Below are 60,948 nucleotides of genomic sequence, written 5' to 3' on the forward strand. Positions count from 1 at the left end.
ACCGAAATAAAAAGGGGAAAAAACAGAGATTAATCTGAAATAAAAGCATAACTAAATGACGTGTGAAAACTAAATTGCCGTATCACAGCTTAGTGCCCAGCCCAGATCTGGGTATTATCAGCATTTATGCTACAACAAGCCATTGACTCATCAGTGGCGTGACAGCTAACTGCTCTGCTGACAAGTATAAATCTATTCCACCACTATTTTGTATTATTAATTAGGAGAAGGGGGAGCTGCATTTGTGGCACATACAAGTGGCTCATCTACTGCCTAATGTGAAAGGTTTTATTTGGCTTGAAAAATCATCTATTTAAATTGTGCATCAAGGTCATAACACATGGGTAGTTTCATTCACCATGGCATTTTGATGGTGGCTGTGCAAGTTGTGAGCTTATACGCCACATCATTATTTCGCACACATCAACCAGAGAAGCAAATAAACTTTTGATTCATAATGGGAATACAATGGAAGCAAGCTGAAAGCCTGCCTTGAAGAGCTCTAATTAAAGGTATTAGGAGTTAAGGTACAAGCTTGCAGGGGGATAATATAAATCTATGCAGCCTCTACAGAAATATTTATCGCTATCCCCCAATATTGCTACCTGGGTATATATGTGATCAATATTCAGTATCACCTCCACTTTACCTGAAGTCTGTGCAATATGCTAAATTAGCTTTTTCTATTACCGTATCAAAGGTATGTTTGAAATTGAACATCACTGTAATTTAGCTGAAATTACAGGCAGACCAGGTCTGTCTTGATCAGTTTGCAAACTCTTCTACATTAATCATATTAAAGACATTGCAGATGAACAAATCAGCAGTGCAGGCAGAAAACTGGCTGCCTTGGAGAAAGTCCTCACATGCTGCTGACACTGGATACACAGGGATGCCTATCTGCTGCTGCAGGTAGCTGTGGGCCATGCTAGCATCTCGCCACCATGGAATCACAGAATGGTTTGGGTTGGAAGGGACCTTAAAGGTCACTTAGTTCCAACCCACCACCACCACTCCGCCATGGGCAGGGACACCTCAAAGCCCTGTCCAACCTGGCCTTGAACAGCTACAGGCCCATCCCCTGCCCCAGTCTCCCACCACCCAGCAGTGCTTCACCATCACCAACAACATCCCTCATCACCGAAGCATCACCCAGATGCTAACAGCTGGTGGCATTACACCCACACTAAATGTTTTGGCCTGATTTGAAAACAGCACGATTTCCCCCAGATCATGAAGCAATTATTTTTTCCAGATATCTCGCAGCAGCTGAAGATGCGTGGCACTGTGCAGCTGGCTTCAGGCACGCAGGGGGGCTGGCTAGCTCCCACCCCATGCACCGGCATCCCCAACAGCGGGGATGTGGGTGGCTGGAAAAGCCGGCAGCAGGAGCTTCCATGCATCCAGCTGAACTCAAGAAGCATCGACCCTGGAAGGATGAGGTAGATACATCTGATGCCCTTTCTGACCCCAGCGGGTGTTTGGCTCCTGGTTCTGTTCTTTGCTAAGAACAGGAGCTCTTGTCTTTGTCTTCTCCAGCACCTCCACCCCTTGCTGCCCCCCTCCCGCTTGGCCTCAGACATTTATTGTTCGGTAGCACTTTCTCTTTTTTCTTTCAGTGACTTCCTTTTGCTCAGGATCTTTCTTTCTGATTTTGACAATCTTTAAATTATGTCCCTAAAATAAACCTCACAATCAGCAATATATAAATTATAATTTCCTTCTCCACATGCTTCAACTATTATCTTAATCAAGCAATCATGTCACTTCACATATAGCCCCTCATTATCCGAGTCGTGCCCTGTTTGTATTATATCATCCTTACCTGATGGCACACCAAACCATCCGGCAAATCCTCAGAGCTAATGTGATACTGCGTTAATATATTCCAGTTCTTTGGTGCTGCAAGAACTGATTTCTGTGTAGAGCAATGCCCATTAGATGATGCCCAGGTGATAAGGTGGCCTTCTTTACACGTCCAACACATTATCTGACCTTTTAAACAAGACCTAAAAGAAGGAAAGTATCACTCTGCTAAATACCAAGTGACCTAGGATACCACCCGATCTTTAAAAGGAAGCTCTAAAATCAAAAGGTCTTTGCTGGGACCACTTGCACAAGTGAAACTGGCAACATTTGGACAGTTGTTGAAGACATTTCAAAAAGTGTAAGTTCTCCATGGGATGACAATGCATTTGCCTGGGACATGGTCCTTCAGCTCAGAAGTACCCTGAGCACCAGGCACAGAACACCTGACCGATACAACGCAGACTCCTGCTTCTGCAATCGCATCCGACCACTCAGCCAGCAGCAGAGCTGGTGACATTTTTCCACACAACCACTGCCCAGGAAGAACGTTTCTAACATGGAAACACCCCATTTGTATGCTCAGAGCCAGCCCACCCAACACCTGGCCTCCCTCTATGCATTATTAACGAGCAGCATCAGTCTCCAGTTTTCAGTCAGCTAATTTGTTCCCACAATCATGACTCCAAATATCACTCGAATAATTCAGCAAGTTATTTTAACTGTAGTTAGATAAGCCCGTTAGCCATCATAAATTTAAATAAATTATCCTTTTCTCACACACGGAAGTGAGAAGGCAGAGCACCTTGTCGGGTGAGATGTACCACTCTGCATCTTAGGTAGCACGTACGGTGCCTGGTGACTCAGATCTGCATGGAGGTGTGCCCCAAAGAGCTGCTCTCTGGTCTGCATCAGGGAGATGGGAGACAGCCCCAGCCACCAGCCCTGCTGCCGTGCCAGGGGACATCTGGGTCACCATGAGCACCTCAGACAGCAGCTGTAAGATCTGTGTCAACAAATGTCCTGAGTTGAATGATGGATGTACCCCAAAGATGGAGATGCTTGGCTTGGTCCTCCCCTCAGGAGCTATAGAGTTTTGTTCAGACACCTTATGTCCTTCACAGAAGCCAAACACCACCTTCTCTCCCTCGCTTCATTCCTTTGAAAAAGCAATTTTACAGTAACTCATGATTTCAGGTATATATCCTCCCTTAGGCTTCTCATTGCAGGATCACATTCAGCGCTTTGAAATTCTTCCTTCTCCCGCACCTTTGTGAAACAACAAGGTGTGCTGCTGCCAGCGCCCTGGGGCTACAAAAGGAGAGGTATGGCCAGGCAGTGTTCTGTCACCGTCACTGCTTGCTTTGATCACAGGGACTCACCTTGCTCTAGGGAAGAGGAATACCTCCACGTGACCCCAAGTTTCTTCATGCCTGCAAGGATCAGCCTCCCCCAGCAGAAACCAACAGAAGACGACACGATACTGGAAAAAAAAAAAAAAAAAGGCAATGTACAAACAACTCACCCGAAGCAGCTGCTGGAAGCACCGATTTTCATAAAAGTAACCTCAGTGGTAAGTGACACTCTGCAGATGTAAATCGTTTCTGGCTTTCAACATGCCGCACGAGGAATATCCTTGTGCTGACACACAGAGTCATGTGAGGGGATGTCACAACAAGCTAGCAACAGATTTTTGCAGAAACACCACAAAGCTGTTGTCTTTGTCACAGCAGGAAGACAGCAAACAACTGTAAATAATATATAGGAAATCTAATTTTAGTAGGCAGAGAAAAGAAATTACAATACCAGTCTTACTTTAAATTGCTGGTAAGAGGTTTTGTTCAAGGGTTGTAGCTGAAGGTGCAGACATTTAACTGGACATTAACAGACTGAGGTTTATAATTAACAGGAGGAAACATTGCAAAGGATGTCAAACCTTGGGTTTTCTGGGACTAAGACACTTGCTGACTATTAGCGATTAGGATCAGATATTGAGAGGCAGAAGCAGATTATGTCACACCTGCCTATGACGGGGCTCTTACAGCATCTGGTATCCACCACCATACGAAGCACAGGTATCAGATTCAACAAGGGCTGGAGTGGAGTCACTCGGGCAGTTTTTAACATCCTTGCCTCCACACTGATGCCATTACCTATGGGTGAAAGATGTGCAGCTCCTTAACATCACAGATCTAAAGAAATAGTTTTAAATTAAATTGGTACAAGTATAGAAGGAGCTTACTTTCAAATATTGCTTAGGAAGCGCAGAGAATAAAAAGGTATTTTTCAGTCTAGTTGTCCAATTCCTTTTTTTTAAAAAAGGAACAAAGGATATGAAATGTCTGTGAAAGGGAGCCAGCCCGTGGGTTGGGATTATTCTGATTTCTGAAGCAAACATAGAATGTCAACTGCCTCGTATCTGTAGGCTACACAGATTCAATAACCTGAAAAATGATGGACTTTTTCCTTCTCATTCATTGCTACATACAATACGTGGCAGATATACATTCACATCAGTCATTGCAGTCATTTATTTTCTTTAGCATCTCTTTTCAAGGATATAGCAGAGGGGTCTGCCTCCTCAGCCAGGGGCATCTCTGGGGTCAGCACAGTGCCCTGCCCAGAGCTCTAAATGCCAAAGCGGGGCTTTACAGCCCCTGGCGCTGGGTGATCTCAGGCAGCTTCCAATGAAAATAAAAGCCAACATCACACTTAGCCTAGCTGGAAAGAACTCTTAGACTTCTGTGAAAACAGGAATTGTGCAAGGGATTGCCCAGCCACAGCCACCCTACAGACACAGGGGCACAGGAACGCTCACAGATGCTTTCTAATCCACCCCAGTAACTCTCATGTTCCCAGCCCATTGTTTTTGTCCTCCTCTGAATGCATTTTTCCTGCCCCTGTGTCGTCACCTTCCAGCTCCCACCTTTGCTATTCCATTCTGACTCAGGTCTGTCCTTCCCTAAATTCTCCTGCTTGCTCTCCCACCCTTTCTCATCCATAACTTTCTGTCCCAAGACACGTCAGTTCCCTCCACCTGCCCCAGGAGAGCTGAGAAGTGGGACAACATTTTTGACCTTGTCCTCCGTTTCAGCACCCACTTTATCCTTCCACTCTACCTAACGCTACTCACTGCTGTGTTTAATGTTGCTGACATACCACATCTTCACCCTCCTTAGACACTGGATCCAAAGCTTTTCCTTCGTTCCCACCGTGCAGAAGGCAGAGGTACCCCAAAGGTGCAAGCAGCTTCGTTAGGAAGCCCCATCACACCCTAGGGACAGTAATAGGGCTGAAATACAGTGTCCGTGTCCTCACACAGTAGTCAGCAGGTGGAAGCAGGAGTTGAGGTTTTACCCCAACCCCGCCATGGACTTACTTAACGGAGAACGCCCTTTGAATCTAAAATGAATTGCAGACCCTGCCCGACTGTTGCAAGACTCAGTTAATAAATATTAGTGAAACGCAGAGATCCCTGGATGCAAACTGTAGTGGAGGTGTAGACTGCCACGTTTCATTAATTTCTTATTATCTTATAAGGGCTTCACTGGAGCCTAGAGGACTGCATGAATAGTGCATGAATCTGAAGAGCTTCGCTGTCATCCTCACCTTCAAATTGAAAATGTGGCTTGGGGGAATCAGGACCTGCAGGATCCCTTGGCTGGGGATCGACAACGCACCTGGGAGCTGACCCCATGCATTGGGAAGGGGCTGGGCTCTCATACCCTTTGGGAGTTCAGCACAATGTAAACCACATTTCATTGAGAGGCAAACCCTTCCCGAAGTTGGAGCGAGCATGCTGGAGTGAGGCAGGCAAGTGATGGACTGTGCAGGTAAAGCAGGGGTGGTGACACACAAGGTAGGAGGTGGCAGGAGAGAAAAGATGTTGCTTTTTAGAGGATATTCCAGTAGGCAGTAAAGCAGCCACTGTCCCGCACCTCCAGTCACTCCAGCACCCATAAGAGATTCCTTCCAGCTTCTTGCTGAGAAAGAAAGGCTCCTGGCTACCAGAAGAAAGCACTAAAGTTGGGGTTTTCCTCTTCTAGGAAGCTCGCTCCGTTTACAGATCAGATGGGATTTGGTAGGAAACACAACATTGCCACAACTGGTGATGCATCACTGAGCAATTAAGTGATCTCTGTTATTGCTTTACAGGGGCTTTCCAATGATTCTTCTAATCAGCGCAAGGTAACTAATTTGTTTGTAAGCAATTCACTGTGTTATTTTAAAGGAAAATTGTACCTCTTTTGTTTAGCTCAGCAGTTTGAAAGTTCATATGGCTGAAACATAGGAACATCTCTCACCAGCAGAGATTGTAGCAACCAGATTCTGAAAACAACATTTTAAATCACTATTGGTGTTCGTTTTATAAGGATAATAGTACTGGTACCAGCTAATTTGCTAAGACAGACAGTGCTATTGTAATATTTGCACGGAGAGTGCGAGGAGCCCTGTGTGTCAGCCATATAACCTCACTTTCCCAGCAGCACCAGCATAGCTCTGGTACCCAAACCCACACTGACACACGCTCCGCACCTTGTGTGTTTTACAGCTGAAGCCCAGCTACCTGGATAGTGCAGGTCTCCAGCTGACCCCAGCAAGAATGCTGGGCAGTGTGTGAGCACCACCAAATCACATATTTTGGCTTTGGCTGATCTTGGCACTGTACATTTTCTCTCTTGTAATTTAAAATTTTATTGTGTCAGAGATACTCTGCTACTTAGTCCTAAATACAGCCTGACTCCTACCCCTCTGCTCTCAGTTGGTGATCTGAAAGGACAGGCAAGGCTTTAGAAACCGTCATGAATATGCCAGCTGCTACCCAGGGATGGAGCCTGTAATTCTTGGGCATCCCTTACCTCAAGCCCTCGATGCAGTTAACTAAACTAGTTGATGCTGTGGCTCCGAAGAAATACTGCTATGGGAGCAAAACTATCCGGTGTGTCAGGCCGATGGTCTCTGAGGCTTACACAGCAGACCCAGTGCGACTCCCACCAGCGAGGAGGCAATGAAAACAATGGTTTGAATTGCTTTCTCAGCACACACAGTGCAGCTGCCTTTCTTCCAGCTGGCAGAGAGCACCAACCCCAAGAGAAAGCATCCCCCCGTGGCACTATCCAGCCTGGCTCCAGAGCCCTCCAGTCCACTCCAGCGACTTTACATTGACTTTGGCACATGTGGGGTGAACTCGATGCAGTTTGCTTTCCCAGCCGACATTGAAATAACTTTGCAGCAAGCAACCCACAGGCACCTCGTGCTCCATTTACCTCCCCCGAAACAGAAAGACTGTGCAAAGCACTTTTCTCCATCCAAACATATCATGGAGATGCAGTAAGCATCTTTGCTTCCTAATTGAAATCATACATCACTTACTTAAGTGATACTAAATCAGACGCAAACACCACTGGCAATTCAAGCATTAATAACTAGTCCCCTGCTCCAGAGACAACAGGTCCTCTGCCAGCATAAACCTCGTGGCTTCCCGTGAAGCCAGCCCCAGACGTGCTCCTGCCATCCTGTCCCACATCACCACTGCCATGCACGTCGGTCCCACAAGCAAGTCTTTGCTTCAGTTGTCATATGCATTTCCATTTTAGCAGCTCAGTGTAACAGGCAGGTTGCATTTTGCAGCAATGGCACCTGTGTTGGAGAACAGCCACCACCTCTCCTCGTTCCCCCCAAGAGCATTTTGCCCCACGTCTCTCCCTCGGTCGGCAGTCGGTGCTGGCAGTGGCTGCAGCTGAGCCCTGCCTCCTGAGGGGCAGAGGAACGGGGCAATGGCATATCTCTGCTGGCTCTTCCCCAGGGCCGTGGGCTGTGAGACCCCCTCCTGCCCACCCTAGAGCAGAGCAGACCGAGGCCACCCCGATCAATCACCTCAGAGAGGCAGAGGCAGCCCAGCCCAGCAGCCTCGTGCAGGGGACAGAGCGGTCCCCGCTCCCCGTCCCGCACCAGCCCCAGCTCCACAAGCCACATCACCTCTAAGGCAACTTTGACTCATGGGAGCCCTTCAAGTTATTTTTATCCAGGCCAATGATCTGATCCACAGCTATTAGAAGCAACAATTGATTGTATTTCATTATTTAAAAAAAAAAAAAAAAAAGACACATTTTACATTGGAATTTTAACTCCACTTGTGGTGAAAAAACTCTTTTGAGAGAATCAAACAAGCTCTAACTCAGCTTTTAATATGCCACTTTTCGTGCATCTCCTGGACCTCTCCTGTAATGATTCTCCCTCACCGCTGCTTTCAACAGATCCAAGTTCCTACTCCACACAAAAGCTCCACAGCTTTAAACACGAAGAAAAGATCATCTCGGTCCCATAAGAAGCTTTTGTATTGCTTTCTCCATTAATTTGACTTCTTATACCCCAGCAAAAAGGGGAGCCCTGCACGTGGTTATGAATGTAGCCGAGCCAATATGCCACAAGTAATTAATTTAACAAACTTTTCCTCTTCAAAGAGACCTAATCCCCCAGCCGGCCAGCTTGGACCTTGGCTGGCGCTGCTGGCAGAGCTGCTGGTGGGAAATGGAGAGTTAACGCCACAGAGCTTTCTCATCTCTCTCCCTGTTAAGATCTGCTAATAAAGACGCCTATTTAGTTTACCTGTCCTGTGTGGCTCTCCTCTGCTCAAGCCCCATGTCATTAATAATAAGAGTTATTATGAATAATCTCTGTCAATTAACTAATCTACAAGACTATTCAAATGGCCTTATGAGCTGCAATGTAATTTGCTCGTTACCGAGCCCACTCGACTGTTGTGCCCCTGTGCCAGAAGAAAACCCGCTGCCTGACTTCGCCTCTGCCTCAGAAACAAGGCAGCTTTTCCCTTACTTTGATTTTCATTTCCCATTCAGCTATTAGAAGAAACCCATTCATCAAAGCTATAGGTTTTCCCTCTGAAAACCTTCAGCATTTAAAAGCTTTTGACTGAAATATAACATATTAATGGAAGTGGTGATTGCACAGCCCTCTGCTGACCTTCCATAGGCTGAAATTGCTTATTTTGCTAAATTTATTTGCTACCCATTTATCAATCTAAATCTAAGGTGGTTTTTAAAGGTCATAAACCAAACAGCCACTGAAATATGATTAAAGAATATGGAAATAAATTACAAACTCATAATGTTATCCCTTCCTGTGACTTAGTGGCAGAAGCTCAGATGACGCATGGGAACTTGTGTAACGTCTTGTGTATTTGGGGATTCATCTGCCTGCGGAGGGTGGCTCCAGCTCTGTGAACTGGCAGGGCGCCACGCTGTGCCTGCTGAGCCGGGGCTGCGGGAGGCGAGCTGACGGCCAGCAGCAGCCTAAGGAAAGGCTTTAACTTTCCTGAGAGGCAAAAGTCTCTCCTTGGTGACCAGAGAGCTTTATTAACGAGGGTTAATGCTTTGCTGAGGAGTTACCTCCCGTTGAATAAGCAGCACAGGCGTTACCACGCGCAGTTCCTGGGCTGCCTCCAAAATAATTAATGGAGCATTAAACTGCCTTAACACTGCAGGATTAGCACCGAACCCAGTGAAGGTTATCGGAAAAATGAGCGCATCTGTGTATCTTCTGCCTGGAGGACAGAAGGAAAGGTGAATCTTAACATGAAGGTTTGAGGCACATGGAGCAGATTTGGTTACGGTAAAATAACGGGGTTTGGGAAGAACTCTGTGGCAAACGCCAAGGAGGAGGGGCTCGGGGCAGAAGGAGCAGCAGCAAGCTGCCCCACACAAGCTGCTCAAGGAGCATCGGCAGGTCTTAAACAGCACTAATTAGGGAGCAATTGGATAGAAGCACAACAGCAGCGGCCACGCTCTCTTTGCCAGCTGCCGCCCAGCCGCCACCCATCGGGTGATCCGACCACCGGCTCCGGAGGGCGAGGGGCAGCGCGGGGGTCTGTGCCCAGGGCCAGGCATGGCACAGGGCTTCTCCAGACCCAGCCAGACCAAGGAATCCCTCAGGCCCACACGGGCAAAGCTGAAATCTCCTTCTCCAAGATGTAGTAAAAGTAACTGGCAAATGATATTGGCTGAAAAAAACAAGCTGCCTGCTCAGAATTAGGCATTAATTCCTACATGTCATTGAAACAATTTTGACTTTATTACCAGAAGCTTCAGAGAAACGACTGCGCAGTCACTGGTGAATTTTAATTCTTGATGAACCTGTAATTGCTTTGCCCGGCAGACTCTGGTAAGTGCACAGGCAAATGTCTGCTTCCCTGCAAAAATCAAACACCAGCTCCAGAAACACGGTGCCATTTTTGCTCGATATCAATCAATTTCCCAGGGAACATTTTTCCATGTAACAAAAAAGAAATTTTTTTTTGTTAAAAAGCAGATCTACAAAGAAAGACCTCCAGATCTCTCTGGCAGGAGTATTGCAGGTAACGCTAGCGAATGATGCAGCCTGAGGTGCAAAATACGCACAGCACAGCTCCCGAGCTGTGATCACTTGTAGCTGTTGGGTTTGGTGCCTTTTTTCTCTAGTCTAAATTGATTAATGAATTATTAATAAAAGAGAGACGTGCATAGCAGAGAGACACTGTTTTATAAAGACCTCTTTAGAGACAACAGGATGAAGATAAAAATAAGCAAGGCAGTAAAGAGGCAAGATGAAAGCAACCAGCAGCCTTGGGAGTGTATTATAAGTAACAATAAACCCAACAGATGAACAAGAAGGCAAGCTACTGCCTGACACAACCCCTGCAAGGGTGCTGCATAGATGGATTGTTGAAAAAAAATATGTGTACCCAATACAATATTACAGTTAGAAATATAACCTTGCACACCAGACCAGTAAATATTAAAAATGTGCACGCATGCAATCTCAGGATTGCTTTCTCTCTGGATTTGCTCCAAGGCAAAGGATCCAAAGATAAAACAGAGAGTGTGAAAGATGTCTTACAGCAATTAAGAAAAACAACAGGGCTTGTGACTTGGCTAGAAAAAAAAAAATCCAGCTTTTCCCCTCCGTTTCATCTAAATAAGCAGTTCAGCAAAAGCCAGTGCAGCTCCTGCTTGCCTGAGCTTTGGGGAAGCTTTCTGCTCGCCTGCAGCATCCCGCAAGGTGATCCCTCTCCTCTGCTGATCCCCTTGCACGTAGCAAGGACTGGAGGTAACATGTCAGCCTGCCCCATAGTCTAACATTCTGAAAAGGATTTTCTCTGCTGTCTGTTTTCGCTAAATTTGTAGGAATATCATCCCTTCAAAGTCTCGACTATTATTAAATAGGGTTAAAACACATTAACTGGTTCGGAAGTTGCAAGATGGAAGGATCCACCCTCACATAAGCATGTACCCTGGCAGCCTGATAACACAAGTGCCATTTCTTTAGGAAACCAAGCTAAAAATATAAATTGGTCCATGCTGTGACCTGTATCACTTCTGCCAACTTTTAGCCAGTTTTTAATTCTACACTCTGCAAATCCAAACTATACAGAGGCTATTCTGGGCTTCAGGAATTGGAAAGGGACCAGATGTCAGGCAATTGATTGTACTGACACAGATCCAGAGGAATGCTTCGGTGGATCAGACCCAACTTTCATAAGATATTTCAGCAATTTCTCCAAGTCCAATTAGCAACTGATGCGTAATACATTGAGAAAGCTTGCAGTTACAGAGTGTTTTCCTGTTAACACTCTTATTACCTGCAGAGTTTGAGATGTTGTCAGCTTAAAATCAATTGTAAAAAACTATATCCAAAATAAGGGTCAAAAGAATGAATGAATAGGCATAAAGAGCATTTTACGGCTGTCCATAACAGAGCTGCAGCAATAAAAAATAAGTGAATTAGAAAGAATACACAGCCATTCTGAGTTATATGATCACAAAATTGTGTCTTGATTGACTCTTTGCCTTAATGCTTGCATTGGCTGGCACAGTTGGATCACAGAATTTCCTTTGAATATATTAACATTTATTTAAAAAATGATCAATTTTGAAGTTATGAAATGCCTCTCTAATTTACTACAGCGCAATTTACTGCTAGGGAGGCAACCACTTTTCCAGACAAACACCCTGGGAGTTCACTCTGGCGTGTCAGTTTTTTCAAGAAAATTATTTGTTTGAGTTTTATAATAATGCTTCTGGGTGGTAGCTGGGGGAGATGGTGGAGGTTCGGCAGAAAGATGGTAGTGGCTGTAAGGATCGCACTGTTTCTTAACCCCAGCTCTATAAATAAAATAAAAAGATTATTCCACTGTGAAAGCTGCATACAAGAAAGAATCTGACAGCAATAATTTTAAGTCATTTTTGAGACTGTCACACAGATAAATTAGGGGTTAATCCTGACCTCATAGGCATGCTTGGGGGAGACATTCAAAATAAGGATGTTTTCTTTCTGTTAAGTACCTGTAATGATCATAGATGAACCAGACACAGATGTAGAGCATCCTGTGCCTCCAAGTCCTGTCCAGCTTGTCCAAAATAAAATAAAAAGTCCATAAGTCTCCACCCTACCAGCCACCTGAGTGTCCTCCTACCACCAAGTGTGTTTGGGGCTCAGCTAGATGAGTGACAGCTGTAGGTCGAGATCCACACGGTACGCGTTTCTTTTGATTCCTGCACAACTGGAATTACAGGAATTCCTAAGGCTCCTGACTAAAGCAGCAGATAGGGTGTTTATTTGGTAACGCGCCTTCTTCCAACTGAAATAATAGCCTCATCAATTAAACATACAACTTCAGAAAATACAAGTTTCCAAGACAAAAGATCTTCTACCTCACTGCTGGGATTTTCCAAGCTGCCAGGGATTCAATTGCCAAGATCTCGGTAGGAACTGAAAAAATCAATTATTGACGTTGCAATCTGGTGCTTACAACAAAGCTGTTCACCTTGCTGGAGATCTGGCAGCCAGAGGAAGCGCTCAACAGCTCTGAGAAACATCTGGATGGGGAGCTCTGATCACAGCACCCCACTTCCAGCAGCCCCAAGAGACACCACCCGGCCAAGAGGGCACAGGGGGGAGTTGGCTGGATGTAAGGATCTCTCCAAACCACATGCTTTCCATTTAATATCAGTAAGCAACTTGCAATGCGTTTGGCTCCCGATCGTAACTATCCCAGTTGTCTCGTTAAACATTTTGTGTTCGTTTGGAGACTCAGCTTTAGTGTATGTTGCTACTAATTGCCTTACTCCTCAGCTGTGCAACAACAAACCTCCCTGAAACAGTTTCCTGTTAGCACCAGACAGGGATTAACTAATGAGCCAAAAACTAAGATTTCCTTGAGATAATATTACGTAGATAATTAAAAAGCTACATCCAAGAAGGACAAGCTTTTTCTTAGCTGAGTTCCAGCTTTTGGCTTGGTTATTCCCCAGTCACACATTTTCTTTCCCTCTGCCATGTCTGAGGCATAACAAATCATTGAAATTGGACGTGCATCCAACTAAGTAACAAAATATTATTGGTCTTATCTTCAGGGGTCAAGAAGAACACTTACCTACTTCATTTACCTATAAACAAATACCTAACCTGAAATACCAATCAGTCACTAGGTGCTCACCCAGTGGGATGCGATGCCACGTACGTAACCAACTAACAGTGTGCAAGCTGGCTGTAAGGCAAAGAGGAGTGGGGACAGAGTCCCTTCCCTGGCAGGGCCCCTACTTTGCTTAACAATTAGTCCACAGTTCAAACAGTTCAATAACTCAGAGAGAGAGGTGAGAAAAGATGGGGGGGGGGGGGGAGAAGAAAAAAAGAAGGGGAGAAAAAAGAAGGGGAAAAAAAGGTGCAGAAAGTTAGAAAGAAAGTAAAGGAAAAGCAGTGGAAGTGTTTAAACTGTCTCTGAAGCTATCATGCTGCCAACTTTTATGGGTGTAAGATCATCAACTTGTGCAGCTGGAATGTCTATGGCCACACTCAATACAGGATGTATGACAGAGTGAGGTTGCAAAAGCACCTGATAAAAACATCATTGGTACCAGCAAGGCAGGAGCTTCTATTAGATCCTGGCGTCTAACCAAGCCTCTCCTGGAGCGGAGCTACAGATGGAGACTATAAACACCAGCAACCATCACCACCGCCTGCAGCAGCATGGCTTTCCCCTTGAACAAGCCTGGAAGTTAAATGCACAATCCTTCTTGCTATTCTAGCAAGTGATGAGCTTGAGCTGCAATAGCAACAGAATATGCTAACTTATTTTGAGAAAGTGTCAAGCAATAGAAAAATCTGTGTAATTGCAAGCAGGAGCAGAATGGAGCGAGGAAATGAGACTGGCTGTGGCCATCTGCTCCACAGAGGTGATGGTGTGGCCTGGGCAGGCACATGCCATGGAGGAGGTAGCAATCCTGCCCTGGGAGAGAGAGGGACGGTTTGGTAAGGCATCCCTCCAAGGCTGGAATTAAAATAGGCAATTAAAAGCTAAATCATTATGCTGTAACCTAACGGGTATTACTCAGAAGTGAATAAGAAAATGATTGAACTGGACCACTAATAAGCATCAGCGAGGCTGTCACTGTCCGACCGCAAAGCCTGAAATCCATGAGAGACTGTTCTCGGACTCCAAGCGCGTTTGGGATTAGGCATGGCCTCTTCGTGCATTCGCTCACATTGTAGAGCCGTGAATCCAATTTCACAGACCACACTAACTCTTTGAAAGGAACTTGTCCGTATGTTCTTTACACCAGCTTCTGCGCTGATCCCTTTGCAACAGCACTCATTTTGTTTCCCAGATTCACGAGGTTCAGAAACTGGACCTCAGGAAACATGCTAACCCGATTCAAACAGACCAAGAAACGTCTTCCCAGATAACATATTAATATCTTTTTCCATCATAGAAATCACTAGCACACATCCATAAGATATCAGCACATGTCCACAGACAGGTCTGAGCATCAGGCTTCCTTCAAAGAAGGACAATCAAAAAGCTCTCCTGGCTCGCATCAAACTCACTCTTTCACTGTATTTGATAATACTTGTTCTTTATGCACAGACAGGAGACGAGGAAAGCAAGGTATTATCTCATTACTGACACTGATCACAGTTCAGGCACTAAATCCTGCCTAAGAGAACATGCATCAAAATATTCATAACTTGATTGCATGAGAAGAAACTGTTATCAGCCTGCAGCGCGGAGAGGCGGTGTCCTGCGACATTCAGGAGACGACGACCAGAGCGTGCCCTTCAAGTTTTATGACTGAGGCCAAAATTTGCCAGCATTTCATTATGATCTTATTAATATTATGAGATCGGGGAAGAGTGTGGCAACAGGCAGAATAGAATTTTTATTATTATTATCATTATTGTTATTGTTATTATTTCAGCCGTATACCCATAACAAATCAGCTCTATTATGTCCCCAGGCTTTCTCTTTGGCTTCCCTAATCTCATTGCTACTACATAACCTCCAGCTGGCTTTAAATCTGACTGCCATGTGCCACTTCCCTATTTAAATCTCCTTGCTTTTTATCGGCTTCATTTTTTAAGTATATAATTTACATTTTGTTCCCAGTGGATATAATAAAATGTCCAAGTGAGTCATTCTCATTGTCTCGCCACAACATGAGGAAATCCCAAATGATGTGATTTCTTCTTCACTCAGCCTTGAGTTACGGGGGACAGTAAAAGCCAGCTTAGCCTGGCTGCATCAGAAGTTGGAGCACTCGAGACTGTTTTGTCCTAAATAGATCAGGGACTGCAGGTTGTCATGGGTTTGCATCTATTCACATCTTGGATATTGGGCATTTTTCCACTAGAACAAGGCACAGATTTCTAGCCCATCCTCTTGGCTGCTACCTCACTGGGGTGACTTCTTGCCCCAAAGCATGGCCAAAACCTCTGCCTGTCCTTGCCCAAACATGAGCACCAACATTTCCCAACGCCTGGCAATAAGGAATTGAGTAATCCTTCTCCTTCCCTTTCCCTCTGGCTAAAAAAGGAGCAATGAATCTCCTGGTATAAGCCACTGTTGGCAAATTATATGTGTTTTCCAGCAATTATGGGATAAAACAGATTCATTCAGTAAATCCAACCACTTTCTATCCAGACCCCCACACCGCAGCTCTTCAGTTGAGAGCCACCACTGCGGAGCAGGGACCTGTCATGGCAGTTTCGGGCTGCCTTTCCAAAAAGCCCCAAATTTGGGAAGCAAACAAGGCCAGCCTGCCCCACACCTGACTGACCAGGGCCAAGAGAGGTCAGAACACATGGGGTTCGCCCAACTTCTGGGGAGGTCCTGGCAGAAGTCCTTCATGGGAGATGTTAAGAGACCCATCAGCTGTGCCAGCAAGGAAGAAGATGCTGTAATTTGCTGTCTGTCCTTGATGTGAATCCTCCCAGGTACAGGAAAAGGTGTCCAACTTAATGTCCCAGAGACCGCAGAACAGGCAAAACTGCCTTTCCTGTGTCATATTTTCAGAGCATTATTCCTAACAGACTCCATGAAATCTCTGGCACATCTTGAATACAAAACCTGTGATTTCACATGGGAAAGGAGCGATGAGATATCATTCGTACAGGAGAAAGACATTTGACGACATCAGTCGTGCACCCTGCCTCCCCGAGTGAACCCTGTCACTTCAAAGAATTGTTCAGAAGAGGCTTCTGAAGACGACATGTTCACGGTTCCCACCACACTGCAAGTCTTGTCCAGCCTGGATTTAGATTAGCACCAGCACACACTCAAGCCCTGCTCCTCAGAGAAGAGCATCAAACCAGTACACGCACTGCAGCTGTGAACTGGAACCAGCTGACAACATAGCAGCCTCTGTGGGGCAACGTGTTCCTGAACTTCATAATCTTGGGAAATCTGATAGTTTGGGTGGGAGTTTACCCCTAGGATTTAATTCTTCGTTGCCCTGTGAAGCTGTGCAGCCATTTACATACATGCCAAACACACACCAGACAGATGTGAGGACTTGCTGCTGCGGCTGCAAAGCCCCATGACAAATTCAACCATTTAAAAGTTCCTAACACCTGGGTTTTGTTAAGTTTTCTGGTAGCACGGCTTTTAAAACTCTGCTACTACATGCTGGGGTATGATTAAAGTGTTTGGTTTTCCATGGTAACATTACCCATCTATAATCTTGTTCCTTAGCGAGATCTGAGCCAACCGTACTAGTAATTTCCTTTAATAATAAGTCTTCAGGAATAACTCTGCCCTTTAAACCTGAAATCCAAGGCAACACGTGATTGACAGATATCACGGCTTTCAGCTAATTGAATATTCTGAATGCTCAGCTGTGGCAGAGTTTTTGAAGGAAATAATTGCAGATGCCAGGCTCCCTGGGGCAGTTCTGCCATCACCTGAAGGTGTGGCGCAGCCCAGGGGTGACTCTGCCGGGTGGTGGGGCTGCTCCCCCCATCTAACTGGAGGTAAATGGAACTCCACCCTCAATTGCACAAAGCAATTAAGCATGCTGTGCTAATTAGTTACAGCAAGGATGATCTTCTAGACAAGGAACATGCAATTCCTTGTAAATGACACTGCCATGGAAGTGTTAATTTTCTTTTAAGAGCAAGCTGCCTGGGTATAAATCAGATGCTGCAGCCACCCCAAAATACAAATTGCCATGCAAAGATCACAGTTGAAGGCAGGGAGAGCGAAGTGCTGCAATATTTTGCACAGACTAGATAGCCTTGTAACACTCATGAGATGTATCACAGAGATGCACTGTGCCATATCAGCTTAACTTTTTTTTTTTTTTTTAATGGTGCGAAAGCATGTTCAGTACATCACAGCTCTGAGCCGGGTTTAGGACTTTGGACAGTGCTGTAATAAAATTATTTGCAGGGAACTATAGAACTGCAAAGGAAAGGCACATTGCCACTTTGCAAGTGTCAGAGGATGAGCTCTTCTGCAGTTTGTCACAAGTTCAGCCCTGCTGCTGTCACTGCTGCTCTTCAGGAGGGAATGCCTTTGTATATCTTTTCAAGTACCTCTGTATTTTCAAACACCTTTGTATTGGAAAGCCCACCTCCAGCACAGATGATCTGTTACAATAAATCTCAACCAAATCAAGTGTGCTGCCAACAGGAGTTGGAAGGTGTCCATGTTCTTATTGCACGCACACGCTACATATCCCATTGCTATTGTTCAGTAATAAATGTATTCATAGCTCATACCAGTTCCCTGCCTCGGATTCAGATAGTGTTACAGCCAGAGAAGACACCTGTGTGGACTGGAAAACACATACCTAATATAACAGTCTCTCTCCACCTCTGTAATACAGAAGAAGTCAAGTGTTATGCACAATTCCGCTGCAAAGATCTCGTCTGCTCTAGGGCCTCCAGGTCAGCCGTAACCTGGGGTCTCCCAGGGCTCAGCAAATCCTTGGGCTGAGCTTTGAACAACAGGCTCCCGGGAAAGGAAGGGAAAGAAAAAAGGCAAAAGTTGAGTTCCTGAAGGAAAAAAAAAAATAAAAAAGGCTTTACAACATTTGCAAAACTAAACCCACTCATTCAGCAATTGAGCCCTGGGAAAGTTTTAGCCGCTCTGCGCAGAAGGAAGTATTTACATCTTTTAGTCGCAGGATGCAGGTGGTGATATTCTGGAGAAAATTACAAACATATTGTAGGCATCTTGCAATTTTATTGCTGTGTTATTTTAAGTAGATCTAGGTACATGGCAGCACACCCAAGCCCAGATGGCCGTCATTAGGCACAGAAGTTGGAAATAACCCCTAAAGGCAGCTGCACTGACAGGATCAGGCTGTGGTCCCAGCCCTCACACCCCCCCAGGACCACGCCAGGCTGCCTTCCAGGCAGGGTCACCATCCCGCAGCTTAACGAGGGTGCGTGGATCAGTCCTGCAGGCACAGGAAGGCTCATCTTTCTGTTTGGCATCAAATAAAATACAAGTCGCATCACGTGTGTTAATGAACACACACATCACTGGCAGGGCTACTGCATAATTTATCACCACAAATACCGTCTATCTCCAGAGTTTTCATAATTCTCATATCTTTATAAATAAAGTGTTAGCCTGCCTAAAAAAGGGAAAGACAAAAGTTCAAATGCAAGCCATAAAATGCAGTAAAATAAAGAAAACAGTAACTGGAGAGGAAGGGATTCAATTGTAATTTTGCAGCTTTCAAATGCCACATGTTCCTGAAATTCTAAATTTTGTAGCAATTCTACTCAGCACACGGGGTCTGAATCATGCCCTGAGTGCAGAAGGGGAGGGAAGCTCTGCGATTAGACTGCAACCGAGACACACTTTAGCTGTGATTACGTAAAGCCAAGTGCAATGTTCCCCACTTTTTGGTACACTTTGCAGCATTAGAGGCTCAAAAATTTCTTTACAATTATAAATGTAGTGAGGTAAGGGTTCTCATTTTTCTGTACAACACCTGCATACTTCCACATGCAACTGTAGTACCTGAGTATTTATTGCAGCTACAATAACTTTGAAAACTGTTGGCTCTTGCACTTTTCTTTTGGCCAAAACTCTGCTAGAAGCAACAGGCTTTTGTGTATCTTCAATAGAGGAAAATACCTGAGGGTTTGCTTTTTCTTCCTTTTTTTTTTTTTTTTTTTTTTTTTGAGGTTTGATGGTAAAAGGTGCTATGTTACACATATCATTTTTGTAATGAAGACCTCTATCTGACCAGTGACTCCCACAACAAATGGTAAATGCTTGTATAAAAATCTGTAAATGTCCCACTTGCCAAACAGAAGAAATTGTGACATTCAAATATTCTCACCCAAGAGCAAAAAGACAGTCTTCAGCAGACCAGAAGGGAAACAAGCAGATTACACCCCCAGAGACAGGAGAATATGCTTGGAAAAGCTTTTAAGTATCTCAAAAGCAAAGGGTTATTTGAAAACCAGCATGCCCGTTGGACATCTTGACGTGAACATGCTGGTTCCATCAATACCTCTATAGCAAATATTTCAAGATAATCTTGTCCCGAAATAGAAAAACTACCTACTATATTTGAACGCTGCCATCACCGTTGGGTTCCTAACAGAGAACTAAGGTTCAGCATGATCACACCGGTGGAGCTGTGTAATCCTGGGGCTGGAGGAGAATACAACCGGGCTTCGGAGGGTGGTGACATTCTGGGGGGGTTGCTGGTACAGCATAAGCACCCCCAAAGTCAGCTGCTTGTTGAGTACTGATGCAAGAGCTACCTGGCCATCTCCTGCTCTGAGCAGCAATGTGGCTCCATCTTCCCAAGAAGGCTTCCCCAATTTGAAGGGGAACACAGCCAAGCCCTTCCCTGAGCCAACAGGGCATCTTCAGCCATGCCTTGCAGCAAATGCCATGAATAGAAGAGAAAGGCTTGTTTACTTTTAGAGAAGGGGCATCTTTTTGCTCCTCTCATAGGCAGCAGCTCCCACCCATACCCCTAACGGGGCATCCCTCCTCTTGGCAAGGTCTCAGCAAAGCTGCAGTCACAAGCCCTGGAGATGGGAGGAAACCACATTCTCCCAGCTCTCAAACCAGGGCCAAGCAGCCAAACCACCCCCTGGTTTTCTGCATTTTCTTTTATTTTATCACACAGGCAAAATGTTTCCCCTTTGCTCCTCACCCTCAGTGGAGCCTCCTGCAGAAACCGCTGATGTTAATCCCAGAAGTGATTTAAAGAGAGGGGGGGAAAGCTCTGTAAACCCAAACAAGAATGAGACCATCTGGCAAAAAGCAGCAAAGCCTGTTAAAAGCCCACTTTGCCCTTCCTGCAACTCCAGCACAAGCTGTCAGTGGCATTTCAATAGGAACAGGTTTCATTTACAGTGCTGCACGCAGTGCTCTGTTTAATTTAGGCGCTTTTTTTCCCCCCCTTCAATACTTGAAGCTGGTGGGATTGCTTACGAAGTCAGGTATAATCCAGCTTGAGTAACAGCATCAGAGCCTGGACCATCATCTCTAAAGTCTGAGCCCTCAATCACCCAAGCATCTGTTTGCAGTTCAGTGTACAGAAGGAATTAAACAGCACTCAATGCAACAAGGAGCTGAGCAGAAATACGCAGACTTGTTCAATCTTGCTGTGTTCCTGGCACTAAACTCTTCCTGCAATAGTCACCCACACTCTTGCCCTGCCTTTCGAGCACAGCCTGTCTCGGGTCAGGTGGTAGCACCACCGCTAGATCAGCGGAGAGATTTGGTAGGGCCTTTACTCATTACCACTATTAATATCAGGACCTGAGAAGCTTTATGTGACCTTTGGGTCATAGAATATCTCAAGGTAGAAGGGACCATAAGGACCACCGAGTCCAACTCCCTGCTCCTCGCAGGACTACCTAAAACATTCCCAACCTTACCATGGGAAAGCAGCACCACATCACTCCTGCATCCATCACTGGATGGAAAACAGAGAAGCCTAAAGAAGCTACAATGCTTTTATTAAATGAATAAATGAAATTAATTCATTTCAGTCCAAAACTTCTAAGGATATTCAGTTTATGCAGAGAAGATTCAAATATTTAGGACAAGCACTAGAATAATCATGAGTCACCATCCAACATCACTCCGGTGCTGCTGCTGAACCACCACTTCTTAAACTATGTGTCATCTCCAAACTATCCCAAAGTCTCACTGGCATATTTTTAATGAGAAACCATTTCTGCTGCTGATATTTCCACCTCTGGATCCTGCTTTATGGTTTAGAACTGGCATGTTACAAAGAAATAAAGCTGGAACTCAACCAGGAGGCGTGGTGGGAGCCATGGCGGTCATTTTCCTTTTAATAGTTCTTATTAACCTTTGTTAGGAAATCAATCACATTAATCTTGGGAAAAGAGGCGTGTTAATGACTGCACCAATTTAGTGGGTGTTTTATCTTTCATATTCAATTTTATTTTTTGCAGGAGCATAAAAAGGAATAGTATCAAGGCCTAACAGGCTTCGGAGGTACATCAGACTCCTCTGAACATCAGCAAAGCTCTGCTCTGAGCACTCCCTCTTGGGAGTTACTACTGATTTTAAGAGAAGTTAATTGCTGCTGTAAACATGAACATGAATCTCCAGTACAGGGTTGGCTTTAGTCACTCTGGGACTGGGGTTTCTGAGGACAGGGGATGGGAGACCCTCTCCTGCTCTCAGCAATCACACACTGAACACATCACCTGAGCATCTTCTGCAGCCTTCAGAAGGGTTCGTACGGCCTCTGATGGCTCAGAGCCATCGGGGACCCACACAGAGCAGGGCAAGGCTGGAAGGCAAAAGGATGGCTCTTTGATACCGCAGGTGACGTACAGTTCCTGCAGTGCTGCTCGTTGGTCTGGGCTCTTTTCCAGCACCAGGCACTGCATTTCCTTTAGCGCTGGGGAAGGAAGGAAGGACGGACTCAACTGGAGATCACCCAAGATAAAGCAGCTGTTGAATAGCTGGGGAATCGTTATGTCTCTCCCAGACGGAGAAATGTTTCTTCCCTGTTCTGAGTGAGTCTGCCACAGCTTCTAAGACACATTATGGCCCAACATTGCAGCTCCACAGGCATTAGCAATTCCCGTATGACAACTGCACATGTGTGTAATTGGAAGAAGAAACGGCTAAGCAAGTAATTAGGCAAGCAAACTATTTACAGATATAAAATAACCACTTTTCAGATACCAAGTTCAACAAAGAAATGGGTAGTAGCAGCATCCATGTAATTAATCTATTAACTAGTGTTTTGGAAATGTATTTCTAAATCTGTATTTACTCAAGCATGTAGCAATCATTCGTATATTGCTCTGGAAAGGGTTAGATGATGTCAGGTAAAATTCATCATATTATAATCCCATAATTAGCAACATTTTTTCTTTGTATTTATTTCTGTTACCATGCAGTAACATTTAGGGAGAGTGGTGCCTTTCTTTTCGATTGTTTTCCTATTGCACAATAATGGGAATGTATGTCGAGTTGAGAAAACAGACTTGTTTTGCCCAAGGTTAGAGAAGATCTCTGTGATTTTCAAAGTTGGAGTTTATTTTGCCCAGTCCCACAGAAGTAAAGACTTTTTCTATTCATATAAACATACTCTTACAGCTCAGGTGGATTAATACGTAAGAGCTCATGATGTTAGAGACCCACATTTTTCAGGAGAAAAAAAAAATAAAAGGTCTGGGGATGCAGTGAAAGAAGAACATAGAATCATTTAGGTTGGAAAAGACCCTTAAGATCAAGTCCAACACACTCAAAGGAAAAAAACTCCATTTCCAGAGGGTTTTTTAATTTAAAAGAAAAAAAAAAAAAAGTGGGTAAGCACCCCTCCATATCGCTGCTGCCCTGGCACAGAACAGCAGCTCAGTTCACCTGCTCCTTACCAGCAGCACTTGCCTCCCAAGCAGGGGGGTCCCGGAGCATCATCCCACCACATCGGCACCCACAGGTGCCACCAGCACCCGCTGGCCCAGGGCTGCGCTTGGGTGATGGGTGCAGCCCTGGCCCCCTCCTCCCCCAGCAAGCCTGAGGGATCACACCGGCTGTCTCACCGCGTCAGCTTGTGTCTGAAGGGATCCCAACGCCGATTTCTGAACTTATTTTGCACTTTTTCCATTTTTTTTTTCCTGACTGGAAGGCTGCGTTGCATGGCGCAGTCACACTCCCCCCTGCTGGCTGCTTCTCTGAAAGCAGGACAGCATCAGGAAAAGCGGGGGGAAATAAATTATTTTAATACCTAAACTGATGATTATTTTCCTTCTGGGTATTACTTAGAGAAAAGTTGTCCTCAGCAATGACAGTTTCACAGCACCAGCAAGGTAAGCTTGCTCACCAGTTAAAATACCTTCTTCTGCTTGCCTCGCCATGCAATTCTTTCTGTAATACAACTTCAATTCAACGCTTTACCTGCTCGCCCAGCAGCCGAGGCCGGGCAGGGAGCAGGCAGCGCTCCAGGCCAGCGCCATGGACGACAGAAGGATCCTTTTGCTCTCACAGCCACCACCTGCCCAGCAGCAGAATGCTTCTCATTTGTACTGTGATACCCATAATATTCACACTGAAATGAGACAGGATGAGTGTAGGGCTTTCCTGGGGTGAGCAGATAAAGAAACCACCCAGTGTTTTGTCCTGACATTCTCTTAAAAATCAGCTCCTTCTGCAAACCAGTCCCATGCAGACCAAGGCTGACGTGGAAGGACCAACCTTGCTTCTCAGGCTGCCTGTTAACATGCATCCACAGACAGGCCACTGAACTCACACTTCCCAGCTTCTCCTGCGCACCCAGGGCTCAGGATCCTGGGACCCTCCAACATGGATGGTCAGGAAACCTCTCAAATCAGCAAAACCCCATTAAAGCTGCCGCACTGGCACGTGACTGCGAGGGAATCGGGAGTCAGGCATGCGCATCCAACCTCCTGCAATCTCTTGACTTCCAGAATGAGCAATCATGCATGGAGCTGACAAAAGGAGCAAGTTTGGATTCCTACAATGTCACATTCAAGATCATACTCTCAGCTGTGCCATTCACGCAGAAAAGCCTGTCCCACCAGCTTCAGCCACAAACAGTTGGAATTTGCAGTATATAAAGTATACATAGCTGCTCCAGGGCTTTCCACCACTTCCAGAGCCAGTGTGATATTGGGACTCTCAAATCTTTACATCTCACTACTCTCCAGAAGGACCTTCTTCACTCAGTTCCAGGCAGGAAACGAGATCCCAGACAGGCACATCTGCACAGCCCGTTAGCTGACAATGCAGCAAGCTTTTTGGTCAAAGCTCACCACCACCTAAACACCTCATCACAAACCACGCAGCCACCACAAAGGACTCAACATGCTGCCACCTCCCCTGGAGTGACCGAGCCACGTGGGAGCACACCGCAGGCACCGCTGCACACAGTTCTACACCTTTATTAAGCCAAACAACAAAGAGCCCAAAAGAAGGCTGCCTCTCAAACCGCCCCAACACTGCTAAGATAGTGTGTCACAGAGCCTTTCCATCATTTTGCGGTACGACCCAGCCCAAACCCTTTGTACTCCGATAGGATCAAGGACAGTTTTCCTTCTCTGGGAAGCACCTATTTAAATGCAGAGGATTTTTCCCATAAATGATACTGAAAACATGACATCACTGCTTGGATGATTGTGGCTTAATTTCCACACTATGCCGTAACACCCTTTACTTCCACCTTCTTTCCCTCCCCAAAGTGGAATACAATTCTCCTTTCCTGAACATCTGGTATTCCAGCTGTTGGGATTCACAGGCAGCATGCATTAGAAATTAAAATCTATTCTAGATTAACTTGTAGAACTTGTCAGCTAATACCAAAAAGACAGTTTTTAAATGTTGAAAACACTTTGCATCTTTATAAAGGATAATCAGCTGTTCCTTGCTGGACTGACTGCAGCTCAAGAACAGCCACCCTGTTATAATTTAATCTGGAAATTTAACAGAACTATTAAGAATAAGCATGAGTTATCCTTAAAAAATGCATCCTAAAGTGAGTCATCACAGCCAATTGTAATGCAAAAACTATGCCATGTAGGTACTTTTGAAAGTTTTATTCACTGTCCCCCACCCGCAAATAAATGCAGGGACAAAAAGGACTTCCATCAGTCACAAGTCACCATGTGACACTGGCAGACGAACGGCAATAAATTGCTAAAAAAATTATCCAACATGACTCCACTGCCTTGCAGCACCAGCTGATAATAAGCATCATCTTTGTGATCAACAAATGCAAAAGTCTCCCAACTCACGGTATCTGAATTTGAAATATTTCAGAATGCTTGGTACATCTGTGAACCTGAACCTCAGTTCTTAACCCCATCAGCTTCCTTAAATAGCTTAATCGCATCTGTTTCAACATTGTTTACAGAATGGTACGAAGTGATTAAATCTGGTTTCACTTAATCTTTAATAAAACCTCAAGAAGTCCACCTCAATAAGGATAACAAGACCTTTGTATTTTGATTTTAATAAAGATGGGAAATTGCCAGGATTAGTGGTTTTAAGTGTTAATAACTTCACAAGGCAATAGACCTTGTAATTAAAAATAAGTTTAAGGGGGCTGCTAAATGATTTTGATATGATTTAAGGACCAATTACAGAAAAGATGTCATTCTTCCCTTTCTAATTAAATATATTGGAAACAGTGAAGCTGAGAAGTTCTGATGTTATCCATTTTTTATTACAGCGAGGACATTCATATGCTCTGTATCAGAAAAGTTTAACAAAAAAAACAGTATAAGGACTCGTCTTTAAAGGACACTTGATTGTAAAAGAAAAGGTGTAAGAATGATGTTATTAGTTCTGCTGCTTTGTGGCAGCTGGGATATATGGCCTTGAAGATTACTGCTCTATCAGCCTTACATCAGGATTTAGCACTCCCATAAAGCTACTCAGCTTTGCAGGAGCACGAAATGCAGCTTCAGTTCGGATTTGGGGCAGGAGAGGGAAGCACCAAGCAGGCGCTGCGGGCAGCAGGGACCATGCACACAGCACCACCGCAACAGGGCGGCACCACCCCTTCACCTCCCCACTCAGGGATTTCCCTCCAAGAAAACTACCACAAAACAACCACCCAAACCAAAAGAAACCTCAAATCCTCAGGCTGACCTGGCCTCTCAGCAACAAAAAACACTATGCAGCAACCAGCCGCTCCCCCGGACTCTACAAGGTAAAACAGTCTTCTTTGGGTTTGGTTTCACAAGACAGCTTAGTAACAGCTTTACAACAAACCAAATCAAGAGTTTGCCGCTACTGGACGGGGAACATCTCCATCTCTCCTAAACATTCCCATCACTTGCCTTGAGCCAGCTCTGGCACTGGCCTGGCTGCACAGTGCCGTGGTTTAACCCCGGCTGGTAATTCAGCCCCCAGCACCGCTCGCTCACTCCCCCGTGGCAGGATGGGGGGAGCACTGGAAGGGTAAAAGTGGCAAAACTCACTCGGGGGCTGAGATCAGGACAGTTCAACAGGCAAAGCAAAAGCCGCACAGGCAGAGCGAAGCGAGGAACCCGTTCACCGCTCCCCAGGGCAGCCGGTGCTCAGCCATCCCCAGGGCAGCGGGGCTCCATCCTGCCTAACAGGGGCCGGGGAAGACAAACGCCACCACTCCGAACGTCCCCCCTTCCTTCTCCTTCCCCAGCTCTATGTGCTGAGCACGAGGCTCATGGCAGGGGACATCCCTGGGGTCAGGCGGGGTCAGCTGTCCCGGCCGTGCCCCCTCCCAGCTCCTTGTGCCCCCCAGCCCGCTCGCTGGCGCGTGGGGTGAGGAGCAGCAGAGCCCTTGGCTCTGTGTAAGCCCCGCTCAGCAGGGACTGGGCAGCCCTGTGTTACCAGCACCCTCCCCAGCACAAACCCAAACCAGCCCCGTAGCAGCTACCGGGAACACAATTAACTGTCCCAGCCAAAACCAGCACAGTGGTAAGCCAGCTCAGTGCCCCAAATAACTGCAAATCAAACCAGGAAAAGCAGAAAGATTAAAAAAAAAAGAGGAATTTTTACAGTGTTAGAACCTACTTACCTTCCCGAGCAGGGCAGAGTGGCAAGAAGCAGGAGCTGACACCTCAGGGTATCAGGCACTCAGCACCCCAACCTGCAGGCCCATCCCACCACCCCTTACAGCCTCCATCTCCCCAGCAGCAAACTGGGAGGCCCTGCTCCTTGCTCCTTCCCTCCCAGAGCAAGAACAGCTGCTGCTCACCCTGCCCCCCACCCCAGCCCGGGCAGCACCTGCCTCCAGGTCTAGGCAGGCGACTGAGGCCCCAACAAGTTCCAGCTGACACCCAGATTTCTCCTTGCTCTGCATACCAGCCCTTCACGGACAATAAATCTAACAAAATCTCGCCCCCTGTGGCTCATGGCAGTTTCCTAAACTGACCGTGACCTGGAAAACCCCTGACCAAGGTTTTGCCCACCTTGGCCTGCAGCTGTGCAGCTCCCCGTTACGAAACTCAACAAAGATTTCCCAAGCCTGAGTCACAGCTGCAAAAGCATCCCCCTTCTCCTTCTAGTATTAATAGTAGTCTGTGCTAGAGCCACAAAAATATCCCTTTCCCTTTTCTAATATTTTTGTAGCATTTAAATTTGTTTAAGAGATACCACATTTTTCATCTCCACATTGCAAATTAATTTCCTGTAACTCAAACCACCCTGCTTAGATAAACCATTCTCTGTTCACCCTGTACACAACTGAGCCGCAGCCAAGGACAGTTGACTTAGCTGAATAATATGCACTGGTGCTAAATGAAAATTAAACTATAAATATTTTAAAATACCTGATTTCCCAGATAGTAAAAGTGAAATGTATCATTTGTTTAAACTATCCTATTCATTCTTTCTTTCCTTATTTCACAAAACCCAACCACTAACAAGAACCTACATAAATAGAGCTTCAACTTTCATCTTGAGAAGTTTAATCAGAAAGCTCTTCAGGAATATTTTATTCCTTTTATCAGAATATTGATGGAACTCATAATTCACCTTAATGTGAGAAAGTTTCCTTTCTTCAGTAAAGAAATTCATCAAGACATTTCTTGTTGGTAAGATCTGACATAAATCTGCTTGCTTTTTCCTCTATTTGATCTCAGCACTTTATAAATTTTTTTGATTGCCTGCTCTTAATTTTCCACAAGCAAATTCAATTAAAGAAATTAAAAACCAGTGCTCAATTCTGATTACCTCATCAGCAAATGGCTCTTTTATTGCACAACAGATGACATATGCCCCACTCTCCTGGTGCTGCTGCAGCTCTTATAAAACTGGATCATGAGAAATTTTTCCCTCTTTACCAGTACTATTAGGAAACAACTACTCAACCCAGCAAGGCACTTACCCTGTTCAGGGAACAATCCAAGGGCTACTGCGAATGCAAAAATGTCCGGGGGGGGGGGGGGGGGAGGAAGTGGCAAAGTCATTGCATGCATTTCAAATCTTCATCTGCACAAGGGCACAGTCCCTTTTTTACAATACCAAGATGACAAAATGACACACAAGTGTGCTGGAGAAGCAATTTAGCACAGCGTTAACAGGGTGGAGGTGATAGTTTTCTCTATTTTCTAGCTTTGTTTCCGGTATCATCTCACTACAAGTGACGGTGAGCGAGTATACACCATGTCACACGGACTGGATGGCAAGACGTCTTTGGTAACAGGCTGATTATTTAGCATCCACCTTTTCAGGACACAAATAACCAGCATTAATTGGTATTGCAGCCTCTATGCTATGCAGCCATTATTAGCTGAATGCTGGAGCAGATCAGCAGCAGACAGGTGTTAAGAATAATGATATTCCACAAACATCATTACCCAAATTAATTCACTTAGATGCATACACAAACTTTCTGCTTCAGTATGACCAAACGTACCTCTTGGGGCAACTTGCTACAATGGCTGTCAACCTGATGAGGAAAGTTTCACCCCTGGTATTTAAAACACATCAGCATCCTAGAAGAGAATCCACTCAGACAATTCCCCAAAAGAAACCCACTGTTTAAAGAACTTCAAGGGTTTCAAATCTATGTTAATTCTCTGTGAATTTAAAAACATTACTTTCAAATAAACTGCCCTTAGTACCATTAGTAAAGAGCCCTTACCAAAAAATATTGGCATAAATATTTCTAAGAACTTTTTCTTATTTGTGAGATAAAGAGGATGTGCACAATATCTAGAGCAAGCAAAGAGTAACTGCTCAGCTTAGGTGCTTGGAGTGAAGTACCCAGAGTGAGGCAAAGTGGCACTCTGCTCAAGAAGATGCGCGTGCAAGCTGTGATTTCTTGACCTCAAACATCAGCTAACAACTCAAAAAGTATCTCAGTACTGATACAACTATAGAGCAAAAGGCTCAAGGTATGATTTCCTCCTCTAAGGTAGCCTCATGCAAGAGAATCTTCAAAGACAGCTAAATGGACTTTTCAAAAAAAAATTTATTAACATCTGCATTACAGCCAAAGTGAGTTGCAGTCCATTAGGTCTAAATACTGTCAGGTGCAGCTAATGAATACTAAATCTGTGGGACAGGTATTGTCACAGCACAGCTGAACAGAAGAGCATTTTAAAATGTGATGACTGCAAAACAAACTGCGAAGAAACAGGTTTAGTAACCAAGCTGATGTGAGGCTTTTGAGCCTTCCCTAAAAACTCACAGATGTTGCTATTAGCTGTGTGCACTCCTCCAGCAAAAGTTACTGGGTTTTGAAAGAGTGGGTTTGTTGGAAAGAACAGCTCAAAAGCTGGAAAGCTAATAAATTTCTCTCCCTACAGACAGTCTTTTCAAAAGGACAAACAATTTTAGGGAGGACAAGGAAATGCAAGATTCTTCCACCAACATATTAATATATAGTCTTCAAGAGGACACTGTTACTCATGCAGAAAGCCTGGAAGAAAAACATTTAGACTGGTTTGATTCAGCTAGTTGAACTGTGTTTCAAGAGCTCTGGAAGACACCCAAGATGGAATAAGGTAACACATCTATGAACTCCAGAAACCAACAAAATACACTTTATCTCTACTGATTTAAAGTCAGTCAACATTAATTTTCTGCATTTTTAAAACACTATTCTGGTTTTGTCGTCAAGTGGCTAAATATGTAACATCTGCCTTGATGGCCTAATTCACTGGATGGAAGGGACAATTTTGAAATTATTTGAAAGAAAACTTTTAAAGTGGGTATCGCTGTACTTCTGTGCAGTCAGGCACTTTCAGTTCCTCAGTCAGTGCCTGTGTAAGGCCAGTGGCACTAAGCTGAAACACAAGTGTTCTGCAAAGTGTGAACATACAATTATTTACTGTCAAAATCACGCCACTTTATGAACAGTATTTCAGGAGAAAGCTACTGAACTTCTTGGATGCGAAAACATTAGCCACCTCCTCCAATTCCAGTGCTTCAACATCCTAAATACCTTTGCAAAGTAATCTCTCCCTTTGGATCTTAACCACAACAGTGTTACGCTTTAATGTGGGTATGTTCAGGTAAGAGTTTCAAGTATCTTCCACAAGAATTATTAATTCTACAACTTAAGTAACAAATTACTTGTTACACAACTCAGCAATTCCTACAGCTTAGAAGATTTCATTTAAGCCTTGCTATGTAGTTTACATGCCATTTAACAGATGCATAAAACAAAATTCCATGCACCCCTACACAGAGCTAATTTCATCAGTAACAGAAAAGGTGGTTTTGAACTGGTTGTACAATCCCAAGCAGAAGCAAGCTCTTTATCGTAAGGTACTGTATAAAAGCAGTGAAACGGTTAAGATAAACACAAGCTTATTATCGTCATTTATTTTAAAAACCTTATTCAAAATATTATGTGATACAAGTCCAAATATGTTAAAAATTACTGCAAGAAAAGAGTTTGGGGGTATTTTGTTTGTGCTTTACTTCTTGTGGTTGTGAAAATAATGCATTTAACAGTAGGATTTAGAACTTTTAGCACTTGATTTGTAAGATCATATCATGCCTTCAGATTCCACATGCCAACAGCTCTAAAGTTGATTTTCCAAAATGTTACATAACCACTTGAATACCAAGTCATTAATTATGGGGTTCTGATCCAGCGCTATTTACATATTTATCAGTCTGAAAACTAAATCACAAATACAATGTACAGAAAACTAAGATTTTATATTTTACAACTCATGAAAACATAAATAATGGAAGTACAAAAGACAATGTAAAAAATACCCTACTGTACCAGTAACTTGATTTACACTAATGCATAATGTCTGTCAAAAATTAAGAGTGCACTGTCCACAGACTGGCAGTCCCACACATCATTACTTCCATCTGCCTGTTACCTGGGTCAGAATAACAACAAAATAAATTATTCTCACATTTTCAGGCTTCTTCCATTTATAATACAGCAAACCACATAACCGTTTCCCATCTGTCTTAAAATTCCACAGAAAGCTTTGATGTATTGAAAGCCTGTCAACTATATATATTTTAGTAGGATTATTCAACAAGGCTTATTTTCCATTCGTTAATTTTAAAGACAATGAAGTAGTCATAAATATCATTAGAGAAAAAACATGGACAGACATGAAGCTGCATACCTTTACAAAGATCTTGAACGTTTTAAGGAAATATATGGTATATAACTTCTGAAATAAAATGGGTTATACGTAATTATTTTCAAATTATTTACTGCATGAACACACACAGAAATTATGAAATTGCCACACTAGCTATTCTGCCCAAAATAGGATCAAATTATGCAACAAATCAGAACCAAAAAAACCAAGATGCAGCATCAGGATTTAAGCACAGAAAAAAGTAATCATATTTTAAGTTTGCAATACAGTGGGATTTATGAGCCACATAAGTGATTAGCAAAGAGATCGTTAATTTGATTTAGTGATGCCAAAGTCATTAATTTATTAGACCTAAAATATTTTATGCTTATTTTTTGTATTACCGCTATTACGACTGCTCCAGACAGAAGGAATGATGCTTAATGAATGGAAAGAGCACTGATTATTAAACTCAGCATGTTTACAGTTGATACAAAACCTGACCAAAGTAGCAAACAGATGTATCATGCCCTTGATCTTCCATGAGATTTAATCTCAAAAACATCCAGGTCAAAGAGAGTACATCTCATTTCAGCACAAGCAGCATATTTAGAATACCTGAATATCATTACATGACTAGGCAGGCAAAGAGTGTTAAGTTCAGCAAACTCAAATCACAGTGCTTTCAAAATACATAGTCATTAGTTATTTTCAGGGAAGGCATTGCTTCATTAACATTTTGATCTAAACGATGATATTCCACTGTCCTGGAGCACAGGCCATCCCTCCATCTTCGGCTCTGGACCAATAAGAAGATCTGAAAGAAAAAGCAGCCGATTTACGTAATGCTATGGAGAAACATTTTGGTTGTGAAAGGCAGCTTAACAGTTCTATTGATACCTTTTCCACCCCTTGACCCTGGCAATGGCATTACTGTTGCTCTAAAACACGGCACTGGCAGTCAACCATTTCCATACCATCCTTGCCATCGAGTCACTTACCAGCAACCTCAATTGCAGTTTGGCAATAACATGGCATTCAACCCGTAACTCTTCTAGCAGATGATGTGTGCCGCTTCAGAAGCACTGCATATACAGGCTATTAAATTATCTCCAGATGGTGACATTTTTTAGTTTATTCATCTTGCCTATTCTGGCATTTCAACCTTGTTAAAAATAACTGTATTACTGGTGCTGGAACAAAGGCAACAGAAGCAGCAATACTGGAATGTGATAAACTGTTCCTTCATTACAGCTCAGTGCCCCCTTCAGGAGTATCAGCAGAGCAAGAACAGTTAAAGGGGCTATATGATAAACTACAGCACTCAAGTAACCAGTTTTAAATGTCTATTACCTTCACCCTATTTAGCCTCCTTTCTTACTGACATTATCAAAGAATCCACTTTACTAGACAGCGCAACTATACGGGCAAAAGGGGAAATGGGACAATATAAGTGGGCAGAGGGAAAGAAGGAGGCAAACCTAAACCAATTTGGTGCCTCACGCAAATACATGCCACTATCTACATACTTAAAAAGTACTAGTGTATTTTCTGCTCCCCAAATTATTTTTAAGTGCTAAAAAGTAATACCAACAGACAGCTTTTCAATTACTCAAATGATACTACAAGCATTACTTCACTTACGTAGCAAAGAAAAGGCATTTTTTAATCATTCATTTGAACTTCACTCAAAAGTAAAATTTTCAAATGTAACAGTCTTCAACACTTTCCCCTATAAAAAACTGGCAATGCGCGTTCCAGATAGGCCACTGCACTGTATAAAGCAGAAGTTTGGGGGGTTTTTAGCTCCGTTCTTTTCAGAGCCCCCCAAATCCTCGACCAAATCAGTGCACTCCACAAGAATAAACCCTACATTTTCCTCGTATCTAAAAACTAACCTATTTGTTGGTGGGGTTTTTTTGCTTAATTTCAAATTTGAGCATGCATCTGTACTGGGTCTGGCTGGGCTGGAGTTAATTTCCTATGCTAGCAGTACATTTCGACACAACACTAATCAGGCTACTTTTGAGATAACCAAGATTTAGGTTGTACTGAAGAAACAGCTACCTGAAAACACTAACTTGGACCTTCTCTATGTAAAACTACAGAGTGTTAAACATTTCCTAAAAGTTTGTAATTAAGTTCTCAGAACATCTATGATACAAAGACCACCTTAAAGTGAGTACTTATTACAAGGATTATCACAGTTAGAATAAGAACATTCCCATGTCATTTGGGATTAAACCTTCCTCAATGTGCTGTTTATAATCCTGCGCAGAAACAAAATTAATCAGCCACCTTCACTCCACTTGGGTCAGGCCTCATTTATAGAGCTCATGCTGTATACTGCCAGTGCCCATTAATGCACTGACTGATCACTGATGTTATCAATTAACTGATTTTCTAGCCTAAAATGTTTGACTCGAGTTAATTTTCATCATGCAGATAAAAATAACAATCATGATCTGCATATTAGTACCACAACAAGGCTAAAAGGTCAAAGATTTCATTCTCCAAAAAGCCAAGTTCCTCTTATTAAAAAAAAGTGTAAAAGGCAATACAATTTCATTTTACAAACTGTTTCTCTCAACTTTTCACAGCACACCTACCTTCCTCTTATTGTGATAGGTGACATAAACAACAGCTACTAAGAAAGCAACTACAACCAGATGAAAAAAGAAATGGCCGTCTTCTTCTTCTTCTTCTTCTTCCAACCCTGTGGCAGAAACTTCTTTTATCTTCTCATCAAGGGTCTTGATATCCTCATTGTAATTACTAATGGTGTCAGAGTCATCATCTTCTGGCATGTCTAGAAGATCTGGGTTGTATCTGGAATTTGAAGTCATTTCATAAGGACCATAATCATCTCCTCCATCTGACTCTATAGTTTCTTTTATGATGGGTGGTGAACTATTTACTGTGTCTTTCAAATCTGTAAGAAGATCCTCTTCCTCAATTTTAGTATCTTCAGAAGCATCAACATCCATTTGAGATATTGGACTAGCAGTCACCGCACGAGAAAGAACATACGGTGGAGAATCACCTTTTGCTGTAGATGGTTTTACTGCAGTCACCGGATTGATTTTAGCTGTTGTTGGAACCACCTCTTTTTTTGTTGGGCTTGCCTCTTTTTCTGTTGGGATTACGCTCTGGAAGCTGTCTGTCAAATTTTGGGATCTACTTAGTGTTTCATTCTCACTTTTAGACGAAATATTTTTCTCAAGCATCTCCACTTTCACAGAATCTGAGAAAAGGATGAGAAACAGTCAATACTACGCACAAGGCACTAACTTCTCTTGTGATATTTCAGCTATAAATAAAAATTATTGCAAGGCATTGACTTCACAGACAAGAAATCATACGATGAACAGGGCATATTTCACACTGCAAACTTTTTAGACTTCATATGCAGACATACACACTCCTGTACTTTGGCAATTTCTAAGTCCTGAGTGGGACAAGAATTAAAGCTTGGAAGCACATGTGTTCTAGGTTAGTGAACTAGAGTGTCTCTGAAAAATTTAGCATGCATAATTTCCAGACTCAGAACTTCAGAAACATGTCCTCCCTCCCTCTATGGATTTATGAACTCTTGTAGAATCATATGTGATTAGTCTTTTCTCCATCATCAAACTCTCCCACAGAATTTGCTGAAATCTACAGAGGAAGAAGTTCTCAGTAAGGCTACTCCTGCAGTTACACGTTTTTAATCTTTCACCATTACTTATTTCACCAACAAAAAATGAGAATATGCTACATGTCCCCTTCAGTCAGGACACAACATCCTAGCATCTCTTCCCAGGCACTTATTTTTATTGCATTTGTACACACAGAAAAAGATTTCCATCCTTATGTTAACTCAAATGAAACTACTGAATCACAGCTTAAAAAACAAAGCTGAAGAAAGGACAATCTGACTGCACACGCTCCTGTAGGAAAGCCTTTTGCTGGCAGCAAATTATTGTAATGAAGTCAGCAGCACTGCTATGTAACAGTGCACCCTCAGGCAAATTCAGAATCTCTCCAATGCTAGGATGGCTTTGCAGAATCTACATAAAAAACAAGGTGAGCATTAAAACCACATGCAGGGCCCATCATCCCTGCCCTCTACCCAAAGGAAAGTAAAAAAAAGCAGGGGGAGGTTATAAATAGCCAATGATTTTTTAATCCTAAAAAAAATAGCAAAGAGCAAACTATTCATGTTTACAGCATGTCACATCCAGTTTCAAATCATGGGGCACCTTAAAAACAAAGAACACATTTTAGACTTTCAGTACACATCGTAATTTAAATAGTGGAACCATACCTACCTTGTATTTTGGCATGCCAAACTTTTTAAAATTTTTATTTTAAAAAAGTAACAATACTTTCATTAAGCACTCCCAAGGAGCTCCCTAGTTCACTGGAAATTTACAGATTCTAGAAATGAAGCATTCAACCGCTTGTGTCAAATTACTCATAAGTAAAATATTGTACAGGGGACACTGAATCATGTTATTCATGAAACATATTTACAGAGGATCAGTTACAACAGACTTCTTGTATACATGGTACACTTTTCCAGTATGAATTACCCTTTAACCAACTGTAAAACAGAGGAGACTCGACTAATCCCATATGAACTAGACATTATGGTGCCTCTCTGCTAAAGTCTGAAGTCAGCTGCTTTACATTTAACACTGTTGATGTTGTTGAAGAAACTACTAGTCTGAATTACCATATCAACAATTAACTTGTTCAGTTCTTGTACAGGACAGATTTAGAGAATTCTTATCTCCCCTCAGGAGTCAAGCCAGCAAATTGCATACATGGAGATAAATATAAGGAAAGGTATCTGCAAGATAGTTTAGCATTTGTAACTAGCTGGCATGATATGAGTGAGGTAGGTAAACCTCATTGCTACCCTCACCAAACACACCAAAAGTACTCAAAAGTAATAGCTAAACTGTCTGAAATACAAACAAGCGTATTTTTCCAGAGAAACACACTGCATGTATCCTTACACTTCAAATTATTCTTAAACTCATTTTAGCATGAAAGCTTTAGAAGGGTATGTGCTTAAATGCAAAGGACTCCCACTAACTAATGCTGCAGCTTCAGAATGAGAAATAATGATTTCCTATTATTCCTGAAAGAAGTTATTTTTTGTTTTAATAGGAGCAGCAAGTTTAGCAACTACATTACAACTGATTTATATCTACCCAAAATTATTTGGCATTATAAACGGTGGTTGCACTGTTTGTAGTTACACAACACTGTCAGATGATGTTGGACATAGATGCCTGGACTCCAGAGATGCCTCAGCTTCAGAAATAGGTATCAACGTTCAATCATGGTGACAGAACTAACAACGCAGTCCTGTGAGTAAATGCTGTAGATAAAAACATCCCATCGGGTCAAAATTCACTTCCAGGTAAAGTTGCTTTTTAGAAAGCACGCTATTCCATGATTTTTGTAGTTAAAAAACTCCTGGTTTCCTACAGGTTTGTGTCCCACATCCTTAACCTCTTCCTTCATTACTACCAACCAATTAGTCGAGGTGAGGGGCAACACAAGCAGAGCTGGTTTGGATATACTTACTGACAAGCAAGAGAGGAACGCACACCTCAAATCAGCTCCCTTCATGTCCTTAAATAATTCCCTTTCTTTTCACTGCCCAACCAATACTCCACCTAAAATAAGGAGGAACTCACTGCACCTGAAATACCTTATTTCTTATTAGCATGCGGTTTTAGTTGGTCTGTACGTTGAAGGGATGCAGGAGAAGGAAAATGGACTTAACGAAGAGTCAACTCATAGAAAAACATCAACAGATTTTCTCGGGGCAGGGGGGAGGCTAAAAACAGACACCCAACTAGAATAATTAGAAAAGACTATTTAGTCTGATGAGTGAAGTAGTCAGCTAAACTGATTTTCACAGACCAAACCCAGGCGAGCGCCTGGCCGCCAAGGAGCAGCACTTTAAACGGCGCTCCCTCCGGCCAGCCTGCCGCCAAGTCCCTCAGAAAAACAAGAGAACAGCCGGCCGAGACCGGCTCCCGAGGCCGGCCGGCCCGGGCTTGCCCTGCACATGGCCGAGGCGGGCAGGGCGGCCGCCGGCGAGTGGGGCGTCCCGGCGGGCCCCGCCGGCGGCCGCAGACACCTTTAGGCCCAAAACCACTGGAGACGAGGCCGGTGAGAGACCGGCGGGCCGGCCGCGCAGCGCCCACAGACCGCCACCCACCCACCCACCCAGGCAGCCCGCCAGGGCCCGGTCCGCCCCCCGCCGCGCTCACCGGAGGCTTCCTGGCCGCGGGCCGCCAGGGCCCAGCCTCAGAGCAGCAGAAGGCAGAGAACGCGGCCCGCCGGGACGCCCCGCTCACCGGCGGCCGCCATCTTGCCAGGCACCCTCCACCGACGTGGCGCTGGCCCCGCCTCCCGGCGCTGGGCGGGAAGGCGGGAGCTGCGCGCCGGCGGGGCGGTGGCCGCGCATGCGCCTGGGCGGGAAGGGCGGGAGAGCGCCTCACAGGAGCTGAGGGGAGCGCGGCGGCGCGGGCTGGCATGGCGCCGTGAGGCGCGCTGGTAGCGCGGCCTGACAGAAATGGGGCGGTTTCCGTCTCCTTCCTTGAGACGGAAATTGGTGTTAAGGCTTGAAGCCTCCCCACAGAGCCATTGCCCTGGGAAACTGTTCACCAGCGTCTGCATGCTGCGTGACGGCTTCATGCTGTGGGGCTCACAGAATGCTATTTGGCAGAATTAGATCTAGGAAAAAAGCTTGCTCGTTCTTACCCTCAGTGAGGCGTTTCAGGCTCCAGGAGAGGGCTTGAAGCTGATCACCAGAGCACAATTTCCGAAACACAAGATGCCTCAAGCATGAGAAAACCCAGAGCAATGGCTTCAAAGGCTCACGGGGATGCTGAGGGAGCACAGGATGCACACAGCATACAGGAACGTAAACCTGTTGTGAGCATGTGCCACATTACTGCAAGCTGGTTGTACATGGTGCGTTTTGATCAGTGAAGGCTAATTGCCTACTTTTCCCTAGACCTTAGGTTAAATATCTAAGGCATAGTAGGAAGTACTCAGGAATAGCTTGTGGTTCAAGGGAAGGTGGCCAGCGTTGCACAATCTGCAGCTGTTGCTGAGGCAGATACACAGCCTCACAATGTCGTAACGCCATTGCCTCACCAGGCACATCCTCCTGTACCACAGCCTCTTGCTGTCTGCATGCCACCCACATTGACTGCTTACATACGAGAAAATAACAGTCTTAATGAAAAGCCACTGAAGTTTATCCCAACTGATAGCTGTTCATTGCTCGCGCCTATTCATTTACAGAACGATAATTCAGCTTAGTGAATTCTGCAGTGAAAGATAAACAAGTCATGTTATCTTGTTTCCTTTGTGAGCTAAACACATGCAGATGTGCAGTTGTCAGAGCTTAGCGAGCATTAAGAACGTGGCCATGTCTGGAACTTGTATCTCCAAAGTTTTTTATTTGTGTGGTACAAAACATGCACTAAGATGCTGCCAGTCTGCTTCTGGAACCAAGAATTAATATGAAATTGTTTTCACAATTAATACAAAGACAAAGTAAAAGGTGGCGTTTCAATATTTTATTCAAGTTGGGTTTGGGTTTTTTATCCATTTTTAGCAGTGTCAAGTACAGCATTTTGGGGTCTAGTTCCACACAAAATGGAAGACTGTCTAAAAATGTACCCATTTAGTCGCTAAAAAAAAGTGGTAATAAAACAAAACTCCATTTGAAATTTAGTGATACAACTATGTGATTGCAGTTACAAAGACTCTTCCCTGATTATGGTCCTGTCTTACAAGCATTCCAGTCAGTGCAAGGGAAAGGAACCACAACACAGGACAGGCAGGATTGGCTGAGTCACATCAAACCTCCTCTGCAACGCACTTAGACAAGGTGGACAACCTAAAGCATTCTGGAGACAGCTGTAGGTGTAAGATAACCAAAGACGACAAACCATTGATGAAATACCTATCTAAGAAAAAGAAAAATTAAAAAAAAAAATCCCTTTTTCAGACAAGCTTGCACATCCCATCATGAATTGAAACCTTAAGGTTGGAACATTCTGCTTATAAAATTTACAGTACAATATAGTGATCTGCAATTCTGAACAACTCAGTTTCTTACCACATCAACGTATTCCTTGTGCAGTCAATGTGTTAGTAAAGGTAATCAATACCTTCCTCCTTCCTACCACATGGCAGCTGACAGATATGATGGGCAGTAACATTCAAAAGAAAAGAAAAAAAGCCTGGAATTGGGAATTTTTTAATGCTTTTGTCTCCATTTCTTTAACAACATCATTTTTAAAGCTTAGCTGTCTTTAACCAGGACTAACAGGACTGATACTGAGCAATACTTGCATCCCAGACAAAACATTGAAAGGTACACTATATTCTGAAGGTAGCTATGCTGTATTTTCAAATTAGTGATTGCAGAATCACTCCTTATGCTTCAAATTCCAATCCTAGACCAAGTTTGTGACCACCTGCGTTGACGTTCTTGCCATCCAACAAAGCTGACAACGTCAGTTTGATACCTGTGAAATAGAGAAAAGTGAAAGAAAAGACAACTCTTAACACCTGGACTGAGCTTTATGTTCAGTAAATGCAGTCTGTGTTAACTGCTTTAATTTACTGGCTAACAAGGGTAATGTCATTTGGCGGCTAGCCTTGTAAGGATTGGGTGTTTTAAAACAATGTGCAGATAACAAATCTTTCTGAATTACAGAAGTTATAATAAACCATGGTGATAGATTCTGCTTTTTATCACTCCAAATAATTAAAGCTGAGTCCGTTCACTGCTGCTGGTCTACTGATTAGATCCAGTGTTATGAAAAACTGGGACCTTGATACATACCCACCTTTCTAAAACACTTTAAAATCTAGGTATGAAAAGGCCCAAGCCCTGTCTACTGTAGTACCTCATTTCAGTCTGCTTGGTATTCTGGCAACAGATTTATATCAAAATAATTTTACAGCAGTAAGACTGTCCTCGTCCTGGACCAGGGGACCTTGAGAAAGTCACATTTTTAAGCAAAACAAACTCAGTAACAGGAAGCCTCTGAAAGTACTAAAAATGCATTTACTTATCTGTGAAACACCCAATTGTAGATAAATTTTGTGCCAACATAAAAGAGTATCTGACTGGTCAGTGGATGGTGGTCTGGTAATTCTGCTTCCAGCAGACATCCAAAATGGACAGAGCAGTCCCTGGAAAAGTTCATCACTGGCTTGCCAAGCAGAGCAGCAGCAAACTTACGAAATCAGTCACATTTTGTCAACAGAAAAACTCTTATGTATTTCAAGATAAAAAAGTATCACTTCATTGATCCTGAATTTCTTCTGCATAGACCTACCTGGCTTTAAAGTCTGAGTGTAGCCTAATCCAATCAGACTGGAGTTGTTCACTTTAGCCTTAAAGGGAAAAAATACCATATGTAAATAACTCAGTATCTTTCTTCAAAGTCCTTCCCACTTGAAAATTGAGTAACACCTTTTCAGCATGTAAAGGATTTCATGTTTTAGATCCCAAAAAAACCTAGAGTTAATTCTGCCGTAACACAAATCCAGAATCTCAACAAATTTACAGTCACTATAGAAAATAATGTGTTTATTAAAGTCGGGTTTTATTTTTTCAAGACTTACATGAAAAAATTTTCAAAACAGTGCCCAACCATAAAACATTCTGTGTTGCTTTTAAAGAAAATCCAATAGTTGCGCTTTCGTGCTGCCATACACAAGACAAATAGATACACATGCCAACTGCGCACAATCGAAAACTGAACTGCATCAAAACCACACTTCATGATTTAAAATTGCTTCACATTTCCAGTATGAGAGCCCATTCTTAAGTCACTTATAAATGTACATGCATAGCACTCACAGAAAAAGAGGCATCTGGGTCAATCTGATACTTGGCTGCTATTCCAAAGCGAGTGTTGCTATTACCGGCTGTCCAAGCAAGATTAACGGCAGTTTCCAGTTTATCATTCACCTTCTGGTAAATGGAGCCTCCAAACTCCGTTCCATCATTCCTGGAAGGAATGCATTAGTCTAGTTTTAGACTGCACCCCAAAACAGTAATCTCTTTTTTTCCAGTAAGATCTGTATTTGTAGAACATTCACTTACACCTCATTTAATATCTCTGTACCAACTAAGATAGAGACATTAGGCCAGACTGGTTATGAAGTCGTTTTTAAATACTTAAATTCATTGATGGTCACTGTATTTCAACAAACAACTTATGAAGCTGAAAAAAAGCCATGACAAACTGTCAAAAATAGACCAGTGATGACAGCTTCCAAATCTCCCTCCTTTGTAGAATGGCAGTCTTTGTAGTGAAGAGATTTATTCTTCCGAGCATACCTCTGAAATAATTATTTTTCCCAGACATCGTCTCCCAAGTGCCCTGAAAGGGCTGCACCCTGCTCACAGAGCCTCAGCAGTCATCCTAAGACTGCCTCGTCAGCATGCTTTTACCAGACACAGATGGACCGTACCAGAAGGGAAGATGCCAATTTAATGTCCAAGTCTATTGGCTTTTGCAAATGAATACCATTTGCAATTGTCCTTATGGTACATCTGGACTGTTGATGTCTGTACTAGAAACCGAAATGAAACTAGTTTTACTTTGCAGAGAGCACTGGCCAACAGCTGAACGAAGACAGCCTTCTAGCACTGCTACCGAGTAGTACAGCTTCCAGTTACTACTGACACCAATGTCACACAGGGAATAAAGTCTGGTAAATAAAATGCAAAACGTTAGAGCATGCAGATCATAAAAATAAGAGCAAAAGACTTCTAAAAGCCTTACACTCCTTGTAAACCAGTGAGCATCTGAATATCCATTTTTGTTTATTTTCTTAAAAGAGGATATAAACTACTGCACAAAATGGGCTTTAACCACAGGAAGGCTTCTACAAATAAAATACTTGTGAATATTTCTAAACTATGAAATAATCTGCTTCCAATTATTAAGAGTATACCAAACCTTCAGTGATTAAAAAAAGGGGCAGATTCAGAATCTTTCCATTTTCACCCCTTTGGCCTGATATTCCTGAGTTCACAACAGTTGCAGAAACAGTAGTGATATGCCTATTTAAAAGTTCAAGCAATAGCAGCAGGCTTTTAAATTGTTAGAGCAATTCTTCCAGAAAAACACTACAATACTTACTTCAGATAAGACTGAAGCTGACACATAACTGCATGTGCTTGGCTCTCAAGAAAAGGAGGGATTAAAAAGGACTGAGGAGAGCTGGTTATACAGGCAGATTTTGTGCAAGGTTCCCACACAGCTCTGTCTTGACCTGCAACATTAGGGGGGGCGGTCTGAGCTATGCTTAAAAAATTAGGAAAGGCATATTTAAAACTAGAAATTATCCAGCCCTACCTCCCTTTAATTGTTATTATTATTAAAAAATAATAATAAAGCCAAACCTCTTTTTAATTCTAATAGTAATAATAGCACTTTTCAGATGTAGATTTAAAAAAAAAACCCAAAAACATTATCCCCCTATGAAAATTAATATATCAAGGCACCATCAAGGAAAGCAACTTGCTGAAGTCCCCAGCTGGTCTGTGTAATGTCAGGAACAAACTACAATGCTTCAGGCCCCACCTAGTTAAATTATCAACCCTGCCACAGCGTTCCCGTGAAACACTGAGCTGTCCAGACGTAACCCAGCAGGCTAGCGACGGGCGTTCCCTACACAGCTGCTTCCGGGATTATATAAACACTGACACATTTCAAAGCTGAAACGTCAAATACCTAACTGATCTATTAATATCAATAAATAAGATTTCTATTCATATCACACATTTATGGTTTTGCCTGTCAATTGGTGGAGTACGAGTATTAAATAGAGAAGGTGTCCTCCTGAAGTTTATTTATCATCCACATACAGTAATAGCAACCTAAGAAACAGACCCTCAGCAATCCAAGGAGCCATACAGTAAGATCTGAGCTCCTGCCGCTGTTATAAAGTTAAATTCGGCTGTTGCTTCAATCAAGAGTAATAACAATTACAGCATTTTATAGCAAAAGCCAATAATCCACTGTTTTGAACGTCTACAGTGTAACAAAGTTGAAAGTCATTACGCTTGAAGAAATAACTCCTGAGTGAAGGGGGGACCCCGAATATTGTTTTGATTAAACAATTTTGATGAAATTCTGCCCACATTTTCTTGCTTTGGCAATCCTTCAAACATACTGTCTGGGCTGTGAAAGTCCAATTGTTCTGTAAGGCAGTGTGAGCTTCCTAAACCACATGTCTGCAAAACAGCATGAAACAGAACAGAAAGCCTTTGAAGAAGCAGCTCCAGGAAGGCAGAACAGTTGTTCAGCCCCCAAATGGGAACAGCCTGCAATAGCTCTGCTACATGCAAAATATCCAATTACCCAATGGAATGGGAAAGAGGGGGGGGACACGGGGGGCAGGGGCAGGGGGGCAGGGGCGGGGGGAATGGATTAGGGTTTGTCTAATCTTTAAAATCTGTCTTCCCCAAAGGCATACATTGCTTTTTTAAGAGGAACAGGAGACAGAGAAATAAAGGTTTTCATGGAATTTGGTCCTGGTTTCCCACTGTTCATACGTTCAGAAAGGACAAATGCTTGTGTAAATTGATTATTTAGTTGTAACACTATAACCATATGCCTTCTAGTATTAAAACAAACCCAGTTCTTATTTCTTCCAATCATTCCCTTTTGCTTATTCTCATTCATCCTCTGATTAACTCATCTACAGATAAAACCACCATTTTTGTTTGAGTTTGACCTGTGCAAATGGAAAGTATTGCTTTTATTTCACAAAGAATATTTTGATAACCCACCTCTTCTATTATTCAGCTAATAGATTCTAACAACCCTTATCTGTTAGAAAGACAGACACTGGATGCTTGGGTGCTTAGTGTGTTCCAGTTCCTTCCATTGTGCACTCCCTCACCCACATATTTCAAAGAAAAGCTAATGGAGCTAAGAAAATGCAGCTTCCCATCTTAAATGCAGAAGTAATTTCAAATCCACCATTCCCTCTTGCACCACTGCTGAACCTCTGTCCCTTTCATTGTGCTAGTAAGCAGCAAAACCCTTTCAAATTCCTTTGTAATGCCCGTCTGCCAATACTTACACATTAGTATGAAGCTGGAATTCATCAGTCTTATAGCCAACAGCAAAGTTGCTCTGGGTTACTCTAGACTTTGTTGTCTCAAAAGTCATTTGGTAACCTGCCAGCCACCCCTCGTAGCCAACCACCAGGGCTCCACGTATCGAAGGACCAGCAATATCGAAATCCATGTCACAGCCGATGTTGATGTGTTCCCTTTTGTACCCTGTCTTAACTTTAGCACTCTTTTTCCTACAGAGAAAAGAAAGAATCTCTTATCTTTGAAAAGCTACATTCATAGGTAGCAATTCAATCAAATCAGTTGCTTTAATTCAGTGTAACAGTTCTTGAAAACAAAGTCTAACCTCCAGAGAGCAACATGGTATGTCACCTTACCTTTCACGTCTGCAGAACCCTAATTCAGCTACAGTGAATTATTTGCAATCAAGCAATAAAATGTGGCACAGTGCCCCAAAAAACACTCCTGGGCTGCGCTCTGAAAAGCAGCAGCACAATAAACCAGACGGGAGGTGACAAAAACAAATCCTCATCTCCAACTAATCTGATGGTTTTGGAAGGTTGGCAGGTGCGGGTAAGGAATGGAAAGTTTCAGGTTTGCCGTAGAAAACCAACAGTGGTTGGCCTGTGCCAAACAACTTTTAAACAATCCTAATGAACTCGGTAATTTCATTTACTGTGACAGATGTCAAGAAATCACTACTTTGTCTCCAGCTTCCTGAGGGAAAGTCTCTGCTGCTAAGGAAGTAGTCTGCTTCAGTGGCTCTGACATCCTCTTTTCTCCTTCGGATGCTTTACGAAGTGTAATGGTTACAGCCATTAGCAAGGCTGCCAGGTTAATACAGAAATAAACTTTCCGGAGTCACTTGTTTCTTTTTATACTACTGGCCAGAACAGTGTTTTCTCAAGTGTCTTCAGGTCGGTTTACATCAAGGGTGCAGACCCTCGCAAGGCAAGACAGTTGCGTCCAATATATTCAGCTACTCTTATTTAAGATGTCTTTCTTCTCTTTTTACCTTCCAAGTGTCTTCTGCCTTTGACCAAATCTTTTACTGAAATCTTTCGGAAAAAGTCAGGCTAATCTGAAATTGCAAATCAACCTTTTTTCTTTTTTATTTCGTTAAGAATCCTACCAGTTAAGAAATAATTATCAACAAACACTAGAGATCATTCTGGTTAACAAACACACAAAAATATGTAGTTAATCTAGAATTACAAGTGCACTGGAACCAGTTGACAATCCAGGACACGAAATCTAAGAGAGGGTGAAACCTCCACTGGGACTGTAACCCCAGCAGCCTGCAGTGCAGCGTGCTGCTCTGGGAAGCTAATGTGCAGAATATTTTGACTCACTGGCAGCACTGCTTGCAAAAAGATAATCAGGGGAAAAAAATAAACCAACATCTAGACCTACAGCTGCTGCTTAATCCCTCTGGCCCACATAAAGCGTGGCGTCCAGTCGCCCTGTCAGAAATACTTACATACCACCAAGGCACGCTGCGGCCAGCAAGAATTCAATGATAAATTCAGCTCGGGAGAAGAGCCCAATTACTGTTTTGAACTATTAGAGCCATGACCACCTGGCTCCCCAAGCTTGTTAAGCTCTGCATTACAGCTGACTTGTTTAGTGCTTTTATTCAGACAGTAGCTCATCCTTTGACACAGCCAGAAATACACAACAGGAGTGCAAACAAAACCTTTTCTTCACACCCTAATTCTGATTGAAATTTTCAAGTTTCTGTATGTGAAAGTCTGCTTGCTATAGCTTAGGATTAAAAGGGGATTGTTAATACTAAGATTTAAATCAGATGTACATGATTTCATCATACACAGGCTGATTATTAACCCTCTTGATATCTTAGGACAGGAGTAAATAAGTAAGACAGCATTCCGGGAAACTTAAAATAAAAAAAAAAAAATGCCTTTTTTTGTCACTTAAGCTTACTCACTTCTTACCCAGTATTAGGAGAGAAGGAGGAGTCAAAGGTCAGCTTCAGGCCACGTGCAAGCTGAACAGAAAAGAAATTCACTGGTTGGATTTATAATTGGAGTTTGCCATTAAGTGAATTTGCAAATTACCTCTTCTGAGCCAATAATTACCTGATCTTCAAGAGTAATCTCAGTGCCTAGCGTGTTGTCAGTGTTCCACTTTTCTGTGAACATCAATCCATATTCCACCCATTTGTATTTTGTTTCCAAACTACCACTAACTTTGCTCGTTTCTGAGTTTGCTGAACCTGAGCTTGTAAACTCCTAAAAGGAAAAAAAAAATATATATATATACATATACACACACACATTTTATATATATACACGTGTATATATTTGCAAATAGATATATATTTACATGCAGGCAAATACTTACACTTGTAGAATATATCAGTCATTACAATTTGGGGTATTTTTCAATACTGCAGAGTTCTCAGAAGATTTAAGTTTGCTAGTCATTAACATCAACGCACTCTTGCCCCCCCAAAATGTCAACGTCAGGGAGAAAAAGCAGGGAATGGATACGGGACAGGAAGGTGGACAACTCTGGCCACCAGCGTCACACAGACTATGGTGCTATACCAGCTGGATCTGTGCATCAGCATGCAAGTCTGCAAACGCTTTGCAGAGGTATTCTGAATACACTTTAATACACAGTTACATTGCAGCTATCCTTGTTCAGTGACTTAAGAAAAAAGTGCAGCACATTTAGAAACCAGCATATTCGTATTTCTGCTCGTTCAATCCAGTGAAGCAAGAGGGAGACACTGACACTTCCTCCAAGCACAGGCCACGGCGGTGGCCTCAAATAACGTCATTTTCATAGTAAGCAATTACCACGGCTGCAAAGGAGCCCTTCGCTGTATTTTCTACTCTGATTTGTGCAGAGTCTTGTATATTATAGAACAAATAAACGCAAAGTAACTTGCAAGATTATAATACAGCTAAAAAATGATAAGGGGGGAGTAAGTGATACATATTTAACTTTTAAAAAGCAATATACAATAAACACAAGAACACTGCAGTGTTTTGGATTTGTTTCCAAAATATTTGTTTCCAAACTCACCAGTCCATTTTCAGATTTTGTTTTCAAGTCAAGTTTTATTAATCCAAAACCTAGAAGTAAAAAATTTATATTTAATTTGAAAAGCATTTCCAAGTTACTTCATAAAACTCCCTTCTAAATCACCTTGAACTACTAAAAAAATTAACTAAGGGTACAGTTGTCAAACCATGTGTTTTTATGAAGCAGATTATGCAGTTTATACTTACTTAAGATAGCACTTGACTGATTAATCCTACTGACCTCAGCAATATAATTGGGACCAAATTAGTTAATAATATCTTCATTCACACTGAGCAGCATTCTGTTCATAAGCAGACTACTGACACCAGTGATCTTATTCATGATACAAGGAAACAGTCAAAATAAAACACACAATTTTATATTTCCAAACAGACAGCAGTCCTATGGGGAACAGAAGAATTCTCTGCAAAGAAAAGTAAGCTACCCTCCCTTTCCAGACCGCAAGGGCAATATGAAGCTGTGATAGAAAATTCCCTGGATTTTAATGGAAATTATTGGAATATTTATCAGGGGAAAGTAGTAAAATCCCAACAGTTTCACGAAGTAAGTAGATAGTGAAAGACCAAATTTATTTTTGCTTTATTTACCATATCCCTTGGTGAAAACATCTCTGGCGGATTTGCCAAGATCAGCGTAAGCAGGTGGAACAGCCATTTTCTAGGGGTAGGAAAAAAAAAAAGGGACATTACAGTGTTCAGAAATTTAATTCATGTATGTAACAAGAAACTTATGCCCATTTCAGCCAGTTTTATTTTCTATCCACCATCTATTAATTAAATACAGCCTGAAGAAAGTAGCTATAGCAAATAGTGTGATTTGATTTTGTTCATTAGCCAGGAGAAGCAATTACCATGCACTTGCCACTGAGGATGAGGAACAGGTTGCTGAACAAATATGTGTTTTAGAGAAAGAAACTGTCTATGCTTTTCCAAAGACTTAACTGTTGTTCCCTTATCAGTGTTAACTGCATCAACAACTTCATTTTTTTAAAGGCATTTCTCGGAAACGTTTATCTCGTTTTTTCCATGGATCTACACATTCTGATGCATAGATTAGGGCCCCAAGTCATCCACTCAGGAAATCTATCTGGGACAAGCATCTAGCACCACGAGCATCTCTCTCCCCCTAATTCAGAGCAGCAAACGGCTAACACTTGTGTTAGCAAAATGGACAGTCATTCTTCTGCTTCACTCTTTGACTTTACTACTGCTGTTAATGGGTTAAGAAGTCTCCTTAGACATTGACCTTTAAGTGTTCTTCTGTTCATCAACTGGGAAAAAAATGAGCTTGCTGAGAAAAATTAAGGCTGAATGGATGCTATGCTGTGAAGTCAGGCAGTCAGGAGGGCAGCCACAACCCCACTGCAGCAGCCAAACCTAGACCAGAGTTCCCTGCAAAGCCCAGAGCGAGGCACCAGCGTGCACGCTGCAGGGGCAGCTTTCTCCACCACGTTTTGTTTGGTAGGGATGCCCACATTGCCACGTAGGTCCTCACTTTCCCATCTGCAGCAGGCCCTGACCATTCTTAGTTCAGTGGCCTCCTGCAAGAGACAGGAATGGATCCCATTTTCTCAGCCACTGAGAAAACCATCTTATCGTATACAGAGAAGAAAATAGGATCCCAAGAGGAACAAAGCAACCACATCCACATTCTTATCCAAGTGTGGTCATTTGTTCTAGGGAAGCAATGTCAAACAATCTGAAATGGCGTACACCTTCTGTCATTATAGACAAGATTTCATAATTTTAAAAAAGCAAAGGCGATAAATCACACTTATAAAGCTGTTCCTCTCGATACCAGACGTTGCACTAAAATTCCATACTCCCAAACTTTCCGCTTATGCAAAAGTAATAAGCAGTTTATTATACAGGCATGCAAATGCTTAAAAAATATCCTGCCAATCCTTCCTCCAACCTACTCAATGTCAGCAGAAAACTATTCCTTTGAACCACAAACAAAACAGCTAGCTCTGAGCATGAGGGGGCTCTTAGCAGGCTTTTGGCTGTCAGCTTGGGTGCAGTTCTCTGGGCAAGCACACCGCCCCACGAACGCCAGATAGGGAGTTTCAGCAGTCACTCAACGCCTCAGGCACTCAATCCAACAAGTTGTTGCCTGTTAAAGCAGGATATAGCTATTGCATAAATGAAGAATCCCTATCCTAGAGGGAACAAAACAAATCTGGTGGCTAAATACAAGCAAACGGTCTTCTCAGAACACAAATAAAGTAGGATACGAAGGTGCATACTATGATGTAGTTTCAGTGGCAGAGACTACCTGGAAGCATGTCATCTCTTTCCAGTTATAGTTCAGTAATAAGATGCAGCCCCAAATACATAAGCAGCTAAACAGTTAATGTAAAAAAAAAAAAAAGGCGGGGGGGGGGGGGGGGGGGGGGGAGTATTTCATATTCCAAAGCAGTTTCAGGTGCTTATATTAGACCTAAATGTCTCCCTCCATTTTTTTGTACAAACATGAAAGCAGGGATTTACTGTTTATACACAAAACCAGCCTTTAGGAAAACAAAAAACAAAAAAACCCCAAACAAACAAAAAAAACCCCCACAGCATATGCACAAAAAAAAATACCAAGTATTAAAAGATTTCTTTACCTAATTCCTCTGCTCCTTGTTCAAGTCACTAGAAGCAGAGGACCATGCCTTGCTTGGGGATCATCCCTTAAAGTCAGAGCCAAGGCAGCACTTGGGAGAGGGATGGCAGAATTCACAGAGGGCTGTATGTGTTCAGGAAACACTTCTTCCTGGCCAGAGCAGCTCGGTCTCATGAGAACCCTCTGATGGGTATTTCCATTTGGCATCATCAAAAATTAAAAACGTTAAAAATCCCTACACTTGAAAATCAAACAAGCATTGCTTTGGAAGAAAATGACTGCTCTGCCAGCTACACTACGGAATCCACCAGATCTATTTTATCAACAGGCCCTTTTGAGTCACTTCATAAAATCAAAATATTTTCTTGAAGACTGAATACTGTGTACTTTTGGTTTGGATTTTGTAGGTTATGTGTTTCCCTTATCCAAGCCCACGAAGCCAAGTTTTGCTCCCGCTGACACATGTGTATCCCCACCGGCTGTGGCCGAGCTGTGACAGGCTGCTCCGCTGCTGAGCCTGGGCCATGGCCGTGGAACAGTGGGAGACGTCAAGATCTCCACTTAGGCAATTACTATAATTAGGGGACAATATTGAAAGCCAAATCCCTGTCGGTTGTAAGGCAAATCATGTAATGCACACAGAGTGTGGTGTTTAAAATTGCTGAGTGTGGAAATGACTACGAACTATGTACCTGGCGGTTAACCTTGCTGTTGTCAGCCAGAGCAAAAATAATTATTTCTGTTTGCACTGGCTAATTGGAAGCCTCTTGTTTAACAGATGGAAAGGAAAACTGATTACATCCTGTGCAAGTGCAGGTTGTAAGACAAGCATGCTTAACAGGGATTCAAACTCTTAAAGGATCAAGGAATGGCCGTGGCCAAGTGCCCTTGCTTTTCACCAGTGGAACCCCAGCACATTAACTCAGATTAGTCGGGACTGAAATGCATTCAGTGCTTTTATCCTTGTCCAACTGTGCAAATAGCTCAGTGACTACGCACCTCAATACCCACACAAAGCAGGCCATGCAGAACATACCTAACACGTTCTAAGTTGGAAAATACCTTGAAATACTGTAGCGCAGGTCATGACTGAAAAAAACCTGAGCTGAGGAGTTACCTCCAGGTGCTGCTGCAAGCACAGCCTCCACAAATGCCTCATTGGAACTGCCACAGGGAGAAAATAGGAAGTTTCCTTTGGAGCTGCAGGACCCAAGAGCCAACCCTAATGATGATTTCATTTAAAGACAAACACGTCCAGCAGGCCAAATTTGAATATTTTCCAGTGTCACAGATGGCAAAGTTTTCACCCTATGATGCAGTTCTGGGCAATTAAATCAAAATTAGCCTAACAAGCAGCAAATCCCCAGGGGGTGCCCTTGGCAAATATAAGGACTGGCTGCCGACAAATGAAATCTTACCTCTGCTCGGTAACTCTCTTACGTGCCTAAGTTAAAGTTTCCCTAACACTGACTTATCAACTTTATGATATTTACATGAGGGAAAGGAGTAATATAAAAATTTAAGATAAGAACAAAGTCCACAATAAGAACAAAATTCCCATGAAACACAATGGGAGTCTATCAGATGCAAGGCTAAGAAAATAAAAAGGTTGGATTTAACCTTACTCTAGCCATATTTTTTCCTAATAAATTTGAATCCGTGTACCATTTCTTGATGGTAACAGCCGATATGAACAGTCCAGCTCCCCATCTCCACAAGCAGCACCCCTGAAAGGACGGTAACTGCAGAGCTGACACATAACAGCTGCCGGGGACACCGGCATGAGGGCTGGGAGGGACCGACTGCATCGGGTCATGAGATCAGGTACAGTCTGTCTGCAAGAGGAAAAAAGTACACGAGGCTCTCTTGCTTCAAGATAAAAAAAAAAAACAAAAACCCAACTGATTATTTCTCATTTATGTCCTTAATTTTTTTAAAGAAAAAAATATTCCTTGGTATGAAGCAACTTTTAAGCACCTTTCTGGAACCCCAGCCTGTGCAGTGTCATTTCACAACCAACATATGTTGTATCAATAAACAGACCACGAAGGAAGGTGCTTTTGCTCTGGGGAAAAACAGGGCGCAGTTCTCTCCGTGTACCATGACAGGCTTGCTGGGGTCACCAGGTCCGCACGGCACCCATGTCCCTGTCCCACCGTCCAACATCCCGGGCTGCCAGGTGAGCACGGTGCTGGCTCCACAGTTTGGGTTTTATGATCCAGATCACAAATCCATTCAAGTCATGACTACAGTCTGCTTTGAGTCAGGTTCAGAAGCCTAATTGTGATGAGATTTAGAGACACGCATAACTGTAAATACATGAGTAGTCTCACTGAGGTCAAACATCAAGCTCGGCACATGCACGAGTCTTTTGAGAAGCCAGTATAAGCATGGGATTTGTAAATACCCTGCATTGTGGGACACAGTATTTAACAAGACTTTTTGCCCTAACTTGCTCCTGTGCCGACATCATGTAATTCATGCCCTAATTATGACCCAAAATACAGGACTCTGGAATCCACAATCTCTTTCATGCAGGCATTAGTAAACCCATGCAGCATCCCTCTGACACTTGCCAGATCACAGCCTTCCTACCGCAGCTTTGCTTTTGAACTACGTACATGATGGAGCAGATTTTGTTTCTAAAGATTGGTTTATGCAGTATCTCTGCAGCCAATAAATATACAGAGGAGATAAACCCCTTAAAAGCAAATGTAAATATTATTATTTAGTCTATACTAATATTTATGGAATTAAAGAAAGAGCCTGCTCTTAATTGTATGCCTATAAATTAAGAATGGCAATGCTGCATGGCAGCCCCTTATTAAACTATCACATATAAGTATCAATTAAACAAAGTTGGGGGATATTGCAGCGTGCTGTAGCTACTGTAGTTACCAAAACTGCAAGGGAAGAACAAAGAACTACATACCCTATATGTTAAATTAAACATTTGCGCTAATTACCTGTTTCTTTCAAACACCTGCAGAGGAGGGGGTGAGCAGCACTGCTGTCCCACCCTGCGCCACCAGCACAGCGTGGGGGCAAGGCTGGCACACGCCCCAGCAGAGCGCTCAAGAAGGGACATGTCCCTCGCTCCCAGCCCCGCTGCAGGAACACCCAGCACCAGATCAATGGGGATGACTAACTAAAACGGCGTGTTGTCTTCCAGCGCAGTCTGACAGCTTGCCCCCCTCACACAGAAGACGAGCACCCACCGCACTGGAGCTCAGTGACGGAGGCGGATGGATGGGTTTTACTCTACCTGCAGCAGATGCCAAATGCCAAGAGGGCCTGAGCTGTGTTCCTGACTGCATCCCACAGACAGCCCCGGCTGGGGACACCGCTCCCGCTGCCATGGCAACCGACAGCGATGTCCCACACACCATCGCACCCCCAAAAAAGAAAAGGTGCAGACTGTGGCTCAGCATGAACCTTCAACGGAGAGCGATGGGTGGAGGCATTACTCTGGGATGTCTTTTCAATAGTGCAAATGCCTTTTTCTGCAGGAATTCTGACGAAATTTTGTAGATGAAATGCCATGAGGCAGGTGATTATTCAGCCATCCAGTGCACCGAACAAAACAAACTGCAACACACTTCTGACCCTCCTAGACCATCTGAGAAATGAGATGGGATATGTTTTAACCGGTACCACTATAAATACTCCCACTGTAATATCCCCCAGAGAAACGGCCCTGCGCTGGTCAGTAGGGATGAGTCAGCTCCACTTTGCTTTCAGAAAATGTTGTTACTATTTTTTTTATTTTTTTTTAAAAAAATGCCTGAAGATGGAATAAGTCTTTCACCCTCCAGCAAGAGTCGTTCCTGTTGAGGGCTGTGACGAGGCAGAATGGAGGCAGCTGCACCGCTGCTGCGGCCGCACTGTGCTCCTGGCTTGGTTTGGGAGTGGAAAACCAAGTCCTCACGATTTTTAAACTGACATTATTCCCCCCTGCTCCAAGAGAAGAGCTACATCGTGAGAACAAGCAGGAAAAAACGAAACAAAAATCAGTTTGGCTGCCTGGAGTCGTTTTTTTGGTGCACAGAGTTATAGAGCCACAGAACGGTTTGGGCTGGAAGGGGCCTTAAGGACCACGCAGTTCCAGCCCCTTGCCACGGGCAGGGCCACCGGCCACCAGCCCAGGTTGCCCCCAGCCCCGTCCAGCCTGGCCTTGTCAAGATGAATTTGCCAACCTGCCAAAACGCCACTCGACTGCGTCCAGGTGTGGTGGAAGGGATGGATGCCAGCGCCACAGCCATGCCGGACCCGGCCAGGCACGGCCATCTGCCACCTTCGACCCCGGGAACGTCAAGGGCGATCCCCACCGGCGCCAGCCTTCCTGCAGCCCCCCGCCCGCCTTTAACCCCCCCGGCGGGGGCAGCGCCCGGCTGGATGGCCATGCACGCTCGGCACCGCGACGGCACGGCGGGGCGAGGCGGCTGCGGGGCAGCACCAACTCCCGGCCACCCTGCCGTGTCACCGCCACCCTGCCGTGTCACCGCCACCCTGCCGTGTCACCGCCACCCTGCCGACCCCCCCGCCTCGGAAACAGGCCCCAGTTCCGTAACGGCCAAGCATTATGTAAGCGGCCAGTCCCCCCCACCCCGACGTGCCCGTGGATCGCGGCACCCCCCCGCCCCGGCCCGCCGCGCATCCCCCGCCCCAGCCCCACGGCTCGCAGGGGGCGGCCCGGGGGCGATGCACCCCCCAACGCCCGCCCTACCGGTCCCGCCGCGGCGCCCGCAGCCCGCCCCGCACTGCCGGTGCCGCCTGGGCCTCCTCCGGCGGCTGCTGCCCCTGCCCGGCGCCTCCCCGGGCTCTGCAGCGGCTGCTGCGTGACGGCGGGCGGGGACCGGCGGGTGGGGACGGGCGGGCAGGGGGCGGGCGGCGGGGCGGGCCTTGCCGCCGCACCGGGGCTGGGCCGCCCTCCCCGAGCGGCTGCCGGAGCTGCGAGCCCAGACCCCGCTGGCCCCGGTGCGCAGCACCCACGGGGTGCCCCGGATCCCAGCCCCGGGCACGGCACCCCCGGGATGACCTCGCTCCCAGCCCCGGGCACGGCGCCCACGGAGTGACCCCGCTCCCACCCCCGGGGTATAGCACCCGCGGGGTGACCCCGCTCCCGGCCCCGGGGCACGGCACCCGCGGGGTGACCCCGCTCCCAGGCCCGGGCACAGCATCCCCGTGGGGCCCTCGCTCCCAGCCTCGGGGTATAGCACCCCCGGGGTGACCCCGCTCCCAGCCCAGGGGCGCAGTACCCCCGGCACGCCCCAACTCCCAGCTCTGCAGCGACCCCCACGCCTCCAGCCCCCCTGGGTACCAGCACTCATCCTCCCCTCCGGCAGAAACCTCCTGCATAGATACAATTAGTTAAATTAGAATTACCTAGGCTTAGCGCAATTCTATCTCCCCGGCTTGTTAAAATTCTCATTCCCAGTATCTCGGTTGAGTCAAGAGTGGCGAGAGAGGAGGAGGGGAGTTTGGGGGGCAAGTTTGCGCAGATGAAGCCACGAGTGATGGCGAGGGTCCCAAGGAGCTGTGGGCAGGTAGGCTCCCCAGGCGAGGACCACCCACGGGGTGCAGAGGTGCTCCCCCGAAGAAGGGGTTTTACATCTCCCACGGCTCCTGCTCAGAGCCAGAGTCAGCCCACACAGCTTACAGGGAACTTGGAGCTGAGTCGGGAATAACATTTTCCCCGGTGACAAAGGTCAGTGCTATCAGAGGCAGCAGAGCCTGAGGCTGGGCCGCTTTCAGGGTGAGATATAAAACCAGCCCTTGGCTGGTGGAGGCTCCTGGAGTGCTCGGGGCATCACCCCCAAGATAAACAGGAGCATCATCCCACCCAGAAAACTGCTGGTGGCCTTGATAGTCACCCTTCTGGCCTGGGCATCCAGGGGAGACTTGTGTCAGAAAAAGAAATCATTGCTAACAGCTCACAATCCCACCCACGTGAAGTCTTATTTAGCTTTTTTTAATTATTTATTTATTAAATAATTCTTTCTTTCCTACTCTTCCTCCCTCGCGCAGGGGGAAGGGATGGCGAGAGATGGTTTCCCGGCTTGTGCCCTCACCTGACTCATGCCTTTGCTTTCCCAGCATCTCCCCACCAAGGCAGCACTCCCTGTGCCCACAGCCACTGGGTGCCCCAGCACCCCCGGCCGCCCAGGCCAGAGTCACCCTCCTCAGAAACACGACTGGAGCACGCACACACACGGTACCGGTGAACTCTGAATCAGGGTTCAAACTAAACAAACCTTGTGAAGGACTTCATGTTGAACATGTAATTGAAGAGGTGTGAGAGGTTAAGTGAGGTCTCTGGCGTTTCTTGGCATTCCTGATGCGGTGGCAGGGAAAAGGGTTGCATATAGCCACACACAGACCTTGCAAACGCAGTGGTGGCAGCAAAGGCTGAAGTGATTGTGCCTGATAAAATAAACCCTAAAACAAAGTGCACAGCCTGCCACCAGGATAGGAACCCATGGAAACGAGGTCTCTTTCAAATTTGGAGACTGACTTCTAACCACAGTCATTTCGTTGATCCAGCTTCCGAGGCAACCCTACAAGCATGGGTTCTGTAACCAGAGCACAGGGTAAAGAGTCAGCTTTGGGCAGCCTCTCAGCTCTCCCGCTCGCAGCAGCCCATGCCTTCCCTCTTCCCCTGTGTTCTGGGGCTTGTTGGAGCCTACTCAGGGCTGGCTTCACTCCCAGTCCCATGAAAAGACCTACCCCAGCAAAAACAGCGGGGCAGCTTTCTGCTGGGGCACATGGAGCCCCATCACCCCAGCGCCAGAGGAGCAAGGGAGGAGAGGGGGCTGCCAGCACAGAGGCCAGTCCCCGGTGGGGAGCAGGAGCACGGGGTATCCCCACCATCCCTTTGGCTCAGCCACAGGGCACACTTTCATCCAAGCAGCAATTCCTCACCCTGCCCCCTGCCAGAGCGCGACCCCAGCTCTCTGCCCTCTGCAAAGGTACATCACATGATAACGAGCGCAACGTATAGAGCTCTGCCTCCCTGCCTTGCTCCCTCCCCTGGCATCATCCCTGCTGCTGCCTCATCTTCTCAAATACATTATTTTATTACCTCCAAGCATTAAAAGTTCTTTTAGTGCCTGCAGGCATGCAGGGATTTCAGCCTGTTCCCTACAGCCTTTCTCTAGCTCAGGAGATTTTCACACCACGAAGGACTTGCAGTGTGGCCAGAGCCGCGCGCGGGCTGAGATCCATCGCAGCCAGCATGTGGCATGACCAGCCTGCTGCCTGCCTGGTCCTGTTGCAGGTGCTGACGGAGGTGGGGGGCCAGACGGCTCATGGGATGTCCCCTCTGCTGTGGGCACAGGGAAACATGCGGCTGGCACCTGCAGCAGCAGTAACAAGGCAGCAGCTGAGCCCTGACCGTGTTATTTTGAAAATCCATCTTGCGCACTTGCTATTTACCCCACTTTTGACTTTTCTGGTTTTCCTCCTTCAGGGCTTTCACTCCCGGCAGTCTCTGAGCCTTTTCCCTCCACCAGCAAGACCAAGAAGAAACCATCCAGACCCCTGGCCCCACACTCAGCCCTTCCAGCCCCACGGGCACGCTCAGGGTGCTCAGGGGCTCCTTGGAAGGGTGCCATGGGTTGAGATTAATTTTCACAAGCTGCCTCTGCAGTAGAGGCTGAGGCGATGCCGCAGGTGGGCTAAGAACGAGATGTTTAATACCTGCACAGAGATAATTTTTCATTCCTTTCTGGAGCATGAATCTACCAAAAGATGGCAGCAAATCTCCTCGTATGGAGCTGGGCATCGGCGTCATCTGCTCTGTCGGGCTGTGCTTTATACTGGCTGTGAGCTGTAGATTATCCTGTCGAGTGCCAGATGAACTGAAGGATTACACTAGATGGTCTCGAGGGAAACAATCTGTGCTTGTGACTTCGGTTTACATTTTAAAGACTCCCTCAACTGTATAAGAAATCACCAAAATGCTCCAAGTGTCAGTTCTCTCTTCTGTTTGGGCAGCCCATGGGTTTTGGTAATGCTACACCTTCCTTTATTTTACCAGGTGAAATTGGTATAATGGAAATGGAGTAAAAGGGAATCCATCATAACAGATTTAACAAATAATAATGCCTCACATAGTTCAGATACAAGGTCCATCTAAATGTTCCTTGCCATCACAAGCTTTAGGTCTCGAGCACTCAAGGGAGGCTTGTTTAACACCAGTTTGCTGGAAAATCTGGAACTGCCCCACCCTTTGTTATATAAATCTGCGTGTCAGCCAAAGGATTATTTTTAAGCTGTGTCCTATATCACTAATGGATATAGCCTTCACCCTGGGTCTGATACTGTTTCATACCAATTGCACTGGGAATAAATGAAAGTCACTAGCGTTTTGCTGCAGGTACCAACACCACCAGGTTCCAGCCGTGGGGCTGGGCTCCCTGCCGGCTCTGCCCTGGACTCCTGCTGGTGGGGCACAGCTCTACGCCTGTTTTGCACAGCAGTTTGTGGTAGGAAAGTGGGAGACACAGGAGGATCAGCCCTTTGCATCTCAAAGTATGCTTCTGATTCAATTCCTTCATCAAATGGCATCAGTAAATACTATTTTCGTTAATCGCTTTTATATAGCTAAACTATGCAAAACTGTCATTTCCTCCCAAAAGAACCTAGCTGCCTAAAATGAAGCTGTGAGAAAAAATTGCCCTGCTGTTCATTTGCAGCTTGTGATTTTTACATGAACAGCTAGGTCTAATTCAGCCTCAGCTTCACTCATATCATGTAACATGTTTGAACAGCTGAAAAACTCATCAGCCATAGATCCAAGATGTATTTGTTTGGGAGCGTTTGATTTGGCCCTCTTTAATAACAAGAATGTTTTCAGCTTGTTAACTTGCAAGGAATTAATTCATAATCAGTGAAGAACATGCTGATGGAATGATAAAATAAGCGCAGACGCCTCGCTGTTCAGCATCACGCTATCTAAACACATCTTCATGCCTCTTACACTTATAAACTCAAAGCAGGTTTTGTTGCTCAGAGGCAAGCCCTTGCTGCCTGCTGTTCCCAGGTCAGAGGACAGGCTGTTTCCACCACAGAAAACATTACAGCGGGGATGCTCACACAGGTCCAGTGCTCCATGGGGCATCTGTGTATCGTAATAAACAATTTCTACCTTGACCAGTGTAAACGGGCTGCTTCTGGTCTCTAAGAATGAACACAAGCAGCTATTTGCCACCATCAGCCCAGCCAAGTATCTGTGGGCATCAGCAAACAAGCACTTGTGGGGGGTTGCAGGGCTGCATGGCTTCACCCCTCACCCCGAGCATGGCACTGCTGCTGGCTGGGACCCGGGAGCCACGGGCAGGCACCACGGGCACAGACCCCTGTGCTGCGCCGGCTGCAGCGGAGCCGGGATGTGCCCAGCACTCTCACCGCCAGCCCTGCTCCACAGCCCTCACACCCGCGAGCGTCACTGCTCCCTCCTTCCCTGGGCTCTCAAGATCACAGGATCATAGAACAGTTTGGGTTGTAAGAAACCTTAAAGACCACCCAGTTCCAACCTCCCGCCACAGGCAGGGACACCGGCCACCAGCCCAGGCTGCCCCCAGCCCCGTCCAGCCTGGCCTCGGGCACTGCCAGGGATGGGGCACCCACAGCTGCTCTGGGCAGCCCGTGCCAGCGCCTCGCCGCCCTCACGGGGAAGGATTTCTTCCTAACATCTCGTCTAAACCTCCCCTCTTTCAGCTTAAAGCCATCCCCTTCATCCTATCACTACATGCCCTTGTAAAAGGTCTGTCCCCATCTTTCTTATAAGCCCTCTGTAGGCACTGGAAGCCGCTGTAAGGTCCCCCTGGAGCCTTCTCTCCCCCAGGCTGAACAACCCCAAGTCTCTCGGCCTGTCCTCATCGGAAAGGGGCTCCAGCCTCTGACCGTCTCCGCGGCCTTCTCTGGACTTGTTCCAACAGGTCCACATCCTTCCCATGCTGGGGCCCCCAGAGCTGAACTCCTTAAACTTCTCAAAAATGGTTGAGTGGTTTAAACTGGTTATTTTCACAAAACAGAGTATGGGCCAGCTAATGGTGCAAGTTTTCCTTGAGGATCCGTAACGTCTGGGAGAAGCAGCCGGGACAGGCAGGCTGTGGGTACCCTAGGGCAAGCACAGGGGAGGGGGACAAGCAGGTTCAAATGTGGCTGTGCAGTGGCAGGGATTCTGGATGACCAGCAGAGATGGCTCAGGCCGGAAAGGTCACTAGTTGTTTCCATCTGTCCAGTCCACCACCTGCTTGGAATTTCCAGCTGCTGCTCAGCTACTTAATCAAGATATGGACCCACAGTAGTCATATTCTGCCCTAGCAAGATAAACCCAGCCAGAGCCTAGTTTTGCCCAGCACACCAGGCTCAGTCCTTCCTGATGCTGAGAAAACCACCATAGCTGGTAACGAAGAAAAGAGATGTAATGAATTGAATTCTGCGGATGGATGCTGTGAGGATCAGCACATCTCTGGCACGATGGAGCCCAGTTCAGGCTCTCTCCT

The 60,948-nt window shown here is 44.6% G+C and overlaps 2 protein-coding genes across 3 annotated transcripts; both read right to left on the bottom strand.

The window, feature by feature from the left end:
• Positions 1–30,857: 30,857 nt before the first annotated feature.
• Positions 30,858–38,036, bottom strand: C8H5orf15 (chromosome 8 C5orf15 homolog). The gene is made up of 3 exons (XM_037398085.1): positions 37,896–38,036; positions 34,230–34,864; positions 30,858–32,437 (listed from the first exon to the last, which is right to left on the bottom strand). Exons 2-3 carry the CDS (start codon positions 34,845–34,847, stop codon positions 32,306–32,308), a joined length of 750 nt encoding a protein of 249 aa, XP_037253982.1. The 5' UTR covers positions 34,848–34,864; positions 37,896–38,036; the 3' UTR covers positions 30,858–32,305.
• A 1,164-nt stretch (positions 38,037–39,200) lies between these two features.
• On the bottom strand, positions 39,201–55,297 carry VDAC1 (voltage dependent anion channel 1). 2 transcript variants are annotated; one of them, XM_037397770.1, is made up of 9 exons: positions 55,164–55,297; positions 48,418–48,487; positions 47,810–47,859; positions 46,855–47,007; positions 46,711–46,763; positions 44,761–44,988; positions 41,519–41,669; positions 40,992–41,049; positions 39,201–40,172 (listed from the first exon to the last, which is right to left on the bottom strand). In XM_037397770.1, the coding sequence occupies exons 2-9, from the start codon at positions 48,482–48,484 to the stop codon at positions 40,081–40,083; spliced, it is 852 nt and encodes a 283-aa protein (XP_037253667.1). In that variant the 5' UTR covers positions 48,485–48,487; positions 55,164–55,297; the 3' UTR covers positions 39,201–40,080. The 2 variants fall into 2 exon arrangements, with proteins under 2 accessions (XP_037253667.1, XP_037253668.1); XM_037397771.1 differs by lacking the exons at positions 39,201–40,172; positions 40,992–41,049; positions 55,164–55,297 and adding exons at positions 42,810–42,942; positions 52,538–52,714 and having other exon boundaries at positions 41,555–41,669.
• Positions 55,298–60,948: the final 5,651 nt, after the last annotated feature.

Source organism: Falco rusticolus, chromosome 8 (genome assembly GCF_015220075.1).
Source record: "Falco rusticolus isolate bFalRus1 chromosome 8, bFalRus1.pri, whole genome shotgun sequence".
Classification (NCBI taxonomy): Eukaryota; Metazoa; Chordata; class Aves; order Falconiformes; family Falconidae; genus Falco; species Falco rusticolus.

Coding starts and splice junctions, on each gene's coding strand:
- VDAC1 (XM_037397770.1), bottom strand. CDS start 48,484: ATGGCTGTTCCACCTGCTTACGCTGATCTTGGCAAATCCGCCAGAGAT. Junction 47,860..48,417: donor TGTTTTCACCAAGGGATATG/GTAAATAAAGCA, acceptor TTTTACTTCTAG/GTTTTGGATTAATAAAACTT. Junction 47,008..47,809: donor CAAAATCTGAAAATGGACTG/GTGAGTTTGGAA, acceptor TTTTCCTTTTAG/GAGTTTACAAGCTCAGGTTC.
- C8H5orf15 (XM_037398085.1), bottom strand. CDS start 34,847: ATGCTTGAGAAAAATATTTCGTCTAAAAGTGAGAATGAAACACTAAGT. Junction 32,438..34,229: donor CCTATCACAATAAGAGGAAG/GTAGGTGTGCTG, acceptor TTTTTCTTTCAG/ATCTTCTTATTGGTCCAGAG.